This window comes from Tachypleus tridentatus, chromosome 1, assembly GCF_004210375.1.
Source record: "Tachypleus tridentatus isolate NWPU-2018 chromosome 1, ASM421037v1, whole genome shotgun sequence".
Classification (NCBI taxonomy): Eukaryota; Metazoa; Arthropoda; class Merostomata; order Xiphosura; family Limulidae; genus Tachypleus; species Tachypleus tridentatus.
The window spans coordinates 59,004,891-59,065,838 of NC_134825.1; the positions used below are offsets into that span (position 1 = coordinate 59,004,891).

Genomic DNA, 60,948 nt, shown 5'->3' on the forward strand with positions numbered 1-60,948 from the left:
ACTATTCGTTGGTAAAAGAGTAGCCCCAGAGTTGGCGGTGGGTGGTGATGACTAGCTGCCTTCCCTCTAGTCTTACACTGCTAAATTAGGGACGGCTAGCACAGATAGCCCTCGAGTAGATTTGTGCGAAATTCAAAAACAAACAAACAAACAAAAGCCTTTAAACAGTTCCTACGTGCTGAAGCAAAACCAAAGCTATATTTGTGCATACCCATCAGGTACCTGTTACAATCAGCAAAAACTTTTCAGGAAGCAAAACTTTTCAAAAAATTGTTGTGCAGTGTAATTTGATTTTTTACATAAATTCTAAGATATAAAGTAATAATATTAATAAACTAGAACTTTGGTATTCACATCTTGTTCATATGCTACATTTCTGTGGTCACATTCAAATTAAAGGCGATTTTTCGCCGTAGTTGTCTAGATAGAATCTCATTTGTATTAAAAATCTAGCCTTTATGCAATATCTGTAAGGACTGACGAGTTAAATACGTTATTTAAAAAAAAAATGTTAGATAATCATGGTTGAAATGACTAATAGAATAACTGATGTATCTTATTTTTAAAAAATTCCCTTGCCCAGGCTCTGCTATCAACACCTTGGGCCTGGTATGGCCAGGTGGGTTAAGGCGTGCGACTCGTAATCTGATGATCACGGGTTTGTATCCCCATCGCACAAAACATGCTCGCCTTTTCAGCCCTGGGAGCATTATAATGTGACAGTCAATCCCCCTATTCGTTGGTAAAAGAGTAGCTCAAGAGTTGGCGGTGGGTGGTGATGACTTGGTGCCTTCCCTCTAGTCTTACACTGCTAAGTTAGGGACGGCTATCGCAGATAGCCCTCGAATAGCTTTGCGTGAAATTCAAAAACAAACCCTTGATCAGAATGTTTTAACAAAAACTTGTCACTCCAAATGTTGTGAGCTATACTTTTAATGCCATGATTTAAATATCGACTAGAGAAAGCTGAGGGTCTTGATGATGATGTTAGATCATAAAATTTAATAAGGTAGGCCTAAAACCTTTAGAAAACTCTAAGTGTTTGACGTAGCGTTTCCTAACATATTTCAAAGAGGATTAAAAATAGGAGACAGTTAAGATTGTATGAGAGTAATTTAATACTAGAGAATGTGTGAGTCATCACAGTTAGTTTATACAAGTAGGTGTAATTGTTTTATATTAGTTAACGTCATTTGAAACATTGGCCTACAGGAACTAACGGCAGTATTCAGAGTTGTAGAAAGTGAAAATACAGTAATTTATTATTGTTACGTAGACTGGACATTTAACTATTTTCACCAGATAAATGGAAATCGCCTCCCCACAAATATTTCGTATCAAAAGTGGAATTAATATGATGAAAATAATGCATAACTTTGAAAATTCAGTTGTTGAAGATACCGACAACGAGTTCAAGTAGTAAGATTTAAGATTTACTTGAGATAATGGAATTATTAGATCATCATGAGGAACAAGAGCAGAAACTTTAAAGCAGATCAAGGAGAAGTTTACCGAAACTTAAAAGGGAACCAGGAAGAAATTTCAAAAAAATAAAAGGAGATTATGAAAGAAGAGAAGGGAATTAGAAAAGCGTGGCAAGAATTTAAGAGAGAAGTTATTAGATGTACTGTTTAAAGAAGAATTAGAAATTAAAACAAATATGGTTGAAAACAAGATCAATAGAAGTGTCTGAAATGTATTGTGAGATTGCAGCAATAAGATTGAAAAAGTATGAAACGGCTGTAATGACATAATTTACAAAGTAGAAAATACCACCAGTAACAGAATAAAACATCTTGTAAACGAATTTTTAACTTCAAAGATTAAACCAACTACAACTTATATTACATCAGCTCAAGAGTTTAAGCTAAAACTTACTTATTGGGTCTACACCTATTATTCCTTCCACTCTTTCATCTGCTACTGAAGGACCTTCCTGGACTTCTTCAGAGATGATAAGTTCCAGAACAACTTACAGGATTTATGTGGCTAATTGAACATTAGCGAATGAATTGTAGTGGTCAGGTAGTGTAGAAGTCATATCAAGGTCAATTAGTCATCATTTCCAAAGCAAACGAATGGAATAGTGAACAACAAGCTATTCATCTTACTACCTGTTTAAAAGAACCAGCTTGGATAATATTGAGAAGCCTTTCAGCTGAGAACTATAACAGCTTTCAAGTATTTTAAGCCACCTTACTAACAAGTTTAAAGTATTAAACCACAAAGAAGTATCCAGAGAAACGTTCCTGAAAAGAGTATGAAGGAATGAAGGGAAAATATTTTAGTCAAGCTAGTGGAAGGTTTGGAAAGGCTTGCCCTGTTATTTTATTCAGACACTGCTCGTGAAATGATAGATTCGTTGGCATGTGACCAATTTATAGACATTGTAATAGACAAGGATATAAGAATTATGCTGAAACAGAGTAGATACCTATCCTTAAACGAATTAATGCAGCTGGTGATGGAAGTAAAATCCATTAAAGCTGCAAATAGACAGCTAAAACCACCATTTGAAGGTTAATAAATTATCAGATTGAGTGCTTTTGAAACATTGCCTCTTGCTAACGACAGTTTAGAAGAATTAAAAGGATTAATTAGATAACTAATTGCACAAATTCGAGAGAACGAACCAAAATACAATAGGTGATGCTTGAAAGAACATATTGCTAAGAACTGAAAACAAAATCTGGTAGGGAATAATAACTCCCATAGGGTACCAGAAAGAAGGAATTATTATAGATATGGTGAATCTGGGCATTACAAATGAGAGTAGGAGGAATTGACAGCTGTTAAAACATCAGGTAGACAATATCCCAAGATCAATTCTGCAAATTCAGCCAGATATAAGGAATAACAAGGTCTAACCAGACATCTATTCAAAATTTCATAAAAAGTTCACCATTTAAAGAGGCCATTACATGAGTTTATGGGTTTATGGATGAGAGGCCGTGCACTATGCTGATTGACACTAACTGGTTCCACAACTACAATAGTTTGTCCTGATTTAGTAACGAAAGCTAATAAACTGCCTTCATATATATGAAGAAAGAAAAGAAAATGATGTAAACAGCAAGTAGACATAAAGTTCCAGCAAGAGAAATGTTGAAAGTTACTCCAATTGAAGAAGAATTATCTGCACTTCATGATGTATGGATAATTGACATGAAGAAATAGTGCATAGCAGGAACTGACTTCTTGTGGCAACATGGCTGTGAAGTGAGGCTAACTTCATAGCTTATAATCAGCAAATCCCGGATATTTCATGGTAATTACTATACCAGAGATTGGGGAGCAGTTATAATACTACTGAGAAGTAAAATACTTGTACCAGGATCTGTTGGAAATAAATTTACATCTAGTGACTTGACCATAACAGAACCAAATGTTCCAGAATGTTCTAATGGACTAATTGTTAGTAGAAAATTTTGTGGCCCTGAAGAATAAAGGTGGCATCATTTGGGCCATAAATACAATAAATCTTGAGATTCATTCAAATATGTAGTATAGGGAGCAGTTTCACATCAAAGAATATCAGAAGAAAGATGTTAGAATTATGATGTCAGACCCTCACTTGAGGATAGCTTATCGCCTCACTTACGAGAGCTGTATGACCAGTCTTAACTGATTAGTGTCAACGGTTACCTAATTTGCTTTCAGAAGATGATGATATTTTCTCCAGTGAACCTCGTGACTTAGACCAAACAAGTAAAATACCTTACAATATTAATACTGGTGATGCAGCTCCAATATGTGAATTAGACAGGTGACTTTTCCTTGCAAAAAGGCTTAAGCTTTGAAAAAGACAGAATTTGTGAAGAAATAGGTATAATATTCTTGGGCTTTACATGTTATACTTATGAAGAAAAAGAATGTATCTAGAAAATTGATTATGGACTGTTGGATGGTGAATGAAATTACACAAAATGATACCTTTCTACTACCAAGGATTGACTCTACCGTAAATGCTCTTTTGGGATCAAAATCGTTTTCAGTTTTGCATCTAAAGAGTGTATGTTGCAATGAAGTTGACAACATGAGTACAGAGAAATCAGCTTTTACCACAGAAGAAAAGATTGCAGGAAATTGCCATGTTATCATTTTGATTATGTTACATCCTGCTACATTCCAGTGATTAATGGAGTGTGCTCTGTCTGAACCATTTTGAAACACGGTAATCATTTAATTGGATGACATAATTAGATGTGGGAAAAATTTTGATTATGTTTATGAGAAGTTCTGGGACAGTTGAGGAAAGAGAACCTTAAGCTAATTCCTAAAAAGATGAGTTTATATATATATAATCAGCATAGGTATGTTTATAGCTCTATTAAATATTCACCAGAATTGGCCAATGTTAAATAACCTATGTGAAATAAGAGAATTTCTCGAACTATACTCTTATTTTGTTATTTTTTAAGATCTTTCTTTGGCATAACTCGTCCTCTGTACAAATTACATAAAAATCCAGATAAGTTGAACTGCTGCTTGTGAGCAAACATTCATCAAATTGAAGAAGGGATTGACCACTCTAGCATACCCAATTTTTGAAGATCCACTCCTTTCAGACACACGAGAGATTTAACAACGAGATCAGTTTTGTCACAAACTGAACATATACAGGAACACATGACTGTTTACCTGACAATTGCAGAAAAAGGTATCACAAACTTGAAAAGAGATACTGAATATTGTTTTAGCTTTGAATCACTTCTATTATTATTTATGTTGACAAAAATTACACTAAGGAGAGATAATTCAGCATTGAACTGGCAAGCGAATTTTTGTAATCCAAAAGGCCAAAAAGTAAAATGGCGCCAAAAACTGTAATACAACCTTAACATTATCCATCACATTGGAAGGCCTGATGGAAATACTGACACATTATTTTGACAATAGTGTATTAATTAAGACTGTTAACACTGAAGGAAGTAGGAAACAGGAAAAAGAAGGTGACCAGCCTAAAGTACAGAAAGGTGTAATCCAAAATGTGGCATCCGCCAGTGATTATCAACAACTATTGCAGTCCAAACCCAACCAGAAGCTACACAGGCAAAAAAGGCCAGTTATTCGATGGATCACTAGGACTTATCATGTTAAAAATTGGAAGATATCAGGGGAAAGAAACAATAACATTTGGTACTTATTTTCTGTATATTCTAAAGCTCTCCATCGTTTCCACCACCTTCCAAACCGAGAAACTCATCAATGAATTTGCTTCAAGATTTCGTGTGCCTTTGAAACCTCACACAGATCAAGGACAGAACTTTTAAACAGACTTGCTTGTAAAGATGTGTGAAATCATTGGGACAGAAATGACCAAGACAGCCCTTTATCCTTTTTCGGATGACATAGTGACCAGATAAAACTGCACACTATTAAACCAGTTAGCTATGTATGTTGATGAACATAAGAAAATCTGGAATCAAAGTCTTTTTCTGTTACTAGAGGGTTATTTTACAGCAATACGCGAAGCCATAGACAACACATCATCATTAAATCTTATGTACTCTCGTCTGGTGAACAGTCGTTTAGAAATTTCTTACACAGAATATGTAGAAAGATTGAGGAATACCTTTGATGACACATACGATTTATGAGAGAAAGACTTAAATGAGCTAGTGATTAAACGAAAGATTGCCATTGTGTTAATGCTGATTAGTCTGGATTTAACTGAGATGATTTATTGTGGCCGTACAATCTTTTCTGCAAGAAAGAGCAAACTTAAAACTTAAATAAGTGCTGAGAGGAGGCCATGTGCTCTACTAAACATAACTAATGATGTGATGTACAGAATCTAGAAGGATAGGCAAAGATCAATCATCATGATTCTTTTTCGAAGTATGTCAGTGTAAAAACACTGGATGAGTAACTCCAGAAAACAAATGTGAGTGGAAAGTCAATTTGGTGACAAATTTGGAATTCCTGTCGAGATTTCTTGTAGAATCATAAAGGTTGAAGCCGCCAATAGATTCACCAGACCACCAACCTAGGAAGACACTCCCCCTCCAATAACAGGATGGCCAGTGACATCAAGGGTGTGTTTATTTGTTTTCAATTTCGCGTACAGCTACACGATAGCTATCTGCGCTAGCCGTCCCTAATTTTGCGATGTAAGACTAGAGGAAGGCAGCTGGTCATCGCCACCCACTGCTAACTCTTGGGCTACTCTTTTAACCAACAAATAGTGGGATTGACCGTCACATTATAACGTCCCCACGGCTGAAAAGGCGAGCATATTTGGTGCGACGGGGATGCGAACCCGCGACTTTCAAATTACGAGTGGAGTGTCTTAACCACCATGCCCGGTCGTAACATAAACGAAAAAAATGCAATCACATATATATATTGTGGGCTTCAAAAGATAAAACTACCAAAGAGACTTGGCGAATGAACGGTTTAGTGTAGTGTGTTGTTTTGTATTTGAAATATTCAAGAAACCTCACAATAAGAGAACGGGAAGTGTTGTTAGTTGTAGAGAGCTGCAAGTTTTAATCAAAAGCCATAATAAGATAGGCCTAGAACACCTAGAAAACTGAAGATGAGACGATAAACATTCTAGCATATTCGAAACTGAATTCTGTATGTGTACAATGTAGTTAAGATAATGTGGGAATTTTACGTTAGTTAACGTCGTTTAAAACACAGGACTGCAGCAATTAATGACAGTGTACAAGTGTTCTAGTTTTCAGAAACTTTAAAGAAAAAATAACGCAATTTATTATTGTTAACTAGACTGTTTTTTATTTTGCCAAGTAATGTGAAAAGAACCCTCCCAAGAAAAATTAACTTTAAACAATATTTTAACTTTTTATTGTTTATTTTAATATTTGTCAATTATTTTCTGTTATTAAAAGAGATATTACATTGACACTTCACAGTTCCTCTTTATGAAACATCATGGTAACCCGTAAAGTCTCATCCCATATAAGAAATTACTTGTGGTACTTCAAATTCATGTCGAAGACATATTTCAACGTTATTGAATTTTATCGCTTTCTAAATGTCAGACGTCAAAGACATTGTACATGTGCTGTTAGGCCTCAAATTTAATATTGCATCATATTTCTTCAAAACAATTCCATTAAAGATGTCCGTTACGTTTTTTTAATTTATTATCGCTGCTCAAAAGTTTATGCCATAAACCTTCACTTCTTGGTACAGTAATTATACATGACTTATTAGTGCAGTATTACTTGGATCGTATGGCGTTGTAGTACTCATAACTGAAAACATTTATTTTACGCCGCAGCGTAGCTGCTCCTAGAACGGCGTCCAGTTTATTTATTTGTTTGTCGTTGTATTTTTCAAGCGTAAACTTTAAGCTCGCAGCTCCGTCATCTATTGACCGATTTGAGATCTAATTATAGTTTTGTACTCAAGATGTCGTACCCTTTCGATTGATGTATTTGACCACACATGGCCTTATAGATTAATTACTCTAACCCTGCTTAAAATAATTTCAGTTTATTTGTAGGCTGGTAGATATCTTGATGAGAAATAAAATCGAAGTGAGTATGTGCGCCCCACGATAAGTTTTACTGGTACTTAAGAACATAACTAATAAAAGACAAATAACGATCTTATCGATTAAGTTACTCTAATCCTTTCTGATTGGTGCCGCGGCTGTAAGGATTTCCTTTTGTTTTTCAGAGAATCGTGTATTTAGTTGGCAAAAGGATTAGTATGTGATGTAACCACCCAATAAAAAGAAACAATTGTTGTATATTATTAAGGACAAAGCTACGCAATGGGTTAACTGTTCTCTGCCCACCAGGGGTATCGAAACCCGGTTTCTAGCAGTATAAGTCAGCAGACTTACTGTCTGCGTTCTGGAGGGAGGTGTGAAGATATAAAACTCAAGTGTAAAATATACAAAACTTTTATTGATAGTTAAGACAAAATGTGAAGTTTGGCTTCAATGAATATGAAAGGCCCGGCATGGCCAAGCGTGTTAGGGCATGCGACTCGTAATCTGAGGGTCGCGGGTTCGCATCCTCGTCGCGCCAAACATGCTCGCCCTCCCAGTCGTGGGGGCGTTATAAGGTGACGGTCAATCCCACTATTCGTTGGTAAAAGAGTAGCCGAAGAGTTGGCGGTGGGTGGTGATAACTAGCTGCCTTCCCTGTAGTCTTACACTACTAAATTAGGGACGGCTAGCGCAGATAGCCCTCGAGTAGCTTTGTGCGAAATTCAAAAACAAACAAACAATGAATATGAAAAAGTACATTAGAGAATGATTTAAATTAACTTTGGTTGTAAAATCAGATATAAATGAAAATAATCCTTTAAAGTAACAATCAGTCAAAAACATAGCACAATGCAACCCAAATTTATTTTAGTTAATTTATAAATTTGCAAATTTTACAGAAAAATAAAGTAAACCCTTGGAGTTATAATGTCTTTATTTCAATATTTTGTACAAATATCTACAAGCCGACAAAAATCAGTTTATAACACAGTACATTATAATTATTGCATAAAATCAGTAAAACATTTTTTAATATAACTTCTTTACAGGATCAACATTCTTACCATTGTTGACATACTGTTGCGCTAGCGTATCTAGAACCTAGCGATGACATACAAACAAAAATTGTATTTGCCATTCTCTGGTTACCAGTGTTTGAACAGTTTGTACTTCTGTCAAAGAAAAGACCCTCTGTTTACCACCAACAAATAATATTATCGCACAAACATAGGTAAACAATAAGAAACTTAAAGAGATCGTCTTAACAATAAAGGGGCAAACAATTCGACGAATAAATAATTGTACAACGTTTTTTAGGTGTGTAGCACGTGCAAAATGCGCCAAAATATCGTCAATTCTCAAAAGGGGACATGAGGAGCAAACATATATAAATAGCGAAAGGAAGGTTGTGAACTGAATTCCAGTATAATTTTACTTTATATCTTAGTATAAAATGTTCAAATATCTAAATAACCAAACATTAGAGTACTGCTGTTAGAGCTTGTAAATATACAATATTTTATACATTGAATATGTGCAACAATAACTGATATTAAAGACAAAAATCAGTAATAATTTTGGGGGTGATTTTTAACAGGAAACACATAGTTGTAGTTATGACGTAACAAAATTCCTTCTTTACCAACAGTAATTATATATACTTAGCAATTTGTTATCTTGCTTATGGTAGCGCTAAAAGAGAGATATCGACATTACTTCTGCGTCCTTTACACAATGTAATATAAACCATTTGTATAATATTACGCTGCACAACTTTCATGTAAATCATGTGTTTATGTTGACGTAACTATCTGATTTAAACTTAATTAAAATTTAATACATTTTAGTATATAAAAGTAATTATACGACACTCAACCATCTAATTTCTCATAGAAATCTAACTACAAATGACACAGCATTTGAATTAAGTTCAGGTATTACACTTATGAAAACTTTCTGGCTGAGTGATTTCGCTTGTTACACCCTGAAAAATTTCGCCAACCAGGAACTTCTGTAAGCAAAGGACTGAACTCAATTAGACAACACATAACTAATTAATTTATGAATGAAATTTAAGCACTGAACTGTGGCAAGCCCTTTAGTGTTAAGATTTGAAGTGCAATTTGGTTAAAAATAAAAATGGAATTTGATGGCACTGGACTATAACCTCACCAGTATATCATGCAGAATGCTGAACAAGTTTGTCTTGACTCAAAAAAAATTGAAATATTTTGTAACTGGTAAAATTAGAATAGTAAAGTACAAGACTGTTTTAATGATTTCCACTGCTCCACAAATAACAGCTATAAAATTAGTAAAGCGATTACTATCTTGTAAATGGTACTGGATATTTTTATGTTTTAGTCACGAATTGTTAGGAAAGGAAGAATGCAACGCATGTGTGTATACATATATACTGAATAATTGGTGAAACCATGAATAAAACAGTTATAAAAAAGAGTACATTCACGTTTTGATAAATAGTTTACACTGTGATTGGTTGTTATCCAAACAAAGAGACAATGTCACATTAGCATAATGCCCATAAGTTTATAAACATGCACATTTTTCCATTAACGGTGTCGTGAGTATATTCATGATTACAAGGAGAGGAGAGAAATGCCGTGCGATACAGGTATAAAAACGAAAGGTTTGGCTTACATTCGACAGAATGAAGTAAAAAGCCTAAGCTCTTGAAAAATGATGTAATATAACTCGGATGTAAAAATATATTACTTCTTGAAGACTTTTCTCTGATTATTATTAAACACAATGAGTTATGTATGTCCTGCTCATATTGAAACCTGATTTTTAGCGTCATAAGCACTCATAATTACCTCTGAGACAAAAGTAAGGATATTCATGAATAGGTTGCTGTTTTAACCTTAAGTTACTCAATGAGTTACTTGCGCTCTGTAAACCATGAAGAATCGCACCTCGAATTTTAGCATTGTACGTTAAATTACCTCTAAGCTACCAGAAGACCATAAAGATGAAAGGAACACGGAAGGGACTTAGTACCTGTACACAGTTTAAACTGTATCCTTATTCGTACTGGGAAATGTATTTTTATCATTCTGAAATTTACTTTGCTGTTTCTTTTGAGTTTCGACAAAAGACATGGAGGATGGTTAAAAAGTTTGTTTTTTCTTATCTAAACTACGCCTGGTATGGCCTAGCGCGTTAAGGCGCGCGCTTCGTAATCTGAGAGTCCTGGGTTCGCGCCCGCGTCGCGCCAAACATGCTCGCCCTCCCAGCCGTGGGGGCGTTATAATGGTACGGTCAATCCCACTGTTCGTTGGTAAAAGAGTAGCCCAAGAGTTGGCGGTGGGTGGTGATGACTAGCTGCCTTCCCTCTAGTCTTACACTGCTAAATTAGGGACGGCTTGCACAGATAGCCCTCGAGTAACTTTGTGCGAAATTCGAAAAAACAAACAATTATGAAGAGAAAGAAAAACTCGCTAGGGTTTAAAATACGAACCATCTCAATATTTGAAAATATTGTAGAAAACGGCGTTAGATATCTATTAAGAAGCCACAAAAGGCAAAACTCAATATTTATAAAAAAATAAAACAAGCAAGCAAGGTGTATAAGATGGGGCAGAAACTTTACGTAAAAGACAAAGAGTTCTTGACCTAAGTAAGATTATTGGTTATTGCTTATTATTCTGTGGTGAATCATTCATATATGGCGAGTATTGGAGTCAATAAGTTACACCGTTTATCCTCTTTTGCTAAGCTATTCGAATTTCTGGAGTCGTACTGCTACGCTGCTTAATTCTTGTCACATTTCACTGGATTTCATTCCCATAGAATGAGGATACAATATTTTCACACATGCTTTCAAAGTTCCCTAATATTGCTTTCTCAACTTTCTGGTAGGTCTTTGTCCTGTGAAATACTAAACATAAACTTTTTTAAATGTAAGTTAACACATCAGTGAAGTTTCATTGACAATCGAACTACAGCCTCTTGATCTTGTTCGATTTAACATACGCTGTGTCCGTTTTCTGGATAGTATGTGTTATTTCTTAATTACTTATGTTGTAAAAGTACAGAAAACGGCCATTATTACCTTCAAACTTTGCTCTTGTGACCTGGATAATGAAATATAGAAATTAACCTATTTTCTGTGTAAAAACGGGCAAATTTGCACATTTTCATTCACTTAAGGTCTGAATAAAACAACATTTGAATCAAGATTTACATGTATTTATACTAAAGTCATACAAAAATGTTTAAAAGTGAGTAGTTGTCCGAGATTTGCGACTGTAGTGTAAATCACTTTCACGTATCATCCCCCAAATATAGTCTCCCATCATGTTTTCGTTATACGCTCCCAGGTCACAAAAGCAAAGATTGAAGAGAAAAATAGGTCTTTTCCATTTACTTTAGGCATAAGCAACTGAAAAATAACACTTTCTGACAAGGAACAAGAAAAAGTAAAAAATCTGTTAAATAGTGTTATTGCACAGCGCTCGCAGTTCGTTTGGAAACAAGTTATATGAACATTTTGCCATCTGACCATATTTGCAATTATTGAAGACGTTATTGTGGAAGATGACAAAACATTTTGGTCCATAACAAATTATTTAATTTAGTATAATTTTCTGATAAACGTAACATATTTATAAAAGGTGACTCCAATCGTTGGAGCTCCCCTTCTAAATGTATATTTTCCGCTGCAAAATAACAAATAACATCAATGCGTCATTTTGTTTCGTTTCCCTAAGCTTGATCCTGGTTCGAAAAGAAGTTATGAAATTAAACTGCTTGCAGCTTGCTTTCATATAAATTGGGGATATAAATGCGTATTTTACAATTGAGACCAAATTGCTCACAAAGAGCAATTGCGAATTGGACCTATTTTTTATGCTACTAGGGAAGAAAATCCCTACTCTTAATTACAACATAAGGCAGTGGTTGCACATGTTGCGCAGAACAAGATCTATTTACTCACGACCGTAAAGCCATTTTCTCCGCGGTTTTTGCGAGAAATTTCGAGAGAGATGGTCAACGAAAGCTCTTCAAATCTTACTTGCCACTTGAAGGCGGTTAAATGTTGTACGTGCCTGCAAATGAATGATTAAGTGTTGTATGTGCCTGAAAATTAATGTGTAAGTGTTGTACATGCCTCAAAATTTTGCGCAAGAGGAACACAGTCCAACCAAATCCTTGAATTCTACATTTTCATGGCCAAACAAGAGCGAGAGCTAAGCATTTTCACAGAAAAAACTGTGGTAATTTTTAGACTAACAGACCAAGTTTTTTTATTATCGGAGTACGTTTTTTGGTTGTAATTTAAATACCTGAAACACTGACACCCATCTGTAGCCCGTTCAGTCTCCCGAATTCGGTGTCGTTGGTTCATAGCTTGGGTGTTAAGACTAAAAATCTGGCTTATGAATTAACAATACTGACGTAAACTTCACGAACAATGATAAATTTTTACTAGAATTTGACAGACGATTTTAATAGAAACATCACATCAGACATATCTGATACAGAACTATTCAAGTTGTACGTCCAAAATTATTAAGAAAGTTTACAAGATAAATATATAAAGCTACTTGCAACACGTGGCTGCTCTGCTTTTATTAACTTATGCACTAAAACAGAAAAAACAAATACCATAAATTACAAACCGAAGTCCTCAAACTAGCAACTTCATTAACACCTTCAATGCTAACTGAACATTACGTAAAATAGTAATATTATACTAATTACATCAAAAATTATTACAAAATGCCTTAACAAAACGTGCTTAACAGATCATTTTGGCACGTTTACAACACCACAAGAGTGGGCGAGAAAAAATTCACCTGTTACCAGACATATTTCAACTATTGTCCTACAGTTTAAAATAATATTCATACAGATACTTAAAACGACTACATACATAGCACTGTAAGAGAAAAGAAACAAAAACTGTGCTACACTAATCATTTGTAACAGTAGATGGTAGACTAAGTGACACACAGTGAATTGGGAAGTGATATAAATATAAAATGAAAACATGGGTATGCCAACTACGCTTTTGTTTTCAGGCAAATAAAAACAAAGGATAAGGATAATTGGCAATTGATAGACTGCATTATATGTTAATACAATACAAAAACGTGTAACTGAGAAATATATTGATATACAGATAGTATTTAAATAAAACACTTTCACAAACTTTGTTGCTCTTGTACTAGGAAGTTAAAAATAGTAAAACTCAAACTCACAAACAGAAATAGCAGATACAATCTGAAACCCGCTTGTGTATCTTATCATCCAAGACTATCCGTTATTTTCCTACAGTCTTTTCGCTAAATTCCCAAGTATAGAGTTGTGACGTAGCTTTGCTATCTCACATTTTTGCTCGACTTTTAAAGCCAAAGCTTAGTATATTTATCTAACCATAATAATAAAAATTGTTTAGCATGAATTAAGGAAACTTAACGATTGCATCTTAAATAACTTACACCTTTGGTACATCTTTTAAAGATAATTTACATATCGAAATTAAATATTTTTACGTTACTTTTCATGTACTTTAAAGGTAATAAATCTTCATCAAACTGTATTAAAGATTAATAAAAAAAAAACTCCAACCCTAGAGGGGCTTATAAGAATAATTATTATTTTGCAAATAATTAATGGGCATATTGATAATTATGATGTCAGTTAACATCTCCTACAGTAATTATTGTTTACAAGTGATGAAGAATGTATGAAAACATGACTTGCGAATCCCTGAGCATTTGTTGTTGGTTAGTGTAAAGCTACACAGTGGGCTACTTAAGCTATTTTACCACAGGGATCGAATTATAGAATTTAGTGTTCTAATCTCTCAGATTTACCGCCCCCAGTGGCACAACTGTATGTGTTCGGACTCACACTGCTGAAATTCGAGTTTCAATACCCGTGGAGGGCAAAGCACAGAAAGCCTATTGTGTAGGTTTGTGCTTAATTCTAAACAAATTCAAATTTACTGCTGGATCACCTATCTATGAGTAGCCAAATTAAATCACTTACGACCATAAACTAAATTACATATACTTCTCTTATGCGTTAAATGTATGTTTTAGTGATTCATAAGAATAATTTTTCGAACTTTAAAGATGATCTCTTGTCTAGCAGGATTTGTATTTTGTGAGCAAATAACAAATGACATCAATATATTGTTTCATGTTTCTGAGCTTGATCTTGATCCAAATAACGTAAAACTTATAAAAAGCGTGAAACTAAACTGTTTACTTTATTCTTATATAGATTGAAGACAGAAAAATCGTCCACAGCGCATGATACTCAACAGGGATCAAAGATTCAGATACATTTACTGTAACAGGACAAGGAAAGCTAAATGTACACGAGTCGATAGTATGTTATCTGTGAACTGTGGCAATTAAAAAACATTTGTAAATTGTGGATGGATTGGATTGACGAGCTTAAAGGTTCCGTTTCTGCATGTTGTCTCTGGAAGTAAATGCTATTCAGAGATACTGTGTCAAACACAGAACTAAGCATGGATGAACGTTTCTTACATGTGTATTGTTTTTTGTTTTTTGCACAAAGCTACTCAAGGGCTATCTGTGCTAGCCGTCCCTAATTTAGTAGTGTAAGACTAGAGGGAAGGCAGCTAGTCATCACCACCCACCGCCAACTCTTGGGCTACTCTTTTACCAACGAAAAGTGGGATTGACCGTCACATTATAACGCCCCTACGGCTAGGAGGGCGAGCATGTTTTGGCGCGACTCGGGCGCGAACCCGCGACCCTCGGATTACGAAGTGCACGCCTTAACGCGCTAGGCCATGCCAGGCCCCTTACATGTGTACTTGACAGTGAGTAAACTTGTATCCAAAGTGATTGTGGTCCATACGAGTTTTTGACCGATAGATAAAACCAACATTAATTATCCTAAAAAGTTATCTAACGGTTAGGTATGATATTAAAGTAGGCTCTGTTCTTCTCTTATGCCCCAACCACACGCCTTAGTCATACACCTCATTATGACTCAGTGATATTTTATACATAGATTTTATGAATACCTAAATACATTTCACGATTCAAGTGTGAATTAAATAACTTGAACAAAAAACATCTGCCAAGCTGCCAATTGTTGGTTTGTGGAGAACTAAAATTCAGAGAGACTAGACTCACTGTTGCATATAGCAGGACTCACTGACCTATCTTTTCTTCTTTTTTCTTACTTTCTCTGATAGTATTTAGATCTATTTAAAAACTAGCAAAACAGGTTGATCGTGTGATGTGCCAGGAGGCTGATAAAGCCCTATAAATTCATAAGATTAGTCATACTGTAAAACAACGGATAAAGGCAGATAAGTCTTTGAGTTTCAAAAGTGCATAATAGTAAGTACCTGTTTAAAAGGAACTTTTTTTAACCCGCTTTTCGAACACATGTTTATCAACAGTAACAACGAAAGGAAATGTGACTGCTAACCTATGATGACTGACCGTAGTAAAAAAAAAGACTGAATAGGTTTGTAAGGTGTAACAGTGATCAAACTGTCTCAAGAATCAGTTTGTCAACGGTAATGAGAATTCTACATTTCTAATCATATCCCAGTCGTACCAAACATGCTCGCCCTTTCAGCCGTGGGGGCGTTGTAATGTTACGGTCAGTCTCACTATTCGTTGGTAAAAGAGTAACCCAAGAGTTAGCGGTGGGTGGTGATGACTAGCTACCTTCCCTCTAGTCTCACACTGCTAAATTAGGGACGGCTAGCGCATATAGCTTTCGTGTAGCTTTGCGCGAAATTCAAAAATAAACAAACTAATCATGTCATGTAAAGAACACTAGAAAAACCGTCGTATGGTAAGTAACAGCCAAATATAAAAATTATATCTTAAATGTAAATGGGAAAACGTGATTTTAATGGTGCTTAGAGAACAAATTATAGACTAAATATCTTCAGATGTACGTCAGGTTGACTGATGAGTTACATTTTACCCTGTTTTATAAGTTAATGTATTTACAAAGCATATAAGGCACTTAAGCCAATTTATGGTGCTCCACCAATGTTGTTATTTTTTGTTATTAAGCACAAAGCTTTTAAAAGGGCTTTCTGCGCTTTGCCCAGATGGTACAGGAAACGTTTTTAAGACATCGGTTAGACCTATAAATTTATTTAAAAGGGTTTAGTTGTAACATCCGCTGTATATTTAAACATTTTTGCGGTCATGTCCATCCTGCAAGATAACGGACAAAGGATGTTTCAAGATGTCAATTGCAACACTTCTTAACTACTGCAGAGCAAAATTGTTTAAAAATCGTCAAAATTGTTAGATTTTAGTCCAGTCACATATCCTTAGAATGAACTGAGAAGTCGCTTCCTCCACTTTATCCTTTCACAACGTAGGTAAGCCAAGTGAGGATCATATTATTGACAAAATCAGCTACAATTAAATAAGAGCATTTTTACGAAATATTTAAATAGTGAGTCCAAGTTATTATCGTGATAAACGTGGTACAACATAATAGTTTATTAGGGACCTTAAAAAATGGCTAGTTTGTGTTTTACATTAATGTGGATTGCGCTCTTTGTGCAAAAATATATAAATAAGCTACAATAAGCAGACGTACTTATTCTTATTACATTTATTTTGTGAAAAAAGTAAAATATGTAATGTACTGCTTGTTTGGTCTGCTTTTTGGCTTAGATTAGTTTCATGATTATTAGCTACTTTACTGGTACTGAGCTAATTTTATGAGAAAGACTTGGGCTTCAATCAAAATATACGAAAAATCTTTTCATGGCATTGTAGTGTTTCAATGTTTATTTTGTTTTCGTTTCACTAACAATAATAAAACGCTAAGAATGTATGAATATTTTAATTACCTGGAATATTGTAGCTTTAAATTGTTGATTCATTTACACAGAAAAACCAACAGTCTGTATGACTCCTGTAGTAATGTGTGCATACGCAAGAACTTTGATTATATTATTATCTAAATTTTAAACTAATGTAAAAATTCGCTATCACTTTACTGAGAAAGTGATCTGTTTCACCAGTTTTACTGATCGCATTCAAGTCAAGACATTAGTTGGTGGTGCTTTCAATGGATATCACTTGGCCTCTCTCAGAAACTGAAGGAGGTAATATATATTATATTTATTGTTTGTGATAAAGTGCTTCTTTCACTAAGTGAATCAAATCTTAACCATCAATCCATACCTCAGTACAGCCCATAGATGATGTGTTGGTAGAACATTGGGTAACCAGATTTAGTGTCCCAGAAAAAATTTACACTGTCCAGGAAACTAGTTGAATCAGCTTGCTGTTATTTAAGTTGTGATGAGGACATGTACTTCACTTATCATTCCGGGCTGATTAATTAATAGAATGAATTGCTCATACCATGAAGTAAATGCTTACAAAATTTGTTAATCTTGGCTGAACTGGCTGGGATAAGCTCTCTCCACATGTCATGATGGCATACCACACAATAAAACAGATTTCGTTAGAACTTTTTCACCAAAGGTGCTCATGTTTGGCAGATCATTATTGCTCCCTGTAGATACGATGTACAGTCCATTCCAAACCGCAATGTTTTACAATGTTCACAGGAATGTGTGGAGTGAATGCAAGCTGCCTCAGTAAATATGCACGATTTTTGCATCAGTAGTTGGAAAAGGCTGGTGTACGGCATGAGATACGTTAGATAAAACAGTAAACAGTGTTGATCCCATCACAGAGACTAATTTTGACTTTAGACATTTCAGCAACACAGAAGCCAATTGGTTCTGGTTTTTTGGGGCCTTCTCTAGTCAGCTGATCAATTGATCCATTGAAGATGATAGCACAGTGTCGTACCAACTTAGCAAGGAGAAAGTATTAGAATACACTGCTGGCCAAAATCTTAAGGCCAATGAACATAAAGAAAAAATATGCATTTTGCGTTGTTAGACTCAACCACTTATTTGAGAAAAGCTTCGAAAGATGAAAATAAGAAAATGGAAAATACAAATAAAAAACCTTTAATATTTAATAGGGAAAATGTGAACACTATGAAATTAGCCTAAATACTAGCTGGTCAAAAGTTTAAGACTATACTAAAAAGAAGTCCTAAACAGGGTAGGAAATGCCCAACAAGAGGTCTCAGTAGTGAGTTTCACGGCCGTCATTGCGAATAACTTCAAACATGCGCTTTAGCATGTCCGATATAAGCGTTTGCAGAAGGCTAGCTGTAATGTTATTCCATGTGGTGAAGATGGCTTCACGAAGATCATGCACTGTCTGAAATTGACGTCCATTTCTACAGATTTCCATTGTCATCCACCCCCAAACATTTTCAATGGGGTTCAGTTCGGGTTTGTAAGGTGTAACAGTGATCAACCTGTTTCATAAACCAGTTTGTTAACGGTAATGAGAATTCTACGTTTCTTTCAGTGCAATATTCAAGCCCTCTAACTGTTGACAATAACGCTTGATAAGACTTTCCTAGGGTAGAGATCCATTTTAACCTGTGCTTTACTCAGTTTACCTACACTGAGCCATTGTCTGCGGCACTTAACATTTTTATAAAATACCCATTTTTCATCTCCAGTCACTAACCTGTCCATAACAGGTGAGTTATGTTCGTGAGAGTGCAGAGAAATACAAATGTCCACTCTTGCTCTAAGGTTGGCTTCTGTCAAATCATGTGGGACCCATTTTCCAAGTTTTGACCCCTTTCCAAGCTGTTGCAGATTACGGTAAACTATTGAATGGTTTGAATTAAACTTTTGTGCTAGTTCTTCAACTGTTACAGCACAATCTTCATCAAGTGCAGCCAGCAGCAAGTTATCATTAAACTCAACAGGACAACCTGAACGTGGCACATCATTTAAGCTGTAGTCACCTGATCTAAACTTCTGAAACCGCCTTCGAAATTTCCTTTCATTAAGAGACTTGACACCATAAACACCTTGAATGTTTCGTGTAGTTTCTGCTGCACTGTTGCCTTTTTTAAATTCATGAAGCATTATATGCCCAATATGCTCCTCAGACATATCCATCATCTTAAGGGTTTATTTGATTACTGATCTGAATAAGTGAATTGGGTTCGTTTCTTTTATTTGTCTGAACATTGTTTTACACGTCCTATTACATATTTTAGTCATTAAAGCCTTCTACAACGACAGAAATGATGATATACTTTCTGTATTAAATTTTCGGGCATTACTTATGAGATGACTCGATATATTGTAACTTCTGTTTTTCGTAATTAATTTTTTTTTATCTAGATTTCGATTTTGGTATCTTCTTTCTTTCTTCGAGAACCTCCTGTTGTTAACGAGCCTAACTCACTTCACCACTGGTAATCCGTAAGATATCTACCATACCTTGTTGAATAAATTTCTGGTGTCTCATCGAGAAATTCAATATATATAGGTCTTTATGTTTACCAATAGCAAGTTTTTGTTTGTTTAAAGTTAGGCACAAAGCTACACAATGGGCTATTTGCGCTCTGCCCACCACAGGTATCGAAACCCGGTTTCTAGCTTCATAAATCCGCAGATATGGCGCTGTGCCACTAGGGAGCCCAGTAGCGAGTGTGAGCTTAATATTTGTAGAACTTTTTCGGGGAATGTTCACGCTTGAGTTCTTGTTTGAATTTTTCAGATTGGTCCTGTGTTATGAATTGTTCTGATGTTAATGTTGCTTATGATAATTTTGCTGAAGTGTTAACTGATTGTATTCAAAGTTGTACTACTACTCTTTCTGTGTCACGAAAGTTTAGAAAAATTAAGCCATGGATTACCAGTGAATTGGTTTTGTTAATGATTAAAAGAGATAAGTTAAAAAAGAAAGTACATCAATTTCCTGATGATATTTATCTAAAGATTAGATTTAAGTGTTTAAGGAATTATGTTGTTAGCTTGACCCGTAAGACTAAATGGACTTATTATCATAACCTGTTTAAGAATGCTAAAACTATTAAACAGAATTGGAATATTGTTAACTCTATTATTGATGTTAAAAAAAAAAAAGAAATTTTGTAATTTTGGTACTACTGATTTATCTGATTTGAATTATTTTTTTGTTAATGTTGCTAAATCTACTTGCTCCAATCCTAAATTTTGTTCTCAGGGCATGCCTCCTGCTCCTTCTTCTTCTTGTTACCTATATCCTGTTACTGTATCTGAAACTATGAATAATATTTTCTCCTTATCAAATTCAGCTTCTAATGGTGTAGATGGTGTTTCGGTTAAGATTTTGAAAGCTAATGCTAATCTTTTGCACCAATTTTGACTTTTTTAATTAATTTATCTTTTACTCAAGGAAGTTTCCTAATGCTTTAAAGTTATCATTGGTCATTCCTATTTATAAATCTGGTAATATTTCTGATTTTACGAATTATAGACCTATTTCCTTATTAATACATTTTTCTAAACTATTTGAAAAATCTATGAAGATTAGAATTTTATCATTTCTTGATAGACATTCAGTTTTGTCTCCTTCTCAATTTGGCTTTCGGCCTGGGCTTGGAACGGAGGTTGCTGTTGCTAAACTTGTGGGAAGTATTACAGAAGCTTTGGATTCTGATCTTCATCCAATTGCTGTTTTTCTTGACTTAGCCAAAGCTTTTGATTCTGTTAATCATAAAATATTGTTAAATAAATTATCTTATTATGGTTTTAGAGGCATTGTTTTTGATTGGTTTTTTCTTACTTTCACAATAGAAAGCAATCGGTTTGTATCCATAATAATTATAGTGATTGGCTTACAATTAATGTTGGAGTACCACAAGGTTCTGTTCTGGGCCCTTTATTATTTCTCATTTATATAAATGATATTCTTTACCAACAGTTTTTGGAGATATCCAAGCCTATGCCGATGATATTGCTGTTGTTTATAGTAAGCCAAATCTAATTAATGAAGCCATTATTTCTAGTGATCTTAATAAAATTAAAAATTGGCTTTTCTGTAATGACTTATCCTTAAATATATCTAAATCTTTTCTTCTTCAGTTTAACCTTTATGGTGTCATTCCAGCTTTTCCTTCTATTTTTTATCATTCTAGTGATTGTTATACTTACCCTAATTGTAAGTGTCCCAAATTGACTCAAGTTTCCTCTGTTAAATATTTAGAATTATTTTAGATCGAAAATTAAATTGGCAATTTCATATTAATTCTTTAGTTAATAAATTAAAATATAGTTCTATGCTAATTTTGAACTTAGTCATTGTGCTCCTTATCATATTTTGTTAAGTGTATATTATGCTCTCTTTCAATCTTTCTTACAATATTGTATTTCAATTTGGGGTGGCACATATAAGACTTTTTTAATTCCTATTCACAAGTTGCAAAAAAGTGTTTCTCTCTTATTTTTACTCATAGGCTTGATACCGATTTCAGTAAATTTAACTCCCTCTTTCATATGATAAACTTTATTTATATTTTTAGCTTTATCTACATTGCATGTTTCTTTTAATAGGCCTTTTAAAGTCACTTCATATTTTACACGACTTCAATCTTTTTTTCCAATTAATGTACCTACACCACGTAAAACAGTTACACTTCATCAATATCTTTATTTGGCACCTCGTATTCATAATTTTATTCCTTATAGTATAAGATCTTCTATTAATCGTGTTAATCAAAAGAAATACTTAAAACAATGGATCTTAAATACTGATGATAATATTCTGGGAACTTTATATTGATTTTGTAAGTTTTGATTTTACTTTATTATGTGTTTAACCATCACAGGAAGAGTTAACTCTTTGTTGATGGTTTTATATTGATATTTGATTTTTTGTGTCTAATTTATTGCTTAATAAATTTATTATTATTATTATATTATTATTATGTCCACGGCAAAGTACCCTCAGTATAGATTTAAAGTTATTGTATGTCACAATATTTACCGGCCCGGGCATGGCCAGGTGGTTAAGGCACTCGACTCGTAATCAGAGGGTCGCGGTTCGAATCCTCGTCATACCAAATATGCTCGCCTTTTCAGCCGTGGGGGGCGTTATAATGTAATGGTCAATCCCACTATTCGTTGGTAAAAGAGTATCCCAAGAGTTGGCGGTGGGTGTTGATGACTAGCTGCCTTCCCTCTAGTCTTACATTGCTAAGTTAAGGACGGCTAGTGCAGATAGCCTTCGTGTAGCTTTGCGTGAAATTCAAAACAAATTTACTGACGGTGTTAAGTTTTGAAATTGCTCGCTTCGCGTTTTTTTGTTTTTGTTTTTTTTGTAGTGGTCTCAAAGCAGATGTGGAATTAACTGGTATTCTTATTAAAACTATGATATTAAAAGTGAAATATAACAGAAAAATATCATGTTAAAAGAAGGAAATTGTCTTTTAATTACTCAATTATCACATTGTCATTTAATCAAATATAAACGACCCTATTAAAATTATCCCTCGGTTTAGTTTTTAAGAAATGACTTTTGTGATCAAAATATTTGAGGTCCGTTTTTCAAAGAAAGTTGTATGGATTATCACTTGATTTATATGTAACGAGTAAGGTATGCTAAAAGAAACGTGAACCAGAATATCAAAAGTATTCAGAAGATATGCAAACAAAATAAACTCAGAGTAGTACTTAGAAATAACAATGGAATCTTAGTTGATACACATCAAAACATCCATGGACCCAATGGAGATCAAATTGACCAATTAAATCTCTTGTGAATATGGACTTTAGTTTATGATTGGATAGAAAGATAACACGAATTATTTTCATTTCTCTTGCATCGACGAAAGATCAATTTTGTGTGTTTTCGGTGTACCGTAATGTACGTTCATATGTGCATAAGTAGTTTATTTACCTACTTAGAAATAATTTACAAAATGAATAGCAGGAGGCTCATGTATCAAATTACTAAGTTGACATAAAAATTACACAGCCTATACCAACACATCAATAATATATTTATTTTCAACAAATTGAAGTACATTAGAAATAACACAAAAACCATTGGCACCAAATGTTAAACAAAATTTATATTTATATATATATAAATATATATATTTTTACCAATCTACGATAATAAACTTTCAAAATATGTGCTCAAATTGCTAAAAAAAAAATAGATTTGACAATGAATATTTCTTTAGTTTCGATACAGTACAGGACACTGACAACAAATACAACATAAAAACACACTAAAAACAGGAAAAACGATGTTTATCTACAAATACCCCCACCAAAAAATCCCATAAAAAACAAAAGATATTAACGGAATTCGGCTGAAAGCAAATTCCAGTCAAGTTCACATAAATATTCAATTTTCAAAATAAAGAAGTTTTTCACTATACTACATATGTTAGATATCTGTTTGTTGAATTTTGCAGGTACCCAACAGCACCCACCAGCAATACATGGACTATTCTCATATTTGATTTCACTCTTATAAAGCACCCATGACCCAAATTTATGGAAAGCGATTTCGAATCGAAGTCTCGTGAATTTTAAATATTCGGATGTTGTTTTGAATTTAAGTACAAAGCTACCTGTGCTATACCCACTTCGGATATCGAAACCCGGTTTCTAGCGGTTCCTCATCCTGAACAGTTGCTATATTGAAACAAAATTGAAGAAGCCGATCACATTAATTCTGAGAACGTTGAGAAAAAAACTAGGAAGCTTAATAAATCTTCTTCTCCAAATAACATTTACTCAAGGGTATTGAAGTAGGTTAATTATTTGATGTAAGTTATTCGGTACTATTTTTATCTAAACCCTCAAATATTGGACAGGTGCCAGCAGATTAGCAGTTGGTTAATATTACTCCTATTTTGAAGGGAGGTGATAAAAAAATTCTTCAAGTAATTAAAGGTTATTGGTTTTATACCAGTAGTGGGAAAAGTTTAAAACAATCTGTAGAAGATACTTTGAAAAGTTATATAATACAGTTCATACTCTTATTGGATGACCAACATAGTTTCACTACCTGCCCTACTAATCATCTGACGTTCTTTGAAAAAGTTACTGCTAATAAAAGATGAGGGTACGGATGTGTATTTAGTGTATACTGATTTTCAGAAAACATTCGATAAGATTTCTACTGAAAGTGCTTGTTAAAGAATAGAAGTTGATTGATTGGATAGAAAAATGACTGGATGGAAGTAAGCAGAAAATTGTTATCAATGTAGTTCGATCAAGCTGGCTTCATGTTACAATTAGCTATGGCTTCATGTTACAATTAGCTATGGCTTCATGTTACAATTAGCTATGACTTCATGTTACAATTAGCTATGGCTTCATGTTACAATTAGCTATGGCTTCATGTTACAATTAGCTATGACTTCATGTCACAATTAGCTATGGCTCCATGTCACAATTAGCTATGGCTTCATGTTACAATTAGCTATGGCTCCATGTCACAATTAGCTATGGCTTCATGTCACAATTGCCTATGTCTTCATGTTACAGTTAGCTATGGCTTCATGCCACAATTAGCTATTCTTTCATGCTAGAAATTTGGGTTTATTTAGTTTATTGTTTTCAAGCTACATTTAGATAGTGTTAGGCTCTACCAAAAGCTATTTATCACAGCAAGACATCTTTGTATAAACAATCAATCAACTTATAAGTACTCAGTGACTGAATTTCAATCATACAACATAGTGAGCATGTGCTAAGAAATTAAGCATTACAAGAACTGATTTTCATTTAATGTTTTTGCAATTAATTTTTATTAATCAAAATAACAAGTTTCTAATTTTTAAACCTTACAAACCATGTTACACCATGTTACAATTACATATGGGTTCATGTTACAATTAGCTATGGCTTCATGTCACAATTTGCTATGACTTTGTGTTACAATTAGCTATGGCTTTATGTTACAATTAGCTATGGCTTCATGTCACAATTAGGTATCGCAGGGTTCAGTACTAGAACCTATGCTCTTTTTAACTCACATCAATGACATAGATGAAGGATTGTTTAAAAAAATTATCTAAATTTGTTGACGATAATAAAGGTTTTAGTGTTGTTGGCTGTGGAGAAGAAGCTGCTGCGTTATAAATAAAGAGACTTAGAATTATTTGATGACATGGGTAAACAGATGGCAAATAGCTTCTAATTATAAAATATGGAAAGTGGTGCATGTTGGGTATTATATTATGAATTGTGATTTTAACAGTGTGATGAAAGTAACAAATCCTGGTGTTCTGGTTGATAAGTTTCGTAAGTTATACAAAATAATAGGGTAAATATGGTTATAGGTTGTACTTAAAAAAATTCTTATACAAATCTAGAGATGTTATAATGTTATCATATAGGCCAGTAGTTATAACACCCCTTTGAAGTACTGTGTTCAGTCTTTGGCTCCTTACCTTTATAAAGGACATTGAATTGTTGAAAAGGGTTCCGAGTAGGGCTACCAACATTATATATGACGTGGAAAGGTTGTCATGCAAAAATAGCTTAAGATCTGTTGATCTGTTTTCGTTTCAAGAAGAAGAGTGAGAGGGGGATTTAGTTGAGGTATTTAAGATTTTAAAGGGAATTGATGGTATTGATGCATCATGTTTTTCGCATTTAATGGTAAGAATGGTAAAATTATGGTTCCAAATATATATATATATATATATATTGGCATAGTAAAAACCATTCTCAACTAGTTGGTCTTTCGTATGGATGAAATTCGGATTTGGTACATGCAGTTAATTTAAGGGAGTTCAAAGAAAAGCTTGATAAATATATGAATAGTAAGGGTTGACACTGATTATTTTACTTCTATTTTAGAGTTTAGTGTAGTGCATAAAACAGCCTAAATAGACCAAAAAGTATGTTGTTGCCCTAATTCGTATGTAAGATAATTCACATGTCATGAATTTAAGCCTACAAAAGCCACAAGCGGTGTTCAAAAACTTTCAAAGCACATAGTCGAACTAAATGTATAATATCGAAAGCTGTATGAGCAAACTCAGACCTCTACTCAAATAAATCATTACACAGAACAATATCACTGAAGATTTATTTGAAGTTAAGCACAAAGCTGTACAATGGGCTCTCTATGCTCTGCCCAACACGTCTATCGAAACCCAGTTTCTAGCATTGCAAATCCACAGACATACACCTTCCAGTGGCACAATGGTATGTATGCGGTTTTATAATTCTAAAAACTTGGTTTCTTTTCCCTTGAAGCTTCATGCATAATAACAAAATAAACAAATCGTAGGCATACAGCTGTAAGGACAAAGCAATCATTCATCTTTGCCTAGATCTTCACCTACGTTTACATTTTGTAAACATCCAGAAGATTCCTGTTGGTTTGTTTTTTTTTTATTTCGCGCAAAGCTACACGAGGGCTATCTGCGCTAGCCGTCCCTAACTTAGCAGTGTAAGACTAGAGGGAAGGCAGTTAGTCATCACCACCCACTGCCAATTCTTGAGCTACTCTTTTACCAAAGAATAGTGGGATTGACCGTATTATTATAAAGCCTTCATGGCTGAAAGGGCGAGCATGTTTGGTGTGACGGGAATTCGCACCCGCGACCCTAGGGTTACGAGTCAAGTGCTTTAAATATTCCTGTTTTGACGTAGTCAAATAGGATTTCATGATTTTATGTCCTGTTTACGAAATCCAGAGACCACAGAAATCCTGAAGTCAGAGGATGGTTTGTCACCTTTATAATTTCAAGCAATGGAGGTGACAAGTGCTATTTTGCGCGACTTTTATAAATCCCCACTACCCGCACTATAGCGGCTTGTATAAGTGTCGATTAAGTTCACCAAAAAACTGTTTTATAATTTTTATCAATAAAAAACTGATCTTATTACTTAACAACGACGGATGGTTTTTTATTGAGCTGTTAAAATAATAAAGTTTTGAAAAATTTTCAACTTAATTCGATCAACCAACAAAGTACTACTAATAAAAGATGCCATCATCAGACTAAAATATATTTCAAATAAAACAGTTCATTGGTGCCAAATGCTACATTTGTAAAGTTTCTATGGAAAATTATTTTCATGTAAAATCTTGATTTTTTATGTTGATATGGTGACACACTACTGAAATAACTATTGAAATGGTGAATGCATATAAAATAGAAACATCATGGAACTGCTCATCCTCTACTGTACGAAAATTAATTTATCTGAGTGAAATCACGAGCGGGTAACATACACTGTAATTCGCTGTCATTCAACCAATTAGATAGTGTTATATTAACTTTTAAAAAAATCATTTGGATGTTACAACATTACATGATAATTATGAACATTTATTATGGATGCGTGCTTATTTGTGTGCGTATGAGTTATTCAGACTTTAAAAACAAAATGTTCTTAATAGGTTTTACACTTCTACATAATTGCTTTTTGCGTATTTCTTTTTTTTTTCTTGTTCTCATATTCATACAAGATGAACAGACAGTTGTGGTATCAAACAGTATACTGGTGAACAGATTTTTCATATAAAACGAGGACACACTAAGGTCTTAAACACACACACCCCTATTTACAGTGAAAAATATGAACAAATATCATTTGTGCTGCAACCTGCATTATAAGGCACCTCAGAGAAAGCAGAAAAAGCAATGTTAAGTCGTTTCGAGTTGTGTGGTAATTTCTCTACTCGTTTAAAAAATCTATAGAAACAAACCTCTTATGATTTGGTTTGTGCACTTGCCATAGTTTAATGTAAGTCTCTGGCTAGACTTACAATGATGTGGCCTTTGTACCTATAGTAATCTAAAGAAAGTTTGTGGCTTTACTTATTATCATGTGGTCTGTGTACCTATCATAATTTAACGTAAGTATGTGGATAATCTTATTATGATTTGTATAAGTGAACATAGATGGGAAAGCTTGTACACTTGAATAGTGTAGTGAAGAACTGGCCCTCTAGCTAAAGGTCTTAGGTTTGAGTCCAGATTTCGAAGTCTATTTTCAGTTATTGTTGGTTTTTTTTCACTTACAAATTAACGTCAGACATACTTTTTCCACATTATATTGTAGCGACTTACTTAATTAAAACTTTTTACGACACAATAAAGGCTGATATATTTTTATGTTAAATTTTCAAATGTTCATTAAGTTTAAAAAATTAATAACATTGTGCATTACTTGGATAATGTAAATAATATTATGTTATTAATAACACAAACATACGATGGTTATATTGTCTTGAACGTTTTACACGTTCTACAGTCATTCCTCTACGTTGAATCAGAAAATAATATCCATTTTTCCTCCATCACGTACAGATCTTTCGCAGAACGTCATACGTAATTTTACAAAAGTGAATTATTTTCATTGAAATCGGATCACATTTGGTGATGCTTAAAATGTTGATAACCACTAGCTATAGATTTCTCTAGACCAGGGGTGTGCAACATTTTTCGTCGGTGGGCCATATAACCAACTTCATCAATCAAGCGGGGCCACTTAAAAAACAAGCTTATTCGTGTACATGCACAATAAATTAAAAAAAAATTCTCAAAATGCAAGCAATAATATTTTATATTTTTGCATGAGTGATCATTTTAGTGCGACACTTGAAATTTAGAGTCCTTGCAGAGCTTGTCAATATCAGCTTTGACAGAAGTGGTTGCCACTCTTAACTGACTGGTCAAATGTTCATCAGTCAGCTGACTTCTACATTTGGTTTTGATGAGCTTCATTTTGGAGAAAAATTGCTCACAGCAGTAGGTGCTACCAAAAAGGGAGGCAATTCTTTGTGCATGACGGGACAAATTGGGAAACTTTTCACGTACACAGAGTTTGTAAAAGTCTAGCAAACTGTTTTCAGAGAATTTCCTTTTAGTGTCCATGTCAGCCTGCAGTTCAATGAGTTCCATTTGGCAATCATCAGGACTGTCTTCCACTGCCAAATCAAAAGGTTGAGCGAACAATTTCAATCTAATTTCAGTTTGTCTGAAATCTGGAAATCTGTTTGCAAACTCATCACGCAGCTTTTGTACACTGGTTCCATATTTGGTGCAATCCAGATTAGGAAATTCCAGTTTCCTGGTTGCAAGACATGTAAAATGGGTCAATATGGCTCTTCTCAACTGAACCTGGAAAAGTTCCAATTTCTTCTCAAAAGCACAAATATGCTCAAACAACTTATTCACAAGTTGACTTTTCCCTTGTAGTTTTAAGTTTAAATCAGACAGATGCTGTGTAATGTCTGTGAGGAATGCTAAGTCATTCAGCCAGTTCTCATTGCTCAAGAAGTCCACATTCTGACGTTTGCTCTCCATGAAGAACTTAATCTCCTCTCGCAGATTCCAGAATCTCTTCAAAGTAGCAGCTCTACTAAGCCAACGTACAGCAGAGAAGTACAAAACATCTGAATACTCACTGTCCAGCTCATCTAAAAAGTTTTAAATTGTCGATGATTTAATCCTCGTGTTCGAATATAATTTACGCATTGGACGACATTTTCATGACTTCTGCAAAATCCAGAACTTTGGTGCACAAGCTCTCTTGGTGAATAATGCAATGGCTTACAACTACGTCTTGTGCTCCAATTGCAGTTAGAAATTTCTTGGTGAATCCATTTGTCCTACCTGTCATGGAAGGAGCACCATCTGTTGTAACACCACATAATTTATAAGGATTCAGTTCAAACTTTTCTACAACCTTAAGCACTTGTTCACAAATATCCTGTCCTGTGGTTGTGGAGGAAAGGCTTGCCATATCTAAAACTCTTCGAAAACATCAAAGCCTGCAGTAACAGCTCTGATGAAAATGACAAGTTGGGATGTGTCATTGATATCAGTGCTTTCATCCAAAGCCAGACTGAAAGCTTCACACGAATTCAATCTCTCTTTCAAAGTTTCTTTGATGTCCTCTGAAAGATCTTTTGTCCTGCGTGAGACAGTAAAGCGGGAAAGGCTAGTTTGCTCCACCAAATATTTTTCTCTGGACATGCATATTCTGTGAATATTGTTAAACAATTTTTAATAAATTCTCCATCACTGAAAGGCTTTCCCTTTTCTGCCATACATTCACAAAGCTTAAAACTCAGTTTTGTCACCAGTTCTGAATTTTTCTTGAAAGTGGTAAAAACACCTTGTTGCTTTTCAATGGATGTTTTTAAATGTTCAATTTTGTCCTTTCGTGCCTGACCAACAATTTCATCAAACTGGGAGGAGTGCTAAGTTGCGTAATGTCGCTTAATATTGTACTCTTTCATGACTGCAATTGTAGTTTGACAGACGAGGCAGACAACACCTTGATTATGTGGGACAACAAGATATTTTGTGCACCATTCACTGTTGAATAACCTTCCCTCATCATCAATTTTTCGTTTCTTAACTGCTGACATTTTACTAGCCCTGAAATCAAAACAAAAATTATTCTCACGAAAATAGCAAAGTAGAAAAAAACATAGAATTTATTTACACATGGAACCTCTTATGGACAGAAACACATGTTTCTAAATTGGCATCCCGATCATAGCCTTCCGGTACTTAAATTAATTGAGAATAGCAAAATACAGTGTGACCTCGCCTATTCGCGGTTCGCCATTCGTGGCTCCGCATATTCGCGGGTTATGCGCGAACTGCGTTTTTGTAGGTCACAGAGACTGAAAGGGCTTTTCGAGGAGATTTCTGTTGTATTTACTCAATCAAGCCGTTTTTATCAATTGTCGTCTTCACCAAACAAGATTGGACTGCTATTGGCTGACTGCCTCAGCTTCCCCAACAACGCAAACGGCAAAGCACAGCCCGGTAACGCACGGTACAATTTAGTGAAATACATAACAGTATGCGATATTGCTACATTATTACTGCATCAATGAGTATAAGTATCATTAGTGTTTGGGAAGCATTTCATATAGTATATAATCGCATACATATACGTTTTAAAACTGCGTCCAATATTCGCGGTTTTCGCTATTCGCGGGAGGGTAAAGAACGTAACCCCGCGAATAACGAGGTCACACTGTACATAGAATCAGATGCATCTGAAAGCAAAATTTTAATAAATTCAGTAAAGTCACAACAATATGCTAAATAATAATCAATTTACCTTCAATCTCTTGTAGTAACTGTAAAAGGTAATAAAATTTTCACCAATAATGAATGACGGACAGCAGAGGTTAGGGAAAATTGTCGCCAGCGGGCGAAGGCGAGGTTCAGGACATGACGTTGAGTCGTAGACAATAGTGCTAGCGCACGTCACCTATTCATGCCCTAAGGAGGCCGACCAATCGAATTCGGCCTGCTCCTCTCTAGCAAAGATAATTTTAGAAGTTTGTCGAGTCGAAGCCTGGGAATCCCGTAGGATCGATGCTTTTAAAAATATTCCATTTGCGTTGGATTACAGATCAGGCCACATGGTTAGATTACAACAACTAGGGCCACACTAAATGGCTTGGCGGGCCGGGTTGTGGCCCGCGGGCCGCCTGTTGCACACCCCTGCTCTAGACCAATCGCGACGTGAGAGTTTTATCGTTCATTCTATAACCCACGAGAAACACATAATAATCATAAATTTCATTTGTGGTGAACGAAATAATTTGATCTAAGTTGTTTTTCTTTCCGATTTGTAAAAAAAAAAAAAAAAAAATCCTTACGTGATAGAAAAAATATATACATTATTTTCAAAATCACCGTAGTTAAATTATGGAAAGTCCGTTGTTAAAACCAAAATAACTTTTATTATGTTTATATTCGCAGGCCTGTGTAATTTAAATATCAGACCTTAAACAATCACTTCGGTTCTTTTTGTGTCACTTACTAGATTATAGTGTTGTGGTCACGTTAAAATACTGATAACTAACATAAATTGTTATTATTCTATGTTACCTAAGCGTATCACTACGTATAAAGTTCACTTAAGACTGTAATTATCGCATATAATAGATAAACTGACACATGGTTTTCTGTGGCTAAACGATAAAGTAGAAGTAGAATGTCTAAATATATACATATATATATAAGGAATAATTGTTAGAAATGACACTAGGTGGATTCATGTATTATTACCACTCTTCAGTCATACCACAAATTAACGGAAAAAATCATAGTGAGATATCTTAGAAACGAGACTAATTCTGAGTGTCTGGTAACGCGCATAATGGGCGTGATCAATCCATAGACCCAGCCTACAAAGGGGCGGGATCAGTGACAGGTGAAATAGGAGGCTAACATGGCCATACTGGATGACGTCACATTTGCTCAAATGACTGTTGCATTGATATTCCATAACCTATGATTAATTACCCTATATTAATCATCTATATCTAATGGCTCTTCCTCAGGTAATAGTCTTATTAACAACACATATTTATATTTCATGCTTACCTCTTCTAGCTGTACAGTATCTTTAGACGTGTCTCATTATATTACCATTCTTCAATTAACAAAAGATCGATCTCTAAATATGTCTCACTCTCAGACACTTGACCAATCAGAATCATGCTCTCTTATTTCTTATGAGTTAATTATTTACTTTTGCAGGTATTGGTGGAAAGATTTCCATGACTGTCGAACGAGTCAGGCTTAGGCTTTTGAGTGCATCTCAAGACGTCTTGACATATATTTTTATTTCAAGTAGGCTTCTTTCTCATCATCACGCAAGGCTTAAAGTCTTACCGCCACGTCAAGTTATTTTTCTTTGGCCATCCAGCTTTTGTTTTGTTTAGTGTCAGTTCAAAATCAGAGGTAATTTTGATAGACAGTGATCCCCAAAGGAGATGTTACAATAGGCAATTCGTAGTTTATCATTTAGTCGTTAGTTGACGAAACAAGAACAATAATTTTCGAACTTGTACTTATTTGTTTGTTGTTAAGCATAAAGTTTTACAATAGACCACCTATAAGGTGCCAAATACGGGTACCAAAGCCTGATTTTTTTTAGCGTTAAAAGCCGACTGAGTTAGTGCTGGGTAATAATTTTATCTAAAGGAAATACAATGAGTAAAGATAAACGCTTGGTTTACAAAGGATGTTTATCACATATGAGAAAAAACAATTGATAGAAAAATTTCAAAACTGTTAACATTCTATCAAAACTCAAAATGATCCTGTCTAGTGACTGGTTACACAAATAAATATCAACAGATGAAAACAAAAGACTGAAAGCTTTTCGAAAGAGAAAACGTTTGCCGAATCGTTTGTTTGAGAAGAAATAGATTAATGACGACGCACTAATTAATTACAATATAAAATAAGCTTACAAATGCTCTTACAAAATACCAAGTTAAATGTATGTACATCAAGAGTCACTCATAAGAGTCCCCCAGAGGTACAGCGATATGTCTTCGGACTCACACCACTAGAAACCGGGTTTTGATACCCATTATAGGCATAGCACACATATCTAATTTTGTACGTTTGCGCTTAATCCTAAACATTCACAAGGAAATACAAATTTAGGTATTAGTTTATGAATACCTAGAAACTCATAAGAGAATTGTAAAAATAAACTTTGTAAGGATTAAAAACGTGTGTTCTTTTTAATCCCGTTGATTTTTAAAGAACATTATAGTTTTTTTTTCTAGATATAGATGTCAAACAACAAATACGGCCAAAATATATATATATATATATTGTTGGGGAAGGAGGGCAGGAGAATTGTTTGTTAGGCCTACATATCTACTTTTCCGCGTAGCCTGGACCCTCACTTATAACTGGCGCCTCTAGTACCGTGTTTAACTAAAAACATAGAAGCTGTTTCATACACTAATAACATTAAAAAAAAGGTCTTTGTGCTAATGCTAAGTGTAATGCGGAAATTATTATAAATATTATTTGTTTAGTTCTTTTATATGCTGATGTTAATGAAATATTTACAGAGACAGTTCTTGAACAACAATTACTAAATACGTTTCGACTATATATTACCTATATATCGGCTTAAGTGCACTAGGAATTAACGTTTTGATATAAATTTTTTATTCATGAACATTTCCAATTGTTTAACATTACATTCTAACATGAAACGATACTCAAACCCCGAAAAATACATAAAACTCTTCATGTACTGTGCTTTACGTACTACATTTGTCAGGTAGGAAACGTAGTTGGTCTTCTTATATTTGTGAGATTAATAAACCTACAATGGTAAAAAATAACAGTTTTCTTTCTACTCTGTGCCATTCGATTTTAGCAATTCAGTTTCTTGGGTGTTCATCCACAGTCACGTCAGTATTGGTTTACAAATCTGAATTGATCTGTAAAATAAATGTTGTGAATTAGCGTTACTACTGAACAGAAACACTTGATAACACATAACAATCTAACCATAACCGACTCTACCCCTGTATTTCAGAACTGCTCGTATGGGTATCAGCACTTTTATTGATAAGCAGATAACAACACTTCGACCTTCCTAAGGCCTGGCATGGCCAAGCGCGTAAGGCGTGCGACTCGTAATCCGAGGGTCGCGGGTTCGCGCCGCGTCGCGCCAAACATGCTCGCCCTCCCAGCCGTGGGGGCGTTATAGTGTTCGGTCAATCCCACTATTCGTTGGTAAAAGAGTAGCCCAAGAGTTGGCGGTGAGGTGGTGATGACTAGCTGCCTTCCCTCTAGTCTTACACTCCTAAATTAGGGACGGCTAGCACAGATAGCCCTCGAGTAGCTTTGTGCGAAATTCCGAAACAATCTACCTTCCTAGGTCATCTTCAGGTTAACAAAGAATGATTTCGTCATCAAGAATAACTCTACCGATATAAAAAAAAAGCAGCACATGTGTGAAACAGGCTAATATTCTTGTTACTTACCTCTAAAAATAAAATTAGCATGATAAGTTTGATCGTTCAATAAAAAAATCGACCAAAATACTTAAGGAACAAGTTATTAATTTTACAATGTGCACATCACGTTTCAAGTTCTTAGTTTTACAATGTGCACATCATGTTTCAAGTTCTTAATATTACAGTGTGCAATCATGTTTCAGAAGTTGCTCGTCTATCAAACTACACAATTAAACCCACATTCAAAAACTACTTTGTTTTTACTGTTAGGTTTCAACTTTTATAAGTAATTTATTCGTAATGTCACACGGGTGTATTCTATAACGTACCATAATGTATAACTATTGTTATAAACCACTTTTCCTACCAAATTTCCTTGACGTCACATTTGCTCATATGACGTCACACTAAGTATAAAGCCAATGTACATTACTATAAACACTATTTGTTCAGTCCTAAACATACAGATAAATTGTGTGTCTATATATTTTTTCGTCATCAATAAGGAATAACACACCTTTTACAGGGAAGTTTAACAGCTATCTACTATCTTAATGCCTCATCAGCCAGAAACTACAAAGAATTGGCCTAAATTGTTTGAGAAATGAAACGTCAAAGAAAATGACTTATTTCCGTTTTTATAAACCATTAACAAATTTACTTTTCTTGAAGTCTGTATCTGCACAATTGATACAATGCTCATAATTATCTGAAACATATTTACGAGTTGAAAGTTACGTTTTCTGAATTTGTTATTTTATATGTATTTGAAATTCTTAAATGAAACAGAACAATTTCGACATTTTCACGGCAATAAGAGTAATTTTTGCTTCAACAAATTAAAAAAAATTACTGGCGAACAGCCGTGAGATCGAAGCAAACTAAGAGTTGTTGTTGTTTTGGAATTTCGCACAAAGCTACTCGAGGGCTATCTGTGCTAGCCATCCCTAATTTTGCAGTGTGAGACTAGAGGGAAGGCAGCTAGTCATCACCACCCACCGCCAACTCTTGGGCTACTCTTTTACCAACGAAAAGTGGGATTGACCGTCACATTATACACCCCCACGGCTGGGAGGGCGTGCATGTTTAACGCGACGCGAGCGCGAAGCCGCGACCCTCGGATTACGAGTCGCACGCCTTACGCGCTTGGCCATGCCAGGCCAACGCAAACTAAGAGAACCGAAAGACAAAAATAACTATCAAGTTACGGTTCAAGTGACATGTCTGACTTACTACATGCTAAATGTTTGATGTAATGTGGCGGGATTGACCGTCACATTATAACGCCCACAAGGTTGAAAGGGCGAGCACGTTCTTTTTCATGTGTAAACTGTAATATACTTTGTAGCTTATAACCATCAAATCCACACTACAACCAGCTAAAAACTAAATTTTAATACGAAACATGCATGGACTAACATACTAATATAACTTAGTTATCTAAACAATTATCGTAGAATAATAACGAACGAGTTAATTTAATTTTTTGTTTCTTGCTTGAATGTTTTCTTTCGTGAAAGTTATTTTTTTTTGTTTCTTGAACTATATTACAGCAGAAATGTACTTTAATCGTAATAATATTTTAATGTAAATAAATACCCCTTATTATGGATTCCTTTTCCAGTTTCTGTTCAGTGCATGAGGTGCATAGGATTGGATAAACAAACCAAGATAATAAATTGGTTGTCACTTACTGTTTACGATGTCAGCCCAGTGAGTGTGATAATATGTGTTCCAGCTCGGAATCTTCATGTCTTGAGTTAAAAACTCGGTATTATGTTATAAGCCGACAAACAGTACTGTTGCTCCAGGTCAAGGTCACTATCGTCTTTCAAATTTATCTCCAATGGAATAGAAAATAAAACTCCAGTAGAACTATTACATGGCGTTTCTTTTTCCGTGGAATCCATCTGGCAAGACCGAACCACCTTATCAACTTTTAAAATGATTGGTCTATTTGCACGTGACTCCTTTTTTCCTCCGATTTCTAAAGAAATACCAGTCGCACAGTTTTGAATCATACTAGAATAATAACAAAAAAACCTAAAAATATCACACATATGAAATGTTTAAGCAAGCTATATTTTTTGAGCTACTTTAATAGAGTAGGGTTAATAAACATTAGTTTGAGAAAATATTCTATACAGTCAGAATTACTTGTCTGCTTGGTTCAGCTGGATACCAAAACTTCAGGACTGCAGAGAATCTTTCAAGTGTCATTCAAGTTTCAGTTTTTAAGTACAAATAATAATTATTATTGTATATTTAAACTATTTTATCTCAAAAATATTTTGTTTTCCTTTTGTAACATTTATTTAGTGTAATTCGCAAATAACATTTTAAAAAAATTCCGAATTTTCATTTCTTCAGGCTCCGCAAATCGCGTTATAACGTGACGTCCCCACGGTTGATATGGCTAGCATGTTTGTGTTTGGCATGACGAGGGGTGATTCGAACCCGCCACTCTGAGATTACAAGTCGAGTGTCTTAACCACCTGCCTATCTCGGACGATATTTTATTATATGACATTAACTATGACATCTGTAAGGTGTTATTTAAAAACACTGTTCACCTGCCATTTACATTAATCTTAGTACGCAAATGCTTCGATTGTGACGTTAAAATATTTAGCACGTAGTGAATTTTAATGAAAAAATAAATACAGAGATTGTCTACAAAATATACTGGCAATATTCATCACCTTGCTTGGCTATTATAGAATAAATAAGAATACCCTTGTTTTTATTCTTATTGAAATCAGTCACGCTGGAAACTTCACTGGCAAATTTTTTGATGGTTCAGTTTGCAAGGCCACTACTATTGAAGTCATTATATTACTGTTTTTATTTTGAAATAGGTTAAGGCAGCTAATTGATAGAATGTTAGCAGGTGGTGAAAGTATATTTACTGAAAAAACTCAAACTATTCAGGTCGAAGACTTATTAGCAGCTAACCCTCACTATAACTGAAAAAAGTGATTTTTTTTCAAAAATAGTCAGAAAACTGTATATACTTTCCCAGGAAGTTGTAGAGAAACTGCAACTGAAATCGAATACCGTCAATATCGAACTAGTGATGGCGCTGTTTAAAACTCAGAAGTTGGATGGTCTTAAATTTGTCAAATTTGTCTAAACAAGTACGAATGATTTTTTATGAATTGGTTAAGTGATGTATTTCTGTGAAACAGACTCACTATATCAGGTATGCAACACTAACAGAATTATTTACATACTAATGTGTAAAACAATGGTTAACTAATTTTCAATGCTTATATTTCTTATGATATATTTGTTTGAATTTTCAGATGATATTCGTATGAAATGTCAAGAATATCTGTTGCAACAATTTTATTGTGCTGACCTTATTTCGTGGTAGAGAAACTGGTGACTATAGAAGGGAATAATGTTGATTGTCATTGGATCAACGAAAATTCCAGACTATCACAGGAACCGTGGTTTCTACGACAACTTTACATTAACGCTGTTCTCGCACAGGTTAAGAGATTATTTCAATCACTATGAAAAGTCGACAGGAGCTATAGATTTTATCACGACTTTTACGCGAGAGTTTAACTGAATGGAGTAATCAGTTTAGATTTTGCAAAAACTGAATTACTTCAGGTTACTCTTTAGAGAGTAGGTTATAAAGCTATGGAACTAGGTCATAGAGTGTTGCATAATAACTTTTTTTACGCCGAGTGAAACCTCCATAGTAGTTTTATATATTATATAAGATGTTATCTGCGCATGACAAGAAATGGGTATAAACAAAGATTCAGACTTCCAAGACACAAAATTTGTAAAACGATAAACTGAGCTACCTACCTGAATTACAGCATATCTTATACTTTCGGTATCCTTTTCTACTTTCAAGCCTTATGATCTTGCCAAGCGTTTCTAGTTTACGATGAGTATTTCTAAACCTCTGTTTAGACAAAGTCCAATACCCTGGAATTTGTGGATTGTATTTTCCTTTCAGTTTGTCCCATTCCTAATTCATATAAAAATCGCATGCGTTCGAGAACAAGAACAGGAAAAAAATTAAAAACAAAAATTATCAGATTTCTACAAAATTATTATTTCAAAAACTAGTCTGTGGCATCATATGCAGGGATAATGTATGTCAGCTTCGTGTAATTAGATGAACATTAACGCATCAAATCGTACAAACTCTGACTTGCTTATTTAAGAGAAAGATATATCGATTCCTTCACCACTTCCAACAAATATTGTTGAACGTGTCGTGTGTGTTCAGACTTTCTCAATGATGTAGGGCACTATACTTAGAAAGGTGTGTAATATACAGGAAAATCTATATATTGCATATGTTTTCGAAGACTTATATGTTTAGGTAATTCAAGATTAGCCTATGAGTTAGTTGACATCTACTAAGTGGTAATATGAAGTTATGTTGCTGTAAGGTTGAAGATCGTCGTATCTATGAAAGTCATGTTGATTATTTCAAAAGGTACTTTCATAGTTTCCTAAACACAATATACTCACCCCAAAATGTCTGAACTCTGAATCCTGCCACTCTCCACTACTTTTATGTTTCCATTTTACTTCATATTCCATTGCTGCTTCATCAGTCCATTGCAATAATCCTGGAAACCGATCATTTTGTAGAGAAGGATATAAGAAATCCCTCAGAAAGAGATATTCAGCTCCTGGCATCTGGTGAAACTGGCCGAGACGTAACTGTAACGTAACATATAGTATAGAATTATAATTTCTTACGCAGACATACTGTGTTTGTTTGTTCTTAAACGCACAAGTACACAAAAGATTGTTTGTGATCCGACTACTATGGATACCAAAACTAATTTTTTTTAGTGGGGCACACTCCTAAGTGACACAATAATTTAAAAACTTAAAATTATATATACCTTCTTTAGAATGTACTTGAGTTAAAAATCATGTAAAAAATGTTTACTCTGGAATTTATGAGAACAGAAAATATATTTTTAAACTATATATTTAATGTTTACATATTAAACCTAGCTGTATAAAAGCGCGTTTTAATTTTACAGATATAAAAATAAAATATGAAGTTATTCATTTTTAAAATTCGAATTAAGCACAAAGCGACATAATGAGCAATCTGTGCTCTGCCCCAACACGGGTGTCGAAACCCAGTTCTAGCGCTTGAAATCCGCAGATATACCTCTGTGCCACTAGTTGTATTTCTCATTTTTAAGCTAGCAACTATATAAATATGTAACTACTGTGTTTAAATGTCCTTACTCTAGTGAAATATCTTAAAAACTGAACACACACATACACATTTATTGTACGAATGTTTCAAAACCTGTTTAATTTCTTTATTTATTGATGTTTGGAGATTCTGCGCTTGGACAGGGTAAAGGAAGGACATACCTCTGAAAGACTCTATATTTCTACGTGTTATATTTTGCTTCATATTTTGGTAGTGTTTCTACTATTCACTTCGAGTTTTACGCCAGTAGACACTAAGAGAGAAGACCTTATTACCATTTGAATTAGCCCAAGACAGGAAGTTCAACTTCGCTAAACAACGAGGCGACATGCCGGCCGGGGAGTCGGAGACCAGGGAAAGCGATGTAGCGTCTGAGACTGAGGGAGCAAGCCCGTCTGTTTCAGGGACAAAAAAGTAAGTCTAGTGACTGTGGCCAAACAGATAATGATAATTTAAAATTAAAATCTTTAATGTTCATAGCCGAAAAAGAACTAAAAGCAAAGTTAACGCCGGTTAAAGAAAATACTGTAAGGACTAGAAAAAAAGAAAACTAGTAAAAGATATTATGATTTCAGCATGTAAAGACAATGCACCTAAGACTACGGTTATAGACTTTAATATGCCAAAAACTAGCAGTTCTAGCAACCCAAACCCCACCCTGGATATTCAAAAACAAACAAGTTCAGACAAAGACGAAGTTCTTTCTGACGACGAAGGCTTCACGCTTGTGCAGACTCGAAGTCAGAAAAAACAAATTAAACAAAAAACAACCACCACAGACACACATACACAACTCGCACCAAAATCACCTAAGCACCAGTTATAATCCAAGGAGTTCCTGGTAGTTACAACCAACCACAATTGGCCAAAGAAATATACAGGTGCAAACCTAACACAAAGATTACTAATATTAAGCGTCTGCCCAGAGGCGGTGTTCTGGTTCAAGGACAGGAACCCGCTGACTTAAACAGTCTACTAAAAGCTTGGCCTGCAGACGCGTTCAAAACAGATAACATTACAATACACCTACCAGGAACTAAACCAACACCGAAATCTTTTGTGATACGAGGTGTACATAATTCAATAGACATAGAAGACATTAAGGAAGAGTTAAGTACACAAAACATAAAACATATTTCAGTTGACCGTATAATTTCAAATATTACTAAAAGACCCACAAACCTAATCAAAGTAGTCACAGACAACAGCCAGGATATTACACAATTCATAAATAATGGTATCACTATGTGGTATCAAAAGTACACAGTAGAACAAACAAAAACACCAGCAGTGGTTGTCACACAGTGCTACCAATGCCAAAGGTTTGGACATGTAGCAGCAGCATGCGAAGCAAATGCGCGTTGTGTGGGCTGTGGGGAGAATCACCACATTACACAGTGTACAAAACAGAACCCCAAACCCAAATGCTGCAATTGTGGGGAAGAACACACGGCAAATTATAAAGGTTGTCAGAAATATAAATCAATTAAAACACACTTATACGAAATTAAAAATCCCAACATGAACAAGCCGCCACCACCACGAACAATTAAGGAACCCACACCTACCACTCCAGCACCACAAAGTACAACTACACAGACAAACACATACGCTGCAGTGGTTAAAAATTCATCATCCCGACAGGAAAAACCATTACCAAGTGAAGAGGAAATACCAAAACCACCACAAAATACACAACCAACAACAATTGAAACAACACTGACATCTGCCATAACTTCCACTTTCTCGGAAATAATGGCAGAATATACAAATCCCACAAACACCAACAGTCTCTCAGATATAATTGTTAAAATCATATTGAAAAACATACACAAGTTCTTGCCGCAAATTTTAACCTCCATCATAAACTCTACTAAACATGGATAACTTCACAGTTTTACACATCAATATCCAGGGTGCTCTTGCTTCCAAGAAACATGAGATTGAAGATACAACAAACTCCATAAAACCTGATGCAATTATAATTAGTGAAACTCTTCTATATAACTACCATAGATTTAAATTAAACGGCTACTCTACTATTAGACATGACAGGAAGGATAATAGAGATCCAAACAGAGGTCTTTTGTTATTGTATAAGACTGAACTTATAGTTCAGGAACTTACTATCCCTTCCAGTAATGAATCTATAGTTATTAATGTAAAAACGCAAAACCAGACAGACGTTACTGTGGCGGGCATCTACTGCTCGCCTAGTACAGTGTTAGATGTAAATCTATTGAATATATTGTATAATAGCAACTGTAATCTTATTATTATCGGCGACCTAAACAGTAAACATATATCATTCAACTGTCGTTGTTCAAACGCAAATGGCAACTTACTTTATCAATTTCTGGACGAATCAAACATGACTTTATTAAACGATGCAACACCGACACATATCTCGTACGCACACGGCACCAGTGAAATACTGGACCTATGCCTGTGTTCGTCAAATATGAGTCGCAAATTCGTAAATTTTCATGTTGGTCACGATATAGATAGTGACCACCTCCCAGTTTGGTGTATCTTCAATCTCACCCCCCACTTAAATAAAATCATAGTGAGAGACCAACTGAACTACAAAAAAGCTAATTGGCCAGTTTTCCAAACTATATTAAATGAAACCTTACCTCCAGAAGTACTACATATTGCCGCGGACGCATCAGATATAGATGCATACTGTCATATCATCTCTGAGTGTCTAAAACATGCAGCCAACAGTTCGATACCGAAACAAAACACTTCACAACAACTCATTCATGGCAACCACATAAAGATATAATACACTTAATTAAAACAGACGTATACTCCGCAGACAGTACATTCAAAATCGCAACCCCACACTTAAAACTCAGATAAACACAATAAGGAATAAAATACGAAACTTAATCAGACAACAGAAACAAGAAAACTGGGACACCTTCTGTTCCGATCTAAATCACAAAACTGATCCTAAACAATTCTGGACACATTTGAAAAGATTTACAAACACAGGAACAACAAACACAGTATATCCACCACTGGAACTGGATGGAGAAACAGCATACACTAACACAGAAAAAGCCGAGATATTTAAAAACACCTAGAAAACACGTTCAAAACACATCATGAACCAGACATGAACAGATACTTTTATAATACAGTCACAAACTATATTGATCAAAACAGAAGCATTTTACACCTAAATTTCCAGTCAACACTATTACACACCAAGAAAAACAAAAGACTGGAGCACTCATCAACTGGTAAAACATATCACTGTAACAGAAGTCGTAACTGCTATTAACAACACAAAAAACAAAGCCCCTGGAGAAGATGGTATTCAAGCTATCCTCCTAAAACAAGGCACTCAGAGATTATATGAACACCTAACAGCGTTATTTAATCTCTCACTATCAGCTGGATATATCCCCGTTTCTTGGAAGGAAGCAATAATATTAATGTTCCAGAAAGAAGGAAAGCCAGCGAATAAACCAAACAACTACCGCCCGATTAGCTTAAACAGTTGTATTGGCAAAGTATTAGAGAGGATAATTAGTAATCGTCTGTCAGTTTACTTAGAAGAAAATTCAAAATTACCAGAAATTCAAAACGGATTTCGAAAAAACCGCCAAACTACAGACCACCTGATTCGACTTACAGAATCAATTACCGACAGCTTCAACAAAAAAGAATGCACTGTAGCTTGCTTTCTCGACATTGAGAAAGCATTTGACACAGTCTGGCATAACGGCTTTCGACATAGATTGCTTGAAATGGCATTACCCCAGGAAACTATTCGCTGGCTGTCCAACTTCCTGGATAACAGAATGTGTAAAGTAAATGTGAATGGGGCCCACTCAGGGTCCTTTTCACCCGAAGCAGGAGTCCCGCAGGGAGGGGTTGTTAGCCCTATATATTATTTATCATGTACGTGAGTAATATGCCTCTGTCGGGCCTAAATTTAGGTTATGCATCACAGTTCGCTGACGATGTAGCAGTCTGGAAAAGTGCCCCCACTCCGTCAATAGCAGCAACGAACCTACAACCAGTCCTAAATAACATCGAAGAATACTGCCAGAAATACAGAATCAAAATTAATATTCCAAAAACCCAAGTCATAGTATTCAGCAGACTGAATAAGCTGAAAAAAGATCCACCAAAACTCTATATGAATGGATCACTTTTACTGACTGCTACTTCTGCTAAATTTCTAGGTCTAACCTATGACTCAAAATTAACGTGGCTACCACATATTAAAAATGTACTGATACGAATCTGGAAAAGAGCAAACTATGCAAGAAGTCTTTCAGGTAAAATCCAAGGAACATCACCAGACAACATACTTAAAATCTACAAAACGTACATTAGACCAACAATAGAATATGCATCACCTGCCTGGATTAACATAGCACCCACACATGTACAGAAACTTCAACGTATACAAAATTCTGTACTAACTTCAGCATATAAAGTACCACGTAGCACCTCAACCACATTCATGCACAAGTATGCAAACATAGATACAATAGCTGAAAGACTCTTGCATAATTCTCTAAAATATTTCAATAAGAATTGGCATAAAAATGACTTAATGTGTGATCTCGACAGATATCACGTACATGAAGTAAATGGTCCTAAATACCTCTCCCCTTTTAACATATATTTAAGAAATGTAACACAAGCACTAGACACTTAGTCCTTGTTTCTTTTCATTTTTATAATTATTTTTTTTAAATTATCCAAGTATTGAATAATAATAATTATTACTTTCTATGTGTGTGTGTTACTACAAGTAGTAGTAGCATTCTCTCAATCGAGAAAAAGGAGAAAAATACAAAAAAAATATATTTATATATATGAAAATACAAAAAAAAATTATATATGGAAAAAAAAAATAAAATGAAGAAAAAAAAAAAAAAAACTTCTTGTTCGTCCATGCATGGACTGAGCCCTGAAATAGACCTGAGTATGATGTTATACTTTTACTCTGGCCCAAAGCTTTAAAAAAAAAACAAAAAAACCCTAAAGACAGACGCTATTATCGTACGGGAGGGAAGAAGAGGTCAAATGTACCTGACCCTCCTGGGTATTTAACAACATCAATACCCAAATACCCACACAGTCAAACTTATTGATGTTTGTGGTTCTAAGTAGGAGATTAAATGTCATGAGTCAAGAAAAGCTAATGACTGAATTGCAACTTAACGTTTATTTCTTACTAATTTATTCAAACTGTATTTTACTCTATTGTTGTTGATTGAAGTTAAGTGCCAAGTACCCAAAGGGTTATATATTCTCTGTCCACCATGGATATCGAATCCTGGTTTCTATCATTCTAAGTCCGCTGTGCTGCTGGGGGACTTTACGATATTAACTATAACATGTTAAAATTTATATGAATATTAGTGTATTTTTAACGATGTTTTATATGTACACTCTTAGAATAATGTTGATTTGAATTTGTTTTGTTTTTAAGATTTACAAGAAAAACTACACAAGGGTCACCTACGCTTATCTGTTCGTAATTCTGAACTGAAGACAAGACGGAAGTCAGCTAGTTAACAGCACAAATCACTAACTTTTAAGCTACTCATTTGTTTGTTTTTTGATAAAACAGTAGAATTTATACTGTCACTGATAACAAAGCCACAAACTATCTACAGTGTTCACCGAGGTGAATCGAGCCCCTGATTTTAACGTTGTGAATTCTTAGACTTACCGCTGTTCGAGCGGGTGATAATACAATAGGTATTAACGGTTATTACAAATATTGGTTTATATACAAGACAGAATTTTATAAACTTACAAACTATACTGAGTCTTCCTTCTCATCTAGAACTGAATATTTTATCGATCATTAAGGTCCGCGACGAGTAAATTAATTCTGAGTTGATAATGTTACATTTCGTTTAAGCTAGCTAGCTCGGTTGGCTTCGCGCCGCTTAAAAGCTAAATTTTACCAACGAAGATATCTAATGTCCTCGTAGAAATACTAACGACCGAAGATAATTCACTGAGGTTGCATGGTTTGTTATGTTCGAAATCTATAAAGGTTCCTGGTCAAATTCTGTAGGTTTGCGATTAATAAGCGTTAATCACAATTATAGCTTCTAAGGCTTATAGTATACTAATTGCAGCTGACCAAACAACAATAACTGTCTCTCGGCTAGCTGCTTTTATATGAATCATGCGAAATATTTGAATTTCCAATAATGTTCGAAAACACGCTAGCGTTTTCGTAAGACAAACATTGTTGATTCTTGCTCTGAAGAATTTTCTACGAATTTAAAGAACGGGCGGGACATGCGCAATACACATCCAACGATATACGTCATTTGCATCAAACTAAAATAAACGTAGTTACTAAAATAAATGCATAACAGTAAATCCGTTACAATATCAAATAAATATTTTCATTCTAGCGTGTTTTGCACTATTTAATCAAATGATTCATTTCAGCCAAAAATCGTGAATTTATTTTACTTTTAGTCGATAACAGTATTCCATAGCGCAATCATTCTTCTATTTTCATCCAACATGGCGCTCAAATTAATGCCATGTAACTTATGTCAGGTACTTGAATATATATGTAAAATGAAAAGATATTAGCTGGAGACATCAACTAACAAAGAAGTGGCTCTATCAAAGACAAAACTTTCACGAACAAAAAAATTAGAAAGACATGTGGACGGAACATTACCACGACCTCTTAAATTGAACACTCAACAATTTTTTTCAGAAGAGTTACTAAACGTTTATTAATAAATAAATAAAAATAAATCTGGTAAAATAAATATAGTAAAAATTAGCTTTACAGTCAAGCACGTTCATGTAAATAATCATTTTTAATGTTTTAATACACACCACCATTAAATGTGAAGGCAATTTGAGAATAGTTTCAAAAAGGATTATAAACATCTTTAAAACGTTAAACACATTAGTAATAAAATTAAGTTCTATTCACCTGTAATTAGGCCTGCAAACCTTTGAAGATTGTAGATTTTTTTTCTATTTTATTTTATTTTAGTTGTACAGAGAAGGAGGTTCTAAGTGTAATTTAAATGAAGTTTATTACTTAAAGCATTATATATACAAGTTGACTCACGTAATAGCACAGTTAAAGCTTCATGGTGGTATAAAACGTAATTTTATCACTAATAATGATTATTTAGAAACAATTCTAGGATGTTGTGATACATTTCTTCCATATTTGTAGTTTTCTAATGGTTGTTGTTTTGAATTAGGCACAAAGCTACACAATGGGCTATCTGTGCTCTGCCTACCACGGGTATTGAAACCCCATTTTCAGCGTTGTAAGTCCGAAAACATACCGCTATGTTACTGGAGGGTTTTCTAATTGATACTTTTAATTTTTCTGCCACATTGAGAGACGCGACCCTCAGATTACGAAGTGCACGCCTTAACGCGCTTGGCCATGCCGGGCCTCACTAAAATAATTATCGTTTAGTAATTCAAAGCCAATGGCTCAGCGCTAAGCCTTTTTGTTTATATTTGTTTGTCGCTGTTATTGTTTTCAATTTCGCACAAAACTTCTCGAGAACTATGTTAGCCGTCCCTAATACGACAGTTATTGATCACAGGGAAGGCAGTTAATAACCAACACCCACCACCAACTGTTGGGCTAATCTTTTACCAACAAATAGAGGATTAACAGTCACTTTGTAGCACCCCACGGCTGAAAAGACGAGCATATTCGGCGACGGTTCTCTCTTTGTATGGGTATTTGGGTATTGATGTTCATGTACCCAGGAGGGTTAGGTTTCGTTAATCTCTTCCTCCTTCCTTCAAAGTTTGGTTTTACGACTGTCAAGCGTATTTATATATGGTACACGAGTGCCAGAGTAACCCGCATTTACTCAGACCCCTTTCAGGGCAATGTCCATGCACAATCTATACATACACTTTGTGCAAATAAAACATTTCTTTTATGGTTCCATAGATTATTTGCACTTTCATCAGTTAGGTATTAACTATAAAACGTTTACATAAAAAAACTTTCAATGTTTTGTAATTAATCCCTAATCTAATGTGGAGTCTAGTTAACAGGTGGCCTTTTATTTTATTTTATTTTATTTTATTTATTAAGAAAATATACATTCACTGTGAACAGGTGCTTAGGTCTATCATCATCATGTAAACAATACCTGTCAAGTTCGCTCACTAGTTCATTTTTTCTCCAATTTTTATCAAAATAGTTTATTGTACTATGTAGGAGTCTATCTGCTATTGTTTCATGAATTCAGATGATGTGTGTATTGTTTGTTGTTTTGTTTGAAGTTATTTTTGCTTGATTTATGCATGAATTCAGATGATAGTTGTTCTTGGTTCTTACAAATTTTGTTCTAATATTATTTATGTGGTTTACTCACGTAAGTTGTGAGTCAAACGTAAGTCCTTAAAATTTTGCAGATGTAGCAGTCTGGAGTAGTTCTCCATTCATGTAGATCTGTTGTTGTGCTTTTTTATGTTTACTTAACTTAGTGAATATTACTAGTTGTGTTTTAGTTGTGTTTATTTTGATTCTATATTGTTGACAACATTCACTTATTCTATTTAGTTGTGGTTGTATGTTTGTGGCTACTATTGCTGGTGTTGGTGCACATTTTCAGATTGCTACATCGTCTGCGAACTGTGACGAGTATCCATTATTTTGACCTTTTAGAGGCATATCATTCACGTACATTATGAATAGGATAGGGTTAACTACCCCTCCTTGAGGGACATCAGCTTCTTGGGTGAAACTCTCAGAGAAGGTCCCTTCAACATTTATTCTACATCATCTGTTTTCCAGAAAGTTTGATAGCCAGCGAATAGTTCCCCGTGGTACTCTCATTTCTGTTATTTAGATACGGAGACCGTTATGTTATACAGTGTCAAATGTCTTCTCAATATCGAAAAAGCAAGCGACAGTGCATTTTCGTTTACTAAAACTATCTACAATTGCTTCTGTTAATTTAAATGGTCTGTTGTTTGTCTGAATTTTCTGAATCTGTTTTGTTCTTTTGGTAATTTTGATGTTGTCTCCAGGAATGTGGAGAGTCTGTTACTGATTATTCTCTCAAGAAGTTTTCCTACACAGCTGGTCAGGCTGATTGGTCGGTAGCTATTTGGGTTATTGGCTGGCTTTCCTTCTGTATGGAACACTAATACATCTGCATGCTTCCCAAAAACCGAGACATAACCAGAATATAATGATAGATTAAAAATTGCTGTGAGATGTTCAAATAATTCCGGAGTGCCTTTTTTAAAAGAAGAATAGCTTGTTTCCCATCTTCTCCTGGTGATTTATTTTTGGTGTTTGTTATTGCTTCTATGATTTCTTGTACTGAAATGGTTTGTAAGTATTGTGTTTGTGTTGTTGGTTTGATAGTTATTTAAGTCTACTGGAAAGAGTGGTTTGAATACTTCACTGTTGTTCATTATAAAGTTATTTACTTTATTATAAAAATGTGTTCGTGTCTGGGTCGTTGTTTGTTTTAAACGTGTTTTCAAGTTGTTGTTTGAATATTTTGGTTTTTTCTTTATTTGTATATGCTGTAGTATTATTGTGCTCTAATGGTGGGTATTTTCTTGTTGTTGTATCTCCGTTTGTTAGTCTTTTTAGTTGTGTCCAAAATTGTTTCTGGTCTGGTTTTTCATTAAGTTTGGTACAGAAATCGTCCCATTTTTTTGTTTTAATAATTTAATATCTGCTCTGATTTGGTTTCTTATTCTATTTATTTGTGTTTTTAATTCACTGTTTCTTGTCTCCATGTATTGTCTTCTTAATTGTCGTCTGTGCTTGATTAGTGTTAACAGTTGTTTATGTGGTTTCCATGCGTTATTTTTGGTTTTATGTTGTTTAAGTATTGTCTGATTTGTTGCGGTTTGTAGGCATTCCATAATTATTTGACAGTAATTATCAATATCTGTTTTATTTTTAACTATTGTTATAATTTTGTTTGGCAGTCGATGATCTAATTATTTTTGGTATTTTTCCTAATTTGCTTTTTTTGTAATCAAATTTTTCTTTTTATGTATAGTATTTTTAGGGGGGGTGAGATCGAAGACGCACCATATAGGTAAATGGTCGCTGTCTACATCTTTTCCCACTTGAGATTTTATCAGCTTTTGGCTATGTTATACGAGCTTAGGTATACGTCTCGTATGTCACTGGTATTAATGGCATACATAGTATGCGTATCGTTATTCAGGAAGGCTTCGGTGACGGGATTAGTTTGTTTGTTTTAAATTTCGCGCAAAGCTACTCGAGGGCTATCTGCGTTAGCCGTCCTTAATTTAGCAGTGTAAAACTAGAGGGAAGACAGCTAGTCATCACTACCCACCGCCACTTTTGGGCTACTCTTTTACCAACGAACAGAGGGATTGACCATCCTATTATAACGTGCCCACGGCAGAAAAGACGAGCATGTTTGGTGAGATTAAGGCTCGAACCCGTAATTCTCAGATTACGAATCGAGTGCCCTAACAACCAGGCCATGCTGGGCCTCGGTGACGGGAACTTGAGCCCACGATTCACAAATTGCGAGTCAAGCACACTAGCCAACAGGCCATCACAGAAGGTCTTAGGACTTGTAACCCTAAAAACCAGGTTTTGATAATCACGAATAGCAGAGCAAAAAGAGCACATTGTGTAGTTTCGTGTTTAACAACAAACAAACCCTCAATCGTTATTGGAGCAGTATTCGCAAATGACGAAAAAATATTAAATTTTGAAATATAAGAAAAAAATAGAGATTCACAAATAATTAGTAGATTAAACGACAACTAGAAGAAACTTCGTCAGTCTTAAAAGAACAAGTTTGTAATTCCATGGTACACAAACTATGTAAGGGGGAAAATAAAAGGAGAGCGCTATTTATGATTATAGAAACCTAGATCGTAGTCTAAAGAACACATTTAAAAATAAACACGTTTTAGAACTGCCGTACAAATATTATTAAGTAACGTACGAGCAAAAATTAAAGTGAGAAAAACATGTGTACGATGTATACACAAATAGGTTCCAGTTGAGAGCTGTACCATCAACAGAGTTGCAAAAGGAACAAATAGAAGTTCATTCCACGCTGAACAGTAAATAGAAAGCGAAACAACACAGCCGAAATGGAATGTATTTCGCTTCGTTTTTGTTACTTTTCAGCACAGAATTTAATAATTCGTGTACACAAATAGTTTTGTACTCGAATAGTTTTGTACTCGAATAGGTTTGTACAAACGGATAAAAACTTTTCTCCTACCAGGCATAGAATATCTAATTCATTTAATTCCAGGTATTGGTTGTCCTAAAATACTGCATCTCGTTGGTTGCAGGGAATAATTTAAAATCTGTAAGTTATGAAACAAGTTATTTCAAACCACTAATTGTTTTTGCCTCATTCTACAAGTGGGGTCGAGTTGACAGGTGGCTCTGAGAAGCTATTCCTAAACTTCTTTAATAAATAAATAATATATTAATTTAGTAATTAAACCTCCATTGCACTATTGTTTTATCTTTGAGAGTTTGTTTATTTGTTCTTGATGACGAAAAACGCACTTGAAATAAAAATGTATCTCAAAACGGCTGATATGGGTGTGTGTTTTCTTATAGCAAAGTCAGAGTGTGCTATCTGCTGAGCCCACCGAAGGGAATCGAACCACTGGTTTTAGCGTTGTAAATCCGCAGACTTACCGCTGTACTAGTGTGGGGTGCTGGTATGGGTATTAACACTTTTACTAATAAAGCAGAGAACAATGTTTCGACCCTTCAAGGTCATCTTCAGGTCTTCAAATGAAATAAATAAAATATATCTCAGAACAGATGGTATTGGTATTAATACTTTTCGAGATACATTTTTATTTGTGTTTTGCCACTAGCTGGAGAAAAGATATAATTAATTAAAATAAATTAATATAACTATTTACGTTGTTACGTATGTCAAGCGAAGTGTTTAAAGGTATTAAAAATTTAATATATACATGACTGTTAACTGGATGGCCAAAATACAACATTTTTTTACACATTTATCAGCTTGTAAATTTCAAGTTTTGAACAGAATTTCAAAAGTAAACGAACAGAAGAAACAGTAAATCGACAAATAGTCAAAATATCCTTATGTGACATAAAATATACAAAATGTTTAGTGTATGCAAACTTCTTGGTGGCTCACTGGTAAGTCAGAAGGCTTACAACACTAAAAACCGGGTTTCGATACTTGTGGTGGGCAAAACACAAATAGTTCATTCTATAGGTTTGTGCTTAACAACAAATAAATGATACTGTTTGTTAATAAAAGATCATTTTCCCCAAATCCTACGTGTTAGGTGACATAAAAATTGTTTTATGGCTTACAAATGTTACGTCAAAGTGATATAAAGTGATAACTTTTAGACTTATTGACATACCATTCATAATACCGTGAACAATAATAATATCATATGTGTCAACTGAAGCTAAGCATATAAAGTATCACAAATGTTCGCTGTATATTCAGCCAAATGTTTTTTGGTACTTGTGTATGTCGGCCCGGCATGACCAGGTGGTTAAGGCACTCGACTCGTAATCCGAGGGTCGCGGGTTCGAATCTCCGTCGCACCAAACATGCTCGCCCTTTCAGCCGTGGAGGTGTTACAATGTGACGATCAATCCCATTATTCGTTGCTAAAAGAGTAAGCCCAAGAGTTGACGGTGGGTGATAATGACTATCTGCCTTCTCTTTAGTCTTACACTACTAAATTAGGGACGGCTAGCGCAGATAGCCCTCGAGTTGCTTTGTGCGAAATTCAAAACAAACCGAACTTATATATGTGACGTGCTTGGCTTTCTCAGTCTCCTGCACAAAAGTTTGTAGTTAAGCGTAAAGCTACCTGACTGTCTACTGTGCTGTGCTACCCATAACAGGTAACTTAAACCGATTTTTAACGTTATAAGTATGCAATCTAATCATTGATCCACTGGAGACGAAACTGGACGTGAGAACTAAGTGATACAAATACCAGACTGTTAGAAGAGTACCAAAGAGTAATAATGTATAAGAAGTATATCTTATAAGCTGTTTAAGGTGCGTAAAATCGACAGATGCAACAGTACCAATGATTAGTGACGTATGTCTTCTGTTTATTAACCATACAAATTTATATAGAGCATGATATTATAATCTACATAAATAAATGTCAATATTTTTTCCTTACACGCATCCACATTTCTTGATCAAGCAGTATCAAACCTTAGAGAGAGAAACAGGATGACACGAGGAAGGTTATTTCCTATCTAATGTTGTATATTCCTCAGCACTAAAATGAGCAATGTAACCACTATTTCCTATCTAATGTTGTGTATTCCTCAATATTAGAATGAGCTATGTAACCACTATGTCCTATCTAATGACGTGTATTCCTCAGCATTAGAATGAGCTATGTAACCATTATTTACTATCTAATGTTGTGTATTTCTCAGCATTAGAATGAGCTATGTAACTACTATGTCCTATCTAATGACGTGTATTCCTCAGCATTAGAATGAGCTATGTAACCATTATTTACTATCTAATGTTGTGTATTTCTCAGCATTACAATGAACTATGTAACCACTATTGTTAAAATTCTTGAAAATACTATATCCTATTTTTTTAACTATCGGTACCTTTATATATCTTTATTGTACTTTTTAATGTTTATCGTGTTAAAAAAAGATAAAAGAACAATTTCCTATCCTTTGTTACAAAAAATTACCCCCAGTGGCTCAGCAATATGTCTGCGGACTTAGAACGCTGAAAACCGGGTTTCGATACCCGTGGTGAGCAGAGCACAGATAGCCCATTGAGTAGCTTTGTGCTTAATTCAACACAACAACAACATAATCTTTATTTCATCCATCCAACCGACGGGTATTCCAGCTAGGATAGTTCTATATATATATTTTGCATTAAAGTAAAAATGCTGTCGAACATTGATAGCCGTTCACTCATAAAGAATTTTGAAAAGTTCCAGAATTAATATTTATTACTTCTCTGTATTAAATGTGGCTACATCGCATGTGAACTCTCTACAATGTATATTCCGTGAATGCGGATACTATATTTTGATAGAACTTGGGTAGTAATTGTCTACATTTCTTAACGACTAATGAAATCAGCAGTTATTTTATGTCTATGAAATGATTTGTCTACGTAGTACAATACTGAGTTATAACATTGCATTTATCTTGTAGAATGTAAAAAACGATAAGAAATCGCATGAAGGACTTGGTACTTCAGACCAATATATATATATACACCTACATGATGTGTACATTATATAGATATTTATGAATACAGTAAGATAAGTTATGAAAAATAATGTATGTGTTCTGAGTTAAGTCGTTAAACTTCTGTTCAACACATCTAAACGTTATGAATCTGCTATCAGCAGGACTTGTATTATCTTATCACTGTTACACTAAAATACAAGTTCACGTACACATACATTTTTCTAAAAACACATATGACTTTTAAACATCGCGATACGCTGAGCACACGAACTTTTTACATCGAAAACCACGTTACGCAGACGAATATCTTAATTTTATGTCATGTTATTCTACTTTCCCAGGCCCGGTATGGCCAGATGGTTAAGGCACTCGACTCGTAATTCGAGGGACGCGAGTTCGAATCTCCGTCACACCAAACATGCTCGCCCTTTCAGCCATGGGGGCGTTATAATGTTTCAGTCAATCCCATTATTCGTTGCTAAAAGAGTAAGTCCAAGAGTTGGCGGTGGGTGATGTGACTAACTGCCTTCCTTTCAGTCTTACACTCCTAAATTAAGGACGGCTAAGGCAGATAGTCCTTGTGTAGCTTTGCGCTATATTGAAAACAAACCAAACCACTTCCCCAAATGAGTCATTAACATTTTATTGACAAAATCTCAAAATCGGTTCATAAAGAGAATCAGATCAAAGTAGACAAAAGCAAATAAACCAGTATATTATGAAAACTTTAAAAATAACAGGTATTTCTTGTCTAAACAACCCTTGGATTACGAATCGAGCGCCTTAACCACATGGCCATGCCGGGCTTAGACCAAACAGAAGACTCAGTATAGTTTTTAAGTTTGTAAAAATCTTGTATATAAACCAATATTTGTAATAACCATTATTATAAATTGTTTTGTTTTTTGTATACTAAAGTATATTTGTATTAAGAAAGAAAATTGTATGTATCAGTCATGTTGGTAAATAAATATCATAAATTCGATACGTATCGATAAATAATTAACTTCTAAATTAAAATTAAAATTTCTGGCTATTTGAAATCTTAATACGTAACGTTCATAACGTAATAACTCGGGAGACTCGTCCAAGATAAATTACACTATGTAACACAAATTTTATTCCTGGATAGTATGGGTTATTTCTTAATTGCTTATGCTGTAAAAGTACAGAAAACGGCCATTATTCCCTTCAAACTTTGCTTTTGTGACCTGGATAATGAAATTTAGAAATTAACCTATTTTCTATGTAAAAACAAACAAATTTGTACATTTTCATTTACATAAGGTCTGAATAAAACAATATATGAATCAAGATTTACATGTATCTATACTAAAGTTATACAAAAATGTTTAGAAATGAGTAGTTTCTCAAGGTTTGCGACTGTAATGTAAATCACTCTCACGTATCAGCACTCAAATATAGTCTTCCATCATGTTTTTGTTATACTCTCCTTGGTAGCGGTGTTCAAAGTCCAGTATATCTTGGAGGAAGCACTTGCCTTGCTCCTCTGAGTATGCTCCCATGTTCTACTTGTATTTATCAAGATGAGCGTCAAGGACATGAACTTTCAGGGACATCCTGCAGCCCATTTTGCTGTAGTTCTTCACCAGAGCTTCAACCAGTTCCACATAATTTTCGGCCTTGTGATTGCCTAAGAAGCCCCGAACCACTGCGACAAAGCTGCCCCAAGCATTTTTTCCTTCCTACTGAGCTTCTTGGGGAATCCCGTGCATCTTCTTTATTTATGATCCAACGAAGACACCAGCTTTGACTTTTGCCTCAGACAGATTAAAGATGAAGTCTCGGAAGCACTTGAAGGCTGCAGACTACTTATCAAGAGCTGTGACAAATTGTTCCATAAGACCCAATTTTATGTGTAATGGTAGAAACAACACCTTCTGGAGGTTCACTAGTGGCCCACACTTGACATTGTGCCTCCCCACAGAGAACTTGGTTCATTGTGGCCAGTGCTTCCTGTTGTAGTGTGCTGCAGTGCCCCTGCTTTCCCAAGGGCAAAGATAACAGGGAAACTTGGTAAACTTCCTTGGAGACTTATTAGGAATGCTACAATTTTGAAGTCTCCCATAACCTCCCAGCCATACTCATCATACTTCAAGGCTTCTAGCAATGTCTTGACGCTGTTGTATTTCTCTTTGAGGTCCACCGAAATATATTTAAATTTTAAAAGGTCTAAAATTTGTATAATATAAAATCTTACTATTCAAGCAAGCAAAAATTGTCCGTCTTACCTTCTAGAGTTTTTTTGCAGTGCTCGCAGGTAATATGAGGTGCCCAGGGTTTGTCTTGATCCCCGACAGGCATGCCGAAATGTGTCTTGTAGACTTCACACATCTTAGCAGATGATGTAACAGAGTACTCTTTCGCTCTTGTCTTGATAAATTGGCCACATGCATACAGTTACGACAGAAAGTGTTCGTACCCCTGCGTCGTGAGTAGTTTTTTCCTCATAACTTAAAACGTATCACGATTAGGCAATAGACGTATGTTATATTATAAATATTATGCCAACACACATCTACATAAATTTTTATGTAAATTAAACGACAAATAAACTGTTTATAAACAAATAACCAAAATTAGGAGGAGCAGAAAGTGTTCGTACATTTCAGAACGTGTGAAGAAACTAATATTCCCGTGAAGTTTAGTTTGGCGAATAAATTACATTATAGCATTCCAGAACTAGACACTGGGTTCATAATTATTGGAATTTAGCCAGCACAAAATGTACTTCCGACAATTTAGCGCCGTCTCCGTCATTGTCTGCTTGGTCATCATGGCGAACAGAACACAACTGTCCAGTGATTTAAAATAACGAATTATTGTAAAATACAAGTCTCGTGTGTCTCTCTCCGGTATTGCTACACAACTTAATGTGCCGAAGTCTACTGTTCAAAGCATAATTGCCAAGTTTAAGCTTACAGGATCAACTGCTAACCTCCATCATTCCGGACGCCCCACCAAAATTTCAGAGAGAACCAAGAGGAGTGTTCTCAGAGAAGTTAGTAGGAACCATCATTTAACACGTAATGACGTACAGAAAATGGTAAGGGAAACTGGGGTTGAAATAAGCACCTCTACAGTTACGAACATGTTGCGCTCTTCTGGGTTCAAAGCACGCCGTCCTCGTAGAACTCCATATTTAAAGCCCGTTCATTTAAAAGCACAATTGAGGTATGCAAGAAAGCATGTAGATAAACCCTTTACCTATTGGAAGAGTATTCTTTTGTCAGACGAGACTAAAATTGGGCTTTTCGGCCACAATGATGTTCGCAATATTTTCCTTAAGAAGGGGGAACGAAATCTTCCAAAGTACACCGTCCATACAGTTGAACACGGAGGTGGTTTGATCATGTTATGGGGTTCCTTCAGCTCTTCTGGTGTAGGCAGCCGTCAATGGAATCATGAAAAAAGAAAAGTACGTTGATATATTAGGCACTTATATCAAGAATGATGCTCGAAACTTGCGGCTTGGGCGTCTTGGATCTTCCAGCACGACAATGACCCTAAGCACACATCGAAATATGTGCAATCCTGGTTGCAGAGGAACCATATAAGCGTTCTGGAGTGGCCATCGCAGTCAGCCGATCTCAATCAAATTGAAAACGTTTGGCATGAGTTGAAGACCAGGGTTCGTCAGCGTCATCCGAAAAACTTGCAAGAGTTGGAAGCCTTCTGTAAAGAAAAATGGAAGAAAATACCAGTCGAGTACTGTCAAAAAATCATGGAGGGCTATGGAGACAGATTGCGCCAAGTAATTCATCTGAAAGGCTACACAACTAACCATTAAAGTAGACGTACGAACACTTTCTGCCCCTCCTATGTTTGGTTTTTTGTTCATAAACAGTTTATTTGTCATTCAATTTATATAAAAATTTATGTAGACGTGTGTTAGTATAATATTTATAATACACCGTAGTTTCATTATCCTAATCTTTACGTTATGAGGAAAAACTACTCACGACGTAGGGGTACGAACACTTTCTGTCGTAACTGTAACAGAATGCGTCTGGAAAACGCTTGCAGCTACTTGACGTCATCTCTGATATAATCAGATAGGTCTATGTGTTCACTTTGGCAGCTGAAACTAAACTGAAGTGGTGAGTTGTGAACCCCTGTATATACATACATATATATATTACTATGGAAAATTCTAAAAAATCCTAAAAGGTTCTTGAAAATTCTCGTAAGTCCTACAACATTCTTGAAAATTTTCGTAAGTTCTACAAATTCTAGAAAATTCTTGTAAGTTCTACAACATTCGACAAAGTTCTTGAAAATTCTTGTAAGTTCGAGACAATTCTTTATCAGCTACTCAGCACTGATTCTACCTGGAATATTTTGGAAAATGGGTAAATTTGAAAACTTCATTACCCAGGTCACAAAAGCAAAGTTTGAAGAGAAAAATAGGTCTTTTCCATTTACTTTAGGCGTAAGCAATTGGGAAATAACACTTTCTGCCCAGGAACAAGAAAAAGTAAAAATTTTCTTACATGGTGTTATAAGACTGTAACACAACCTTAAAGAAATTAATTTACGATTTTTGGGAGAGCAGTTTATTTCTCAGAAGTATTAGGGAATTAAGATTTTGTTAGGGAGTTACAAGAAGGCATACGTTATTTATCTTTGATTTCACTGAATTTGTTTGTTTGTTTGTTATTCCAGGTCTGTCATTCTATTTTTATTGTATACATTCGTTTATTTTTAGGAACTATCCTTAGGGTTTTCCTATTTTTGCTTGAGATTTTAAGATTCACAATGTTATTTCTTATTTATCTAAGATTTTTCGGTATTTTTGGCTTGTCATTACACTTTTAGTTTGTATAATAGTTGATGTCTACGTATGTGTTGGTGTGTGAAATTTCACACAAATCTACACGAATACTATCAAAGTTTGTCGTTCCTAATTTATAAATGACAAATTAGAAAGAAGACCGCTAGTCAACACTACCCACCTCAGTTCTTGATTACTTTTTCACCGGACAAATGTAACACCTTTACAGCTGAAATAATGAGCATATTTAGTAGTGGGATTCAAACCCATAACCCGCCGGTTGCGATTTGAGTGTCTTAATCACCAGGTCCATTTAAAAGATTTTTATTAAAGATTTTAAATTTCAAGTTTCACTTTTTTTTATCGATATAATAAATGGACATTATATCGTGTCATTCGTTTTGGTCTATTTCTCTTCCGGATGTAATTAAAATATTACGTTTCGGGTTTTATATTTTCCTGGGATTAAAAAAAAATGCACTAGCTTAAAGAAATGATGCGCCTTATATTTTCCAGATGCAGAACACTCAACATTACACGACACATTGTCTTTGTTTAGTTTTTTAGTTCTGTTGTAGAAGCTTCTCCAAAAATATTAAAACTTGTACAAATCCAAAAGAAAAAAACGTTACCATCTTGTAGGGGTTTCTGGAGAAATCACTAAAACACGGACGTCTGGCAACCCTGTCTCTAGTGGCTTACAAAATATTCTTTATTTCTTTTAAAATGTAAGACTATACTAATAAGTACAATTAAACATACAGTATACTATCTGTGTTTCGAAATAAAAAAGATTTACACACAGAATATAAGGTATTGAAATTTTACTTTATAAATGTAAAGCAGTACCACTGCCATCAAAAGTGTAGACTCATGATAATATCTTAAAATATACGTGATATTTACGTGTAACATTATTAGGCAGTTTTAGTTTGTTTGTTTGTTTTGGAATTTCGCACAAAGCTACTCGAGGGCTATCTGTGCTAGCCGTCCTTAATTCAGCAGTGTAAGACTAGAGGGAAGGTAGCTAGTCATCACCACCCACCGCCAACTCTTGGGCTACTTTTTTACCAACGAATAGTGGGATTGACCGTAACATTTTAACGCCCCCAAAGCTGAAAGGGCGAGCATGGTTGGCGCGAGTCGGACGCGAACCCGCGACTCTGAGATTACGAAGCGTACGCCTTAACGCGCTAGGCCATGCCAGGCCTGGCAGTTTTAGCAGTAAATTAGATAATCAACAAGTTCCACTGAGAAGAAAATAAGTAACAAGACTATTACATTAAATTCATTAGTTTAAATGTTAAGTTAAAGATACAATAACTAAGGTTATAAATTAATAAATTGTAATTATTTTATTGAATAAAATATATGGCACTGACCTGTATTAAAACAGAAACAAAAAAGGGTTAAGCTAACAGCGTCAATGAAAAAATGATCACAATTCATTAGCATGAGTAGCGAAACGATCGTAGAAACGTTTTAAATATTTCATCGTATTTTATGCTATCTTAATGTTTCGTTTTCACGCCTTCACCAGAAGCATGAATTTTCTATAACGAACTCGTATTCTGGAGCTCACCTTCGTTTCATGTATTCATAACTTTGTGTATTACA

The 60,948-nt window shown here is 34.8% G+C and overlaps 1 protein-coding gene and 1 long non-coding RNA gene across 2 annotated transcripts in view; both read right to left on the reverse strand.

The window, feature by feature from the left end:
• Positions 1–2,108, reverse strand: part of LOC143249490 (uncharacterized) — a 2,614-nt gene extending 506 nt beyond the window's left edge. Inside the window, exon 1 of the long non-coding RNA XR_013027806.1 lies at positions 1,879–2,108. This is a non-coding gene — a long non-coding RNA (uncharacterized LOC143249490). The remainder of the gene's footprint in view (positions 1–1,878) is intronic.
• A 25,654-nt stretch (positions 2,109–27,762) lies between these two features.
• LOC143249556 (uncharacterized) lies at positions 27,763–59,985 on the reverse strand. Its single transcript, XM_076499615.1, has 5 exons — positions 59,964–59,985; positions 39,592–39,786; positions 38,914–39,079; positions 36,783–37,075; positions 27,763–34,566 (listed from the first exon to the last, which is right to left on the reverse strand). Exons 1-4 carry the CDS (start codon positions 59,964–59,966, stop codon positions 36,849–36,851), a joined length of 591 nt encoding a protein of 196 aa, XP_076355730.1. The 5' UTR covers positions 59,967–59,985; the 3' UTR covers positions 27,763–34,566; positions 36,783–36,848.
• Between the last annotated feature and the right edge of the window lie 963 nt (positions 59,986–60,948).

Excerpts from the sequence above, each read along its gene's own strand:
- LOC143249556 (XM_076499615.1), bottom strand. Across the intron at positions 39,080-39,591 it reads CAGAGTTCAGACATTTTGGG|GAATGGGACAAACTGAAAGG; the intron begins GTGAGTATATTG and ends TATATGAATTAG. Across the intron at positions 37,076-38,913 it reads TAAGATATGCTGTAATTCAG|AAATCGGAGGAAAAAAGGAG; the intron begins GTAGGTAGCTCA and ends GTATTTCTTTAG.